General features: G+C 44.9%; 2 protein-coding genes across 3 annotated transcripts in view; both read left to right on the forward strand.

Annotated features, from left to right (window-relative positions):
• Positions 1-818: 818 nt before the first annotated feature.
• LOC144689895 (3-oxo-5-alpha-steroid 4-dehydrogenase 2-like) lies at positions 819-31,484 on the forward strand. 2 transcript variants are annotated; one of them, XM_078557389.1, is made up of 5 exons: positions 819-1,224; positions 11,354-11,517; positions 15,342-15,443; positions 19,918-20,068; positions 29,629-31,484. In XM_078557389.1, exons 1-5 carry the CDS (start codon positions 947-949, stop codon positions 29,693-29,695), a joined length of 762 nt encoding a protein of 253 aa, XP_078413515.1. In that variant the 5' UTR covers positions 819-946; the 3' UTR covers positions 29,696-31,484. The 2 variants fall into 2 exon arrangements, with proteins under 2 accessions (XP_078413515.1, XP_078413516.1); XM_078557390.1 differs by lacking the exon at positions 15,342-15,443.
• Positions 31,485-65,255: 33,771 nt separating this feature from the next.
• The window catches only part of LOC144689896 (3-oxo-5-alpha-steroid 4-dehydrogenase 2-like), a 9,332-nt gene continuing 2,498 nt past the window's right edge, over positions 65,256-72,089 (forward strand). Inside the window, exons 1-2 of the mRNA XM_078557391.1 lie at positions 65,256-65,334; positions 67,117-67,267. Coding sequence (XP_078413517.1) covers positions 65,256-65,334; positions 67,117-67,267 — 230 coding nt within the window. The remainder of the gene's footprint in view (positions 65,335-67,116; positions 67,268-72,089) is intronic.

Here is a 72,089-nt window from a genome sequence, read left to right on the forward strand (position 1 = left end):
CTAGAGAGGGTACAGAAGAGTTTAATTAGACATTTCCTGGATTGGAGAATATTAGCTATGAGGAAAGATTGGAAAGGCTAGGGTTTCTGTAGAACAGAAGAGACTGAGTGGAGACCCAATTGAAGTATATAAAATTATGAGGGGTCTAGATTGAGTGGATAGGAATGTCCTATTTCCCTCGGTTGCAGGGTCTGTAACAAGGGGGCATTGATTGGGGGTAAGAGGTAGGAGGTTTTGAGGGGACTTGAAGCTTTTTTTGGGGGGTGTGGGGATCTGGACCTCACAGGCTGAAAGGGTGGTAGAGATAAAAACACTAATTGAAAATGCACTTGGGTATGCAGTTGAAGTGCAGTAGCCTACAAGACTACAGATCAAGAACTGGAAAGTGAGATTAGGCTGGATGGCTAAAAGTCAGCTGGCATGAACATGATGGGCTGAATGGCCTTCTGTGCTGTAAATAACTATAATTTCAATGATTCTATGAAGAGGCTGCCAATGTGAAATTGCCCAAGACAATTTCTACCATGTATCTCCTAGCTGATCTCTGCAACACTAGTATTCAATACTCACCTTAAAGCAACACTTGGGCAACTAACCTGTCACAATGCACTCTCCTTAAGGGGTTTCTAATCAACATTTTGCACTATTGCTGCCCAGCTCTCCTAACACTGATTATTTACATAAATAACTCCTTCCTCAATTTTAACAGGCTGATTAAAATCTCAGTTTTGAAGTCAGCCATCACAAGCCGGGCTGTACGGGTTTCAATTTCACAGGTTTCAAGGCACATTTGCAAGATATTGAAGGGCAGCCTATGATTGGAATGACACTGTGGGCGGAACTGGAGAACAGTGCTAAATACCTAACTCAGCAACATTCAAGCTTACTTTCTTGAGAGATCTGGCACAGAGATTGTACATTTTTAACAAAACTCTCGAGACCGGATATGTCAGAGTGTAATCTCTATACGGTTTATGTACTAATATTTTTTTTGGTTGTATTTACAATTTCCAGAATTCGAGATTGCTGGAAGCCTCAGCTTCAGTACGGGAAATTTCTAATTCGGGACGAGTCTGTAACATATGTCTCAGCTAAGATTGGATGGTTTCTAATGGAGCTGCCATCGTTTCTTGTACCTGTGCTATTGCTTTATCGATCGGGTAGCCTGGACAGCATGGGGAGCAAACTCCTCTCGTTTATGTTCTGTGCGCACTACTTTCATAGGTAAGTCTAATTGAAACTGCTCTTTGGATTGAAAGTTAGTGTAAAAATATTTTGAGAACTTTTTTTTTATTTGCTTTTGGTAAATAAATTGCAAGTTAAAACAGAATTGAATGTCATACATTCATGTCATAACTACATAGGTTGCAGTATACCCTGTACCAGTAACACCCAACACAAAGTATTCACCTCAGTATGTGGATTAAACTTTAAAATTGCAGGTTTTAAAATAACCTTTTATTGTTTTATTTCAATCAGTTGTTTAGGGTCTTGTTCAAAATCACCCTGACTTTCATGTGACGGGACTTGAACTGAAGTCCCGTCTACTCCATCAGATGGTTGTAAAATAACCCATTCAGCAATTTGAAGAAGAACTGGAGAGTTCTGCCCGGTGTCCTGATCCATATTTTATTCCGTGTTTGTAAAACAGATAATGGGCCAAATGATTCCTGGAGCAATAAAAGTAAAATACTGCAGATGCTGGAGATCTGAAATACAAACGGGAAATGCTGGTAAAACTCAGCAGGTCTGGCAGCTTCTGTGGAGACAGAAACAGAGTTAATGTTTCGAGTCCGCATGACGCTTCTTCAGAGCTCGAAATGTTAACTCTGTTTCTCTCTCCACGGATGCTGCCGGACCCGCAGAGCATTTCCAGCATTTCCTGCTTGCATTTCGGAAGCTCCTGGAAGATTGAAGATATATGCCATTTTGCAGGCCAATCTTCCCATTGCAATCATATGTCAAAAACTTCTGGGAAAATAATTTGAAAATGCTGCAGAGAGCACAGATAAATGTGTAGTAGTGCATTTTGGTAGGAAGAATGGGGAAGTCACTTATCTCTTGGAAGGTGCAGTCCAGGTGGGGCAGGAACAAAGGGATCGCGGAGTACAAATACATCAATCACTAAAACTTATGTCACAGGTCAGCAAGACTATAAAAAAGCAAACCAAACACTAGGCTTCATTTCTGGAGGGATAGAATTGAAAAGTAGGTTATGCTAAACCTGTATTATACCCTGGCTATACCACACTTCCAGTACTGAGGCACTGGAGAAGGTGCAGGGGAGATTTACAAGGATGATCTCAGAAATCTGAGGGCATACATATTCGGAAAAGATTGACAGGCTGGGTCTCTTTTGGAAAAAAGGGGAGGCCAGACGAGCAGATGAGGGAGGAGGGGATAGAGGGTTACGCTGACAGATTTAGATGAGGTAAGACAGGAAGAGGCTCGAATGGAGCATAAAAGCTGGCATGCACAGGTTGGGCTGAATGGCCTGTTTCTTTATGTATATCCTATGTAATCCTACATAGTGGTTAATCCGGGGCATCAGAAATGGAAGAGCCCTGAAGAAGAGTCATACAGGCTCGAAACGTTAACTCTGGGCAGAATTTTGCCCTTGTCGGGCTGGCTCGTTGGGGGTGGGCGGGGTCGGCCAGGAAGCCGACTGCCACCCACAATTGGGGCTGGACCGCGATTTCACACTGGCAGGCCAATTAAGGCCTGCCTAGCGTCAAACGCGAGCGGAGGCGCACCCTGTTTGGGGGGGGGGGGGGGGGGGGAGGGGGTGAGAGGAGGAAGCCGAGCGTGAACTTCACGCATGTGCGTGGGTATGTGCTGGACAAGCTCCCTGAGGCACAGAGCTGCCTCAGGAGAATGAACAGTTTTCAAATATAAAAAATAAACATGTTAAAAATATTATAAAACATGCCCCCTCATGTGACTCTCACATGAGCAGGGACATGTTATTAATTAAATTTTAAAATTTTGATTTTATTTTTATTTGCTGCTGGAAACCTCATCCCGCCCGTGGATGAGGTTTCCTAAAAAATGCAAAGGCCGCTTGGCCTTTTTGCCTGCCCGCCAACCATAAGGTTGGACGGGGCAGCGAAAAATCTCTCTCAATTAACTTTTTAATGGCCTTTTAATTGTTGGTGGGCGCACTGCCGACTCTGGCGCATGCCCGCTGACCGAAATATTGTGCAAGTGAGCGCTGATGTTGGGACGCTCGCCCAACGTCACCGTGTGTTATTTTACGCTCGGTTGGGTCGGGCACGTGCCTGCCCGCCAAGCTAAAAATCCTCCCCTCTGGTTCTCTCTCCACAGATGCTGCCAGACCTGCTGAGTTTTTCCAGCATTTTCTGTTTTTATTTCAGAAACAGAGCAGGCAATGGTTTACCCAATCTGTATTAATTGATTAGATAAGCAGAGCAAAATTGGCATGAGCTGGAGGAATTTTTAACCTAACCTGTTTATTGGGAAACTGACTGGACCAGTTACAACCCACTCGATTTTAACTTCTATACAAGCCAATGGAGAATAACACCAGGTAGGGTGTCAAACCAAAATTCCATGTGATCCTGTGTGATTTCTGCCCAATGGGATTAAAACTTGCAGAAAATTGTTTTAATTTATGGTCACGCACAGCTGATGCTTTCTGTTTCAGGCGGGTTCTAAGGTAGAGATTTTTTTAACCATGGGCAGAGTTTTCCGTTTTCCAGTCGGGCGGGCCAGACTGACTCGGTGGCGGGCGGGCAGGCGATTGCCGCTGAAGAAATGGGCTGTGCCGCCATTTTCCGCGGGCGGGCCAATGAAGGCCCGCCAGGCGGGTAAGCGACTCCCTTGGAGAACGGGAAAATAGTCGCGGGGCCGGGTGCCCTCAGACTGCCGGTTCCAATGGGGAACCGACAGCCTGTATAAAGAGTGGCCAGGCAGCCTGCTTGAGGCAGTGCACCATGGCCACTTGTGGAGAGAGGGAGGGAGGTGCGAGTGGAGGGGGCAGGCTGCAGGAGAGGCCAGTGGGGAGCCACTGTGCCCCCCCGATTTTCCGATGCATGCCTTGCTGTCCTCCTGCAAGAGGTGGGCATCCGTTGGCAACTTCTGTATCTGGAGGATGGGAGGAGGAGGGCCCCCCATGTCACCAGCCAGGCGTGGGAGGAGGTGGGTGATGCTGTAAGTGCCCGTGATGATGTGCGGCGCACTGGCACACAGTGCAGGAAACAATTCAATGATTTGCTGCGCTCTGGAAAGGTGAGTACCATGTCTGTCTCGGCTATTTGACCCAGAAGGCAGCCTTAGCCTTTGACCCCCCCGACCCCCCCCCAACCATGTCTTGCTGTCGTTACTGCAGAGGGCATCTGTCGCACGCTGGGTGGGCAAATGGGTACTGACCATGCTTACACCAGCCTTAGTGGTTGAGGAGAAGAAGGGTTCTCCCCGCAGCATATGTTGGTCTTTGTGGCATTTGAATAGTCTGGGGGCAACCTGCAGGGGAGGCAGCTAGACACATACTCAGAACTCCAACACATGTCATATTGATGGTAATGAGAGGTGTAAGGGCATCTTCTGCGGACCCTTGTACTTTGGACAACTCTTGTCCCTGTGCCCCGTGTGCCTGCGCCTGGCTTCCCAAAGGTGGCTCCCCTGAAGGATGATTGTCCAGTCCTGGCCTCCTCCTTATTCTATCCCTCCCTTCCTCCTCAGGGGAGCTGCCTCCAGTGGAGAGGTCAGAACCCATCCCCAGGCTAAATGGAAGCCTCCAGAAAGCTGCAGGCCCGAGAAAGATTACTGTCTGCAGACTGGTTTCAAAGTACACAAGAAGCTCTTGGAAATCGATGAGAACTACTAACAATCACACAGGCAACTTTTAAACACTTTCATCAATTAAAACTTCATCAAAAACATGAACAACCCCTCTGAGTCCACACATCCCGACATTGCAAAAGTTTTCTTAAATAATCTCCTACCCGCCTGCCTGTTTGGCCTGTGCGCCGACCTGAAGTTCGCATGGGCCCTTCAAAATCATACACAGTTGGCAAGTTAAGGGGCTTAATGGGCCCTTCAATTAATGGCGGGCGAACTGAGCACGCCCGCCCACCGAAATATTGCGATGGCGCGCACTGACGTCGGCACGCTCGCGCGACGTCAGCACGCGTCATTTTACGCGCTGACGTGCGGGCTACGCCATCCGCACAACAGCCAGAAAATTCTGGCCAATAATTTTAGGGGATGATGTTAGTAATTTAAGCTGCCTTAAAAACCTCAGAGGAAACAAACTCTGACTTTCATCAATTGTGTACAGTGCACGTTCGTGTCATATACCATGCACATAATACACAGTGAAAACTCACAATAATGGTCAGGCCAGAACTTGCTGAAATAGTGTGTGTTCTGAGGTACATTGTTTATCAGGTCTTCACACTCTCTATTTAACTTGCACTTTATGCACGCAAAAAGATGCTGGAAAGATCAATCCAGCTATGGCCTAGTGAGGTCAAAACTAAACCAGGGACCTTGCTCATGGCGGACTCAAATAGATTATCCTGAAGATCTACCACACGGCACCGCAGCATGAAGAGTTGGCACTAAAAACCACAACTTAGGTTAAAGCTTGGGTCAGGGTGGGGTATGTGAGCTGAAACTTCTGAGCTCACCTTAAATCAACTTTAGAATGTTTTAAAAGGTGCCCTGGTACATGAGTCACAAAAGGTTAGTGTGCAGGTACAGCAAGTGATTAGGAAGGCAAATGGAATGTTGTTGTTTATTGCAAGGGGAATGGAATATAAAAATAGTGCAGTTGTACAGGGCATTGGTGAGACCACATCTAGAGTGCTGTTACAGTTTTGGTCTCCTTATTTAAGTAAGGACATAATTGCATTAGAAGCAGTTCAGAGAAGGTTCACTCGACTGATTCCTGGGATGAAGGGATTATTTTATGAGGAAAGATTGGACAGGCTGGACCTTAATCTATTGGAGTTTAGAATGATGAGAGGTGATCTTATTGAAACATATAAGATTCTGAAGGGACTTGACAGGGTGGATGCTGAAAGGACGTTTGCCCGTGTGGGAGGGACTAGCACTAGGGGACACAATCTAAAAATAAGGGGCTTCCTATTTAAGACAGAGATGAAGAAATTTTTTTTCTCTTAGAGGGTCTTTAGTCTGTGGAATTCTCTTCCCCAGAGAGCTGTGGAGGCTGGGTCATTGAATATTTTTAAGGCAAAGGTAGATAGATTCTTGACTAACAAGAGAGTCAAAGGGTATGGGGGTAGGCAGGAAAGTGAAGTTGAGGGCACAATCAGATCAGCCATGATCTTGTCAAATGGTGGAGCAGGCTCAAAAGTATGATCATTTTATCTTTTTTTTTAACTCGTTCATGGGATGTGGGCATCGTTGGCTAGGCCAACATTTATTACCCATGCCTAATTGCCTTCGAGAAGGTGGTAGTATGCTGCCTTTCTGAACTGCTGCAATCCATGTGGTGTACGAACACCCACAGTGCTGTTAGGGAGGGAGTTCCAGGATTTTGATTCAGAGACAGTGAAAGAACAGTGGTATGGTTCCAAGTCAAGATGATGGTGTGTGGCTTGGAGGGGAACTTGCAGGTGGTGGTGTTCCCATGCATCTGCTGCTCTTGTCCATCTAGCTGGTAGAGATTGTGGGTTTAGAGGTGCTGTCGAAGGAGCCTTGGTGAGTTGCTGCAGTGCATCAGTGGATGGGGTTACAACCAAGCGGGCTACTTTGTTCTAGATGGTGTCAAGCTTCTTTAGTGTTGCTGGAGCTGCGCTCATCCAGGCAAGTGGGGAGTATTCCATCACACTCCTAACTTGTGCCTTGTAGATGGTGGACAGGCTTTGGAGAGGCAGGAGGTGACTCACTACAGAATTCCTGTGGAGCCTGATGTGCTTTGGTTGATGTTACAGCAGGGAGGTGAGAAATTGGAGGGGACCAAGGATAGATCCTTGGACAACGTTGTGCAAGTGGGAAGAGAAGCCTTTGTGAGTGATCGTCTGCCTGTAACTGGATAAATAAGAATGGAATGAGGTGAGAACAGTCCCATCCAGCAGCGCGACAGTGAAGAGACATTGGAGGAAGTTGGTGTGATCAACTGTTTCAAAGAATGCAAACAAGTTCAGAAGAATGAGGAAAGATAGTTTAGCATTGTTATAGTTATAAAAAGAATGGCATTTGTGACTTTGGTACAAGCCATTTAGGTACTGTGACAGGGCAGAAACCTGATTGGACAGATTCAATCATGGAGTTATGGGAAAAATGTGTACAGATTTGGGAGGCAACAACATGTTCAAGGACTTTAGAGAGGAAAGGGAGATGGAGATTGAGCACTAATTTGCAAGGCCCGAGAGGTCAAGGGTTAATTTTTTAAGGTGAGAGGTGATGACAGCAAACGTGAAGGGGAGGGAGTTGGTGCCTCAGGGGAGAGAACAATTAACAATATCGGCTAACATGGGAACTAGGAAAGGAAGTTGGGTGGTTAGCAGTTTAGTGTAAATAGGGTCAAGGGAGCTGGAGGTGGGTTTCATGGAGCTTGAAGAGAAACTAAAGAAGGATGTCAGTTCAGGGCTGGGGCAGGAAACAACCAAAGTCAAAAGTTTGGCCTGGTGGGCTAGGGTTAGGGAGGGAAGCAGCTGAACTGACATCGAAGTCCATGAGCTCCTATCACTTGTTATCAGAGATGAGGGTGGAGGAGGCCAGGGAGAGGGGTTTAAGAAGGTGGTTTCTGTAAAGAGAAGTCCGGGGTTATCTTTGCATTCCAGAATGATCCTGGAATAGTGTGCAGTTTTTTGCAGATTGAAGCAGGATCCAATAATGCTTTATGTGGTCTAGTGATATCTGGCAATGAATGACTAAACCAGTTGTTTGCCATGTACAATCAAGTCTGCATTCCTTATATTTAAAGGAGCATGAAAGAGGTCCATATGAGGGGGAATGATCATGGTGAGAGAGAGTAATGGTTTTAAATAGGGATTAGGTGTCAAAGGTGGATGCGAGAGTGTGATTGAGCAGATCAGTAGCTGCAGGAATGTTGTGGTGAATGGAGGACCAAAGGCTAGATAGTTGGGATTTTGAAAGTGCAGTGGTTTGTGATTTGGAGAAGAGATTTTTGCAGTGGCAGGCATAGAAGGAAGGAGGTTGGGTTGGGGGTATGTGAGTAGAGTGGGATACAAGGAAGTGATCAGAGATGGCCTTATTTGTGATCAGCACAATGAGAGCAGAAAAGTCACGTATGATGGCAAGGTCAGAAATATGGAAGCTTATATGGAGAACGAGATCAAAGGAGGATCAGACGGCAGTGAACTCATGGGAGAGAGGGTATGATGAGTTGAGATGGATGTTGAAAAGTTGAGGATGAGATGTTACTTGGTGCAGAGGTCGAGGGAGGTAAGAAGTGTAGATATCTCAATGAGAAAATTGGCATGGTACTTGTGTGTGTGATAGTGAATACCGATTTAAGCGAGAGGCCAGAGGGGTGGAACAAGGTGAGAAGGAAAAGGTGCCAGAAGAATAAGTGGACAGACTAAGGTGTGATTTGGTGATAAGCGTCACACTACTGTCAGGGTGGTTTGGGCAAGGCAAGTGACTTAAGGTATAGTCAGGCATGGAGGCTTCAGTTAGTAATCATGATGTTGATGCTATCATCCACAGTAAGCTCATGGATGGCAAGTCCTTGTTCACAAGTGAACAGATATTCCAGGAGGAAATGTAGAGAGAGATCCGGTGGCAGACTCCACAGTGTCAGCAGTGGGACAGGTGAGTGGGATAGGAAGGAGGCAGGAAAGAATAGCACCCAGCGGGCACATTGGGTGGGAAGGTTAACAGGAGAGTAGAATAGGGCCGTTGGGGTTGCTGCTTGTAAGGAAGCAGTGTGCCTTCATGGCCCCTTCAGAGCGAGACGAGAGAGGCACAGAGGGAAACTGTAAGCTTCGAAGAAAGAGTCTAGCCTGAGGTGAAAGTGAGAGAGTAGGAAGATCTAGGCATGCTGAAGGTTTGGGGTAGGAATTTGGGAGGACAGAGTACCCGGGAGGGGAGAAAAGGAAGGAGGCACGATGGCAGGAAAGAAATGTCTAGAAGGGGTAAAGAGAAAAGAAGAAAGAAGGGTTGGAAAGAATGAAATTAGAAGTGATGGGCTTGGGTCTGGGGTGTCAGCCAAAATGTAGAAAAAGAAAAGTTGCTGGCACAAGGGCTAGGTTTTGGGCAAGAGATGGAGAAGGAAGCATTTTATGCAGTGAGTAGTTATGACCTGGAACTTGCTGCCTACAAGGGTGGTGAAAAAGGAAATTATTAATGATTTCAAAAGGAAATTGGTTGAGTACTTGGGAAAAATAACTTGCAGGGCTACAGGGATTAAACAGGGTATTAGGAATTGCTGGATTGCCCTACAGAGAGTCGGCATGGACTCAATGGACCGAATGGCCTCCTTCTGCGCATAATGACTCTATGACTCTCTGCGTTGTTACTTTGAGGACCCAATCAGATCTTGTGATGGTTGACCAGGACAGCGATGTCCACTCAAATCTGTGGCCCTTAGGTATAAGGGAGACAGAGGTGGGAATAGTGCCGAGGGAAAAACATGGGTGGAAGACAATGCGTGACTCGGCAGGGGAGAATGCAGTACAGGTAAAATCAAGGGAGATGTTGAGCAGTTTGACAGTAACAGCAATATTATGGTGTGAATTCAAAAATTTGAAGCCTGATTTTACAAATGAAAAGCCATGACAATGGAATTTCAAAACTGCTTCCTGTCCACCTAAAGTGCAGAGTGATCAGCAATTTTCCTTCAAAGTTGGCACTTGTTGGAATTGTTACAATCCTCCAGAGAGACCAATAACTTTTAAAATTAGATAAATTTCTCAAATGACCAACAAAAATAACCAAGATTTCACATTTTAAGACTTTTGCTGTAACAAACAAACCAAAAGTAACATAAATCAAACATTACTTAGCAGGCAACTAATACACCAAACTAAAAAATGGTACTTTCTTATTACTAACTAACTCAATCAAGATACAACTTACAACACACTTCACTGTGCACCTTACTTCTGGCATTGCAAGAACAAGTCCAATGTTTCTCCTCGCTCTCCAGCAGGCTCATTTCTGCTTGCTGCACTAGGTTGAAATAACCGCTGTCCTTCGAAAGTTGTTCCACTCAGCCTGAATTTTCCAGATCTGACTTCAACCAGCGAGGCCACCTCAGCAACTGCTTATTCCTTAAATCTTCAAAATTCCCAACTATTTAGTTCCCTTCCTTTCGATCAGAAAATTAACTCTTACAAGGGTCCTGTTTCTCCACAGGAGTAGCTGCTTTGTTCCTCCACACAGCAGTAGTTGCTTTCTCTCTCTCCCTGTGTCTCACAAAGCAGCTGTCCCTTTACTGTGAGTTTGCATGTATAGTTGTAAAAACCATCACTTGAAATAAATAGGCCCCTGTTGGAGTTTCAACCCCACGGCAATGAGACCACATAGGTATGTCTCTGATCTGTGGTGCTTCTGGAATTCTCTGTCTCACCTTAGGTTAAAGGAGACATTTTAAAACATAACCATTATGCAAGGTCCAGCATTCATAACAGTATGGTCAAGAACAAAAAAACTTACCACACAGAGAATCAAGGGTGTGAATTCACATCCCACCACTCTGTAGCAGTGTAGCAAAGAGAATTGGAGGAGAAAGAAGAAGATTGGCCAGGTATTTATGTTAAGATATAAAAACAGAAAATGCTGAAAATACTCAGCAGGTCAGTCAGCATGTGTGAAACACGTCCCAGACCTTCCCCCTGTCGGCAAAAAATGGGATACGTTGGAAATGGGGGTGGGGCTTCCGTATCCGAGTCCTGCCCACCATTTTTAAAGATCCGCAGAGTCTACCTGACTCATCAAAAACTTGGCCCCGGGCAAAAGAAGAAACACATCTTTTTGTTTCCTTTGTTTCCTTTCTTGCTTCATGATCATTCCCTTTGGCCCTGGAAGACGAACTCTTTTGTCATTCAATCTCTCCTGTCTTTCACCCTATCACAGACCCTCCTTTGGTCATTTTCCATCCCAACCCTTGCTCAAATCCTATCACATCTCTAACTTTTCCCAGTTCTGATGGAATGGTATTGACCCAAAACATTTAACTCTGTTTCTCTCTCCACAGATACTGTCTGACCTGCTGAGTATTTGCAGCATTTTCTGTTCTTATTTCAGATTTCCATCATCCACAGCATTCTGTTTTTCAGTTTACATTGAGAGTTTTTTTTTTGCACTCAGCAGAGTTTATGCCTTTTATGTGTTTTCTTTATTGTAAGCTTCTTGTGAAGATATTTTAATAATATTTTTATTAATTCTACTTCATAAGGACATTTATCTATGCAGTTAGAAACAATGGAAGTCCTAAAGCTCTCCGAGTCGTTCTCGCTGGTTGTTTATTCTGCGCTCTTAATGGCTACCTCCAGGGACACAGCATGATCTACTGCACTCACTATGATGACAACTGGACCACTGACTTCAGATTTATCTCAGGTAAACCTAACCCTTTAAATGTTCCACATTCAGAGTATTTTTTTTAATTCATTCATGGGATGTGGGCTTCACTGGCTGGGCCAGCATTTATTGCCCATCCCTTGTTGCCCTTGAGAAGGTGGTGGTGAGCTGCCTTCTTGAACTGCTGAAGTCCATGTGGAGTAGATACACCCACAGTGCCATTAGGAAAGGAGTTCCAGGATTTTGACCCAGCGACAGTGAAGGTACAGCGATATATTTCCAAGTCAGGATGGTGAGTGGCTTGGAGGGGAACTTCCAGGTGGTGTTCCCATCTATCTGCTGCCCTTGTCATTCTGGTGGTAGTGGTCGTGTATTTGGAAGGTACTCTCTAAGGAGCCTTGGTGAGTTTCTGCAGTGCATCTTGTAGACGGTACATATAGCTGCTACTGTGCATCGGTGATGGAGGGAATGAATGTTTGTGGATGTGGTGCCAATCAGGCAGACTCTTTGTCCTGGATGGCGTCAAGCTTCTTGAGTGTTGTGGGAGCTGCACTCATCCAGTCAAGTGGAGAGGATTCCATCACACGCCTGACTTGTGCCTTGTAGATTATGGACAGGCTTTGGGAAGTCCGGAGGTGAATTACTCATCACAGGATTCCTAGCCTCTGACCTGCTCTTGTTGCCACCGTATTTATATGGCTAGACCAGTTCAGTTTCTGGTCAATGGTAATCCCAAGGATGTTGATAGTGGAGGATTCAGGGATGGGAATGCCATTGAATGTCAAGAGGCGATGGTTAGATTCTCTCTTGTTGGAGATGGCCATTGACTGGCACTTGTGTGACATGAATGTCACTTGCCACTTGTCAGCCCAAGCCTGGATATTGCCCAGGTCTTGCTGCATTTGGACATGGACTGCTTCAGTATCTGAAGAGTCATAAATGGTGCTGAACATTGTGCAATCATCAGCGAACATCCCCACTTCTGATCTTATGATGGAAGGAAGGTCATTGATGAAGTAGCTGAAGATGGTTGGGCCAAGGACATTACCCTGAGGAATTCCTGCAGTGATGTTCTCGAACTGAGATGACTGACCTCCAACAACCACAACCAACTTCCTTTGTGCTAGGTATGACTCCAACCAGTGGAGGATTATTCCCCTGATTCCCATTAACTCCAGTTTTGCTAGGGCTCCTTGATGCCACACTTGGTCAAATACGGCTTTGATCTCGCCTCACCTCAGCAGTTCAGCTCTTTTGTCCATGTTTGAACCAAGGCTGTCATGAGGTTAGGAGCTGAGTGGCTCTGGCGGAACCCAAACTGGGCATCAGTGAGCAGGTTATTGCGAAGCAAGTGCTGTTTGATAACACTGTTCATTACCCCTTCCATCATTTTACTGATGATTGAGAGCAGACTGATGGAGTGGTAATTGGCCGGGTTGGATTTGCCCTGCTTTTTATGTACAGGACATACCTAGGCAATTTTCAACATAGCTGGGTAAATGCCAGTGTTGTAGCTGTACTGGAACAGCTTGGCTAGGGACACGGCAAGTTCTGGAACATAAGTCTTCAGCATTATTGCCAGAATATTGTTAGGGTCCATAGCCTTTGCAGTATCCAGTGCCATCAGCCATTTCTTGATATCATGTGGAGTGAATTGAATTGGCTGAAGACTGGCATCTGTGATACTGGGGACCTCCAGAGGAGGCCGAGATGGATCATCCACTCGGCGCTTCTGGCTGAAGATTGTAGCAAATGCTTCAGCCTTATCTTTTGCACTGATGTGCTGGGCTCCACCTTCACTGAGGATGGGGATATTTGTGGAGCCTGCTCCTCCAGTGAGTTGTTTAATTGTTCACCACCATTCACGGCTGGATGTGTCAGGACTGCAGAGCTTAGATCTGATCCGTTGGTTGTGGAATTCCTTCGCTCTGTCTGTCACTTGCTGCTTATGCTGTTTGGCATGCAAGTATTCCTGTGTTATAGCTTCACCTGGTTGACACCTCATTAGGACATAGAGATCTCATTAGGACATGGGAATACAGGACAGGGATACTCGTTATATGTCTTATGGCTAACAATAGCTCTTTTGAACTCAAATTTCAGCCTTCAAACTAAATACAGCTTTGTCCTGCATAATGATCCCACCTTGATCTCCCTACCACCCCAACTGTGCCCACAATCTGAACTCTTCATGGTCTCGAATTTTACCATGGGTGCCACTTTTTGGTGAGTGTAGATTGGAGGGTGAGAATGTTCAAAATATTGGCAGAAGAATAATTGGACCACACTATTGGCCAATGTTGTCATGATATCATGGGTCACAGACATTGGACCAGATTTTGGAAGTTTTCTCACCTGAAATGGGCACCATTATCCTTACAGAAAGAGTGAATTTGCCAGGAATGGTGGTGGCAGGAGGCAGCAGGGGGTGGGGGGGTGGGGGGGGGCGGGGGGGGCGGAATGTGGAGATTAAGATTGATAAGGATGGGGAGGGGAAATTCAATACTTCAAAACAGATAGTAGTGGATTGGGAAGTTTACAGGTATTGAGTTTTGTGGCAGGGGCATTTAATCAGGCGGGTGGGAACCCACCACCTTCCCCCCTCTGCCCCAATTAAGCCTGTTTAAGTCCTGCCCTGCCCACTTAAGGGCTTCATCCTGCCATTGCTGGTATTCACCCAACTGTGGGCAGAGGACTCGCCATGCGGGAAACCAAAAAAGTAAACCTTTTCAATGTTACTTGTAGGCTTCCAGGGGGTTCCTTTGCTCAAAGGTACATAATATCTGATCATGGAACCTGGCACTGGCAGGGTGGGGTGGGAGGGAGAGGGGACAGCTGAGAGCCATCCCCTCTGCCCTTGCTGCTGACCTCCTTCCTCTCCCTCCCACTGATGACTTCACCCTGCGACCCCCAACCCGCTATCATTACACTCCTCTGGCCTGGGTTCATCGGCAATCCTTGGCCTCAGGTGGCTGTTGTACTGGCAGCAGCCACTGCTACCCCAGTGGTGCTGCCAAACAATGAAGAGCTGCCAGCCTCTGATTGACCTGCTATGCTCGGCGGGCAGGACCTCTTGCTCTCAGGATCCTAAAGTGCCTGATTGACACTTAACTTGGTGGGACTTCCTGAAAAGAGGCAACACGGAGCACTTGCTGGCTCTCTAGCTGGCGGGTGAAATTCCCATCACCTCCATTAAATATCTCCCAGTGCCTCTATGACCTAGGAGCAGATGGAGGTGGTGGGAAGGGTGTGCTTGTAGTAAGTGGGACCTTTTTCAGAATTACTCCTATAGTTTATCTCCTCCAATATGAATGAAGAAATCTTGGGGAAAAGTACAAACCCAGTTAAAGACTATTATCCAGTTGCAATTTCAGTGTAATTACTAGTTTTCACACATCGTAGGTTTGTTTGGGAGTTGGCAGTTTTTGAGTTATGACAGACTTTTAAAGCCGGTGTTCAGCTTTTCTAGGTCATTGTGCATGTGGATATTTGCTTTACAAATACGTTGTATGTCACCTTTACTACACTAAACACCTTTTTGACTAAAACAAAAACAGAATTACCTGGAAAAACTCAGCAGGTCTGGCAGCATCGGTGGAGAAGAAAACAGGCCTGTTTGACTAAACCAGGTCTGTTATGCTTTAATCAAGGCGCTTCCAAGGTCATAGGGTCACATGAATGAATTGATAGAATTCACCTTGTGTGATGTTTCTGCATGATAGAACAGGAAATTAACTTCATTTGATCTTACATGTTGATAAATGATTTATTCTTAATTATTTTATTCTGAGTAAAAATGCATTTGTTCCTGTTTCATTTTTGGACTATGATAAATAAACCATTTTTGTCTTTTTATATTTTAGGTGTTGCGCTATATTTAGTGGGTATATCAATTAACATTCACAGTGACTACATATTACTGGCCCTAAGGAAACCTGGTGACATGGGATATTATATTCCTCAAGGTAACATCTTACAAATTTTTGGAATAACAATTTTGAGTATTGCTAAAAAATACATTTTGTTGAAGCTTTCTGTCTTGCACTCATCAGGACAATTTGCAAAAATGCCAATGTCATGGGACATTTATATTGTATGAGAAGAGAGTGCTGATTGGTTGGCAAGTGGGCTCTGATTGGTAGACGCATTGCCAAAACCGAAGTATTCAAAGAAAATACCAATCACAGTACTCAATATACTCAGTATAAAGTTGTTGTTTCCCATGACATTGGTAGTCTTGCGAATTGTCCCGATGAGTGCAAGATGGAAAGCTTTGACAAAATGTCTTTTTTCAGCAATACTCAAGTTCTGTACTACCAAACGACTATTTGAATAAAAATCTATGGGAACCAATATCAAATAATACAATTCCTTTAAAATGATATTGTTTGATATAAAATATTTGTGTATTGTGAACTGTGAAAATGGTTCTGCCAAAAAGGTGTTGGAATTGAGACGACTGTGCCACGGACAATATCCCAGGACACTCTCGCCAACCCCTCACCAAACTGCAGGTTTCCTTTATCGAATAAAAAGTTTGCTGTGCAATAATGGTTATTGTTTCTGTTTTGGTCAAAGCAGTTTAACATTTTTCAACATTGTCATAAACTTTAACTTGACAGTGTTAAACATTACCTTGATGTTTACCAGAAGTTCAGATCCACTGAACACATTTACTGGTATTACCCTCCCTTCCAACTCTCCATGACTCTTCAGGAATTAAAGATTAATCCCCAAGGAAAGAATGCAAGCAACCTGGGGGCCTGGTGAGGGGAATCATTGTGGCATCAAAAGAATTGTATTCCTTTTATTTTCTTTGAAAACTTTAGTTCATAAGTTTTAAAAATATCAGACCTTGGGGGGGAAGAAAAAGACTGACAATCAATAATCATCCAATCGGGTAGTGAGTCTGTTTGCTTTCCAATTGGTGTGGGTAGGCAGTGAGCCGCGAGGAATGGACGGGTCAGCTAACCATAGGCTCATTTGTGGGGGGGTGAGGCAATGGAGGCAGGCTGTTGTTTGAGCTCATACTCCTTCCTCTTCTGGTTTACACCACTTTTTGACACACTTGACGATGGAGTATACAGAACAGATATAATTTTTGCCTGGTATTGGAGGTCGTCCCATCTAGTCACAGAAAGTGGCTTTTCGGCTTTTAGTTTTCTCTTTCAAGTCCTCATGAGGTCATTTTTCTTCATTTATTCCTGGGGTGTGAGCACTGCCAGAAAGGCCAGCATTTGTCACCTACCTCTAATTGCCCTGGAGAAATTGGTGGAGAGCCACCTTCTTGAAACACTGCAGTCCATGTGTTGTAGGAACACCCACAGTGTTGTTAGGAAGGGAGTTCCAGGTTTGTGACCCAGCAGCGAAGGAATGGTGATATAGATCCAAGTCAGGTTCGTGTGTGATTCGAAAGGGTACTTGCAGGTGGTGGTGTTACCATTTTGTATGCCTTTATCCTTCAAGGTGGTAGATGCCACAGGTTTAAAGTTGCTGTTGAAGGAGTTTTGGTGAGTTGAAAATCATTCTCCGTCATACACCATGGGCCGCATTTTCTCTCTCAATGGAGGTGCGAATTGCTTTGTGAAAGCTGAACTTAGTTTATTTTGCAGAAGACAAAATGTTCCTCTGCCTTTCTGACCACACACCATTTTCATATGATATTTTCCCATCTCAAGAATGCCTTGCATGCAAAATACATATGCACCTCTTATGAGGTCAGGGTCCCCATTTTGAGCACCACAGGAAAATTATATTTCCTCCCACACACTGTTTTTATGTGGTAAGTAGGTTTTGTAAGTCCCAACAAAACACTCCTCCTTGGAGAATTTGTGACCACTGGAGGAAGCCTGCAGAAGGGTTGACAATATTCTGAAAGGTAAATGTAAAATGTTTTCACAACTTCAAATGTCATTATTAGACACTGCATTGTAATGTAGATGTGTTTTCAAAGCAGTGATTCATCTTAGGGCTCTGTCCTGCAGAACTGAGTTGACCATTACATTGACTACCATTGTGCAAGTGTTGACATGCATTATAGTACATTTCCCGTGGAAAAAGTGACATCGTGCACTCAAAACTGTAGAAAAATCTGCTTGGAAACTCTTCTGTCATGTTTTGGACTGAGATTTAAATGCCCAGCAATCTTTACCTTTGAAAAAATGACCCTGCTGTTGAATGCAGCAAAAGTCAAGCACTTGCTGCATTCTATTAATTGACAGATAATCTGCATTAAAATAGAAATGATCGCCATCTGTAGCCTACAAAAATGTCATCCTGTGTTTCAGTTTCAATGGACTTCATTGCTGACATTTCCCAGGGACTGGTTAAATAGCTTGGAATGTTATGAATGCTTGGCTGAGCTTCAAAATGCCAAGAACCACTTATCTCAGCTGGGGGAGCTGTGTTTACATTTCTATTGACAGTTTTAAAAGGTTATTAAGAGATTATCTGCCTTTGATGTTGTAAGACAATAAGTGTTTGTTTTTACAACAGATTTACCACTTGCAAGGATTAACATTTTTGAATGGGTTTTATGGAGGAGATTTTTTTTCAGTTGGAAGTGTCTTTGAATATGACTGCTCTATTAGATTGTTAGGCTTTTTAAATGTTCATTTCGAAGATATCCTGAGGACTGCCCATACTTAATACTGGGTGAGTGGCTATGGAGGATACATGTGGGTGATGGAGGGGGAATGGGGGTAAGAAGGGTCATAGGGTGCTATGGGTATATGAGGGGCCTGGGGTATAAGGGGACATGGAGAGGGAATAGTGGACATGAGGGGACATGGGATAGCAAGGGTGATCTGAGGGGGAATGGAGTCCGAATGGGGAATGAGAGGAGTGAGGAGTGAGTTTTAGAGGGCCTTTAAACATTATTGAGAGCGGGGCTGCTGTCTCTGAGAACTGAGGTAGGCCTTCCAACCAGCCCGCCTCTGCATTCACACTCTTAATGCACTCCATCGTGGCTCACAAAAGGCACTGTGAACTTGAATCTTGTGTAAGAAAACAGAAATCCCAGGTAAAGTTACACATTGGCCAGGTGTGAATTTTGGAAGGTGCAAAAGTGCATATAGTCCTGAACCCACACTAAAACCCAGGCCCATATTTTGCCTACATTAAAGATCCATGTCGTAGATAGGACTTCATAATGTATCTAATCCTGAATCTTTTGAAGACGTCTACTCATGCAAACAATTGTAGCTGACCTGACAACAGGCTTGAAGCCTGCATTTTCCATCATTCTCTGTCACCATCCTGAGGAGACTCTCGGTCATTTTCTTATGGTTTGGCATGTATCATACAATTTAGAAGCTAGGTTTTATTTGAAATTTGCAATGGTGAAGAACATAATAGCAATGGGATAGTTTGGTTCTCAAAAGGAAAGGTGCAGCCCACTTAAATTTGAACTTCATTGGTGCTAGATTCTGGAACTACAAAGCAGTTCCTGATGTATTATAAAAGTGTATCTTTTTGTAATTTGCTACATTGGCCTTACAAGTGGGATTTTCCATTGTGATGTAATCTCGCTGTATCTGCTGCTGGATTTGGATGAGTACCCATTCATTTGTCCCAAAAGTCACTCTGGCCAATTTCCCAGGGTTAGCCTAATTATAATAATTTGAAATGGATCCTGTCGGGATTCCTGCCTACAATTGCAGAGATCAAACTGTAGAAGGAGGAAAATCTATGGCTACAGGATTAAAAATTCTTCTGCCTGTCTTTAGGGTGACAGAAAAAAAAGGTGTTACGTTTTGAAATGTAGCTTTTAAACTCTCCCTGCCCACTGTCGCAATGCTGGACACCAGTGTCAATCCCATGTTATTATGCTGCATTGCCCATCATTGCCACTACTTTAAATATGCTGCCCATATTTGTTGGATATAGTCAATGATCACTTGATGGGTAGTGATAAAGTCTGGTAAATGTTTCCAACCCTTATACATCTATCATTCACCTGAAATTGTGCTAGTTGAGACCCTATGGTTTTCTGGGTGCAGTTGAATTGTTATTATAGCCAATTTATTATTTTCTGGCTCCTCAAAACTATGGAACCCTTTACCTCCTCTCATGTCCACCTCCTTCCACAATCTACAATATTCATCCACCAAGCTTGGTGTCACCTACCTACAAATTCTTCTCTGACTCTTTTCAGTCTTGTTGATGCCCTGAAGTGTCCACCTCTGGTCCAAGATTGATAATGACATACATTGCACTACTGTAATTTTCAGCTGCTAGATGCACCAATCATAACGATCACCTTACATCTAACCAACTTGGTTGTATTCAATAATCCTAACCTATAATACAGTTTAAGTGCTTTGGGGGAGGTTTGCTATGTTAAAGGTGCTATATTTAAACAAGGTGTTGATGAAAACATGCCAACAAACAGCACACAGATTTTTGGATGATCGGTAATCATCTCTCCTGTCTTTGCAGGTGGGTTGTTTGAATATGTCACGGCAGCCAATTACTTCGGTGAAATAGTGGAGTGGTTTGGTTATGCCATTGCAACTTCTACTTTGCCAGCCTTTACTTTTGCCACTTACAGTGCCTATTATTTGGGAATTCAGGCTTGGAATCATCACAGGTAATTTGTGAGCTTGCATCCTATGTGTTTGCAATCAGTCTAGTGGTGCAATGGGGGCAATTTTAACCCAAACCACCCACCAAAAAAACTAATGGGATCAGCTGCAATACTGGTTTAGCATGCTGCCTGATTTTATTCTCCATTGAACTCAAGAGAGAACAATTTTGGGTAGAGTGTAAAACCAGGCATCCTACTGGATCCAGCAGGTTTCCCATTCTGTGTGAGGTTAAAATGACCTCACAATATGTTTAAGCTGTAGGTGGGCAGCAAAGTCTAACGTTTGAATCCCAGCCTTGAAAGATAGCCATGGATCAGCAAGTTGAAGTGGGATGGAAATTTAAAGACCACAGAAATTTCTCAAATAATGAAGAAAAATAAAATTCTGGATGTCCTTCCAGTTTTAGAGGTTTAGGATTTCCTTAAGCAGAATTGCAAATGATTGCCTCCTGAACTAATGCTTTCTGGCAGGGTGTGTTGACATGAAATTGGTGTGTTGATCCTAAATTAGGCCCTTGATGGTTTCAGGATGGAAAGGACTCAGTTGAGACCTGTCACAAATCGCAACACAGTCCATCTATCAATGATTCTTCACATCTATGTTGAAATTTTTATCCAGTTATATTGTCCTATTCATGCCGAAGAAAGGAGCTGTGGGAGATTAATGCACTACTACAAGGAGTGGTTGAGGTGAGCAGTGTAGATGCATTTAAGGGGATGCTAGATGAATACATGATGGAGAAAGGAATAGAAGGATATGCTGGGAGGGTTAGATGAAAAGGGATTGAAGGAGGCTTGTGTGGAGCATAAACACTAGCATAGGTCAATTCAGCTGGTTAACCTCTATTGCTGCTGTGCATTCTGCATCAATCTACTGAGCAGCACTTTTGTTTTCGAAACAAATGCTGAAACAACTGGCTGAATTTTACACTGGACAGGGTGGAAGTGGGGGAGCGGCAGTGCCATTCCCTGTCATAAAAGTCAGGGGCATATCCAAACCCATAGATAAAAGCAAAAAACTGCGGATGCTGGAAATCTAAAACAAAAATAAAAATACCTGGAAAAACTCAGCAGGTCTGGCAGCATCTGCGGAGAGGAGCACAGTTAACGTTTCGAGTCTGTATGACTCTTCAACAGAACTAAGTAAAAATAGAAGAGAGGTGAAATATAAGCTGGTTTAAGGAGGGGGTGGGACAAGTAGAGCTGGATAGAGGGTCAGTGATAGGTGGAGATAGCCAAAAGATGTCATAGACAAAAGGACAAAGAGGTGTTGAAGGTGGTGATATTAACTAAGGAATGTGCTAATTAAGGGTAGAAAGCAGGACAAGCAAGGTACAGAAAGCCCTAGTGGGGGTGGGGTGGGGTGAAGGAATCGAAAAAAGCTAAAAGGTAGAGATAAAACAATGGATGGATATACATTTAAAAATAATGGAAATAGGTGGGAAAAGAAAAATCTATATAAATTATTGGAAAAAAAGGGGGGGATCGGAAAGGGGGTAGGGACGGAGGAGAGAGTTCATGATCTAAAATTGTTGAACTCAATGTTCAGTCCGGAAGGCTGTAAAGTGCCTAGTCGGAAGATGAGGTGGTATTCCTCTAGTTTGCGTTGAGCTTCACTGGAACAATGCAACAGGCCAAGGATGGACATGTGGGCATGAGAGCAGGGTGGAGTGTTGAAATGGCAAGCGACAGGGAGGTCTGGGTAATGCTTGCGGACAAACCGAAGGTGTTCTGCAAAGCGGTCACCCAGTCTGCGTTTGGTCTCTCCAATGTAGAGGAAACCGCATTGGGAGCAACGAATGCAGTAGACTAAATTGAGGGAAGTGCAAGTGAAATGCTGCTTCACTTGAAAGGAATGTTTGGGCCCTTGGACGGTGAGGAGAGGGGAAGTAAAGGGGCAGGTGTTGCATCTTCTGCGGTTGCATGGGAAAGTGCTGTGGGAGGGGGTTGAGGTGTAGGGGGTGATGGAGGAGTGGACCAGGGTGTCCAGGAGGGAACGATCCCTGCGGAATGCCGCCGGGGGGTGAAGGGAAGATGTGTTTGGTGGTGGCATCATGCTGGAGTTGGTGGAAATGGCGGAGGATGATCCTTTGAATGCAGAGGCTGGTGGGGTGATAAGTGAGGACAAGGGGGACCCTATCATATTTCTGGGAGGGAGAGGAAGGTGTGAGGGCGGGTGCACGGGAGATGGGTCGGACACAGTTGAGGGCCCTGTCAACCACCGTGGATGGAAAATCTCGGTTAAGGAAGAAGGAAAACATGTCAGAGGAACTGTTTTAGAAAGTGGCATCATCAGAACAGATGCGACGGAGGCAAAGGAACTGAGAGAATGGGATGGAGTCCTTACAGGAAGCGGGGTGTGAGGAGCTGTAGTCGAGGTAGCTGTGGGAGTCGGTAGGCTTGTAATGGATATTGGTGGACATTCTATCACCAGAAATCGAGACAGAGAGGTCAAGGAAGGGAAGGGAAGTGTCAGAGATGGACCATGTGAAAATGATGGAGGGGTTGAAATTGGAAGCAAAATTAATAAATTTTTCCAGGTCCAGACGAGAGCATGAAGCAGCACCGAAGCAATCATCGATGTACCGGAGAAAGAGTTGTGGGAGGGGGCCGGAGTAGAACTGGAACAAGGAATGTTCCACATACCCCATAAAGAGACAGGCATAACTGGGGCCCATGTGGGTACGCATAGCCACACCTTTTGTTTGGAGGAAGTAAGAGGAGTTTAAGGAGAATTTGTTCAGTGTGAGAACAAGTTCAGCCAGACGGAGGAGAGTAGTAGTGGACGGGGATTGTTTGGGTCTCTGTTCGAGGAAGAAGCGAAGAGCCATCAGACCATCCCGGTGGGGGATGGAGGTGTAGAGGGATTGGACGTCCATGGTGAAGAGGAGGCGGTTGGGACCAGGGAACTGGAAATTGTTGATATGATGTAGGGTGTCAGAGGAATCACGGATGTAGGTGGGAAGGGACTGGACAAGGGGAGAGAGAATGGAGTCAAGATAGCAAGAAATGAGTTCCGTGGGCCAGGAACAGGCTGCCACGATCGGTTTGCCAGGACAGTTCTGTTTGTGGATTTTGGGTAGGAGGTAGAAGCGGCCCGTCCGAGGTTGGGAGACTATCAGGTTGGAAGCTGTGGAAGGAAGATCCCTAGAGGAGATGAGGTCAGTAACAGTCCTGGAAACAATGGCTTGATGTTCAGGGGTGGGGTCATGGTCCAGGGGGAGGTAGGAGGAAGTGTCTGCGAGTTGACGCTCAGCCTCTGCGAGGGAGAGGTCAGTGTGCCAGACAACAACAGCACCACCCTTGTCAGCGGGTTTGATGACAATGTCAGGGTTGGCCCTTAGAGAACGGAGTGCAGCAAGTTCAGAGAGAGACAGGTTAGAGTGGGTGAGAGGAGCAGAGAAATTGAGATGACTAATGTCACGCCGACAATTCTCAATGAAAAGATCAAGAGAAGGTAAGAATCCAGAGGGAGGGGTCCAGGTGGAGGGAGAATTTTAGAGGTGGGTAAAAGGATCCGTTGAACGGGGAGAGGATTCCTGCCCAAAGAAGTGAGCACGGAGACGACGGCGGCAGAAGAAGAGTTCAGCATCGTGCCTAGCCTGAAATTCATTGTAATGAGGGCGTAAGGGTATGAAACTAAGTCCTTTGCTGAGCACTGAACGTTCAGCGTCGGAGAGGGGAAGGTCAGGGGGTATGGTGAATACACGGCCGGGGCTGGGGTTGGAAGACGGGATGGCGACAGAAGGACAGGCAGGGGTGGAGGGTCCTGGATGGGTGTTGGTGTCGATGAGTTGTTGGAGCTTGTGTTCCTTTGCACCTGAAAGAAAGAGACAAAGTTTCTTGTTGAGGTGTTGGATGAGACGAAGAATAAAATGAAACTGGGGGCACGCGCAGCTTAGAAAAAGGGTGCGGTGGTGCTGCTGGAGGGAGAGGTCCAGTGTGTTTATATGGCGGCGCATGGCTCTGATTGTGGATCTCAGAATGCGACAAGAACAGCAGTCCGAGGAGCGTTGTATGTCCCGGAGATACCTGTAATCCTGGTTGGGTTCGAAACATGAGGGATGGAACTTCAGTTGAAATCCACGTGGGGTAAGTCGGAGATGGAGACAGTCACTGAGGAAGGAAATATGGCTGTGAAAGCGGGTTTTAGTAAACACCTTGTCAAACACAAGGAGAGAAATGGTGAACAAATGAAGGTGAACAAAGCAAAAGAGAGATATGCAAATCCTGTCGGAGAGAAGAGCAATACTTCTTCAAGGTGGGCATTCCTTGAAGAGAAGTGGCAGTCAATTAAACACTAAGATAAAAGCAAAAAACTGCGGATGCTGGAAGTCCAAAACAAAAATAAAAATACTTGGAAAAACTCAGCAGGTCTGGCAGCATCTGCAGAGTGGAACACAATTAACGTTTCGAGTCCGTATGACTCTTCAACAGAACTAAGTAAAAATAGAAGAGAGGTGAAATATAAGCTGGTTTAAGGGTGGTGGGGGGGGGGGGGGGGGGGTTGGGACAAGTAGAGCTGGATAGAGGGCAAGTGATAGGTGGAGATAGCCAAAAGATGTCACAGACAAAAGGACAAAGAAGTGTCGAAGGTGGTGATATTATCTAAGGAATGTGCTAATTAAGGGTAGAAAGCAGGACAAGCAAGGTACAGATAGCCCTAGTGGGTTTGGCTGGTTTGCCCTGTAGCCATTTAACAGCTGTTGGGCTGCTAGTTGGCTTGAAGCGAGTCTTGCGCCCCAATTGGGCAATCAAATGGCCGGCGGCCCACTGGTCCCAGCAGTGCCACTGGGAGCGGTGGCCATTGCTGGGATTGAAGTGAGCCCTGGAGGGTAAAAAGCAGCAATGGAGCTAGACTTGAAGGATATCCCGGGGTCTCCAGCGTCAGGCTAGCAAGCCCTGGCAAGGGGGGAGAGCAGGGATGAAGGGCCGCGCTTGACAGGGCAGGGGTAGTGCGGAACCGCAAGAGTAGGAATTACCTAGTGTGGACCTCCGATTGGCACAAGGGAACCGAAAAGGAGGCACCGCCCCCTTGCCCAGCTACCAGTATGCCAGATGGCTAGATACCTGGCACCTGCCTCCCCTGTCACAGGTAAAATCACAACAGTGGCAGGAGGAAACCCTTAAGTGAGCATTAATTGACCATTTAAGGGCCACAGTTTGCTCACAGGTGAGGCAGGCTTCCCAACACCTCCCCTCTCCACTGGTAAAATAACAGTAGGCAGGGAAAACCAGCTAGGCACCAGGATAAAAGAGCGCGAGGAGAGCGGCGGGGATGCAGGATAAAACTGAAAAAGTGACATCATAGGAAAGCTGTGACCTGATTGGTTAGTAGGGAATCTGCACCAAATTTGAAAAAAAAAAACACTGCAAAGCTAATTAATAAATTAATTAACTAAGTCGAGATGGCTGGGCAGGTGATGTGCTGTAGCTGTATGATGTGGGAGCTGGCAGATCCCATTGCGAGCCGCAGTGACCACATCTGCAGCAAGTGTTGATTGCTGCAGGAACTCCGGCTCAGAATTGATGAGCTGGAGTCGGAGCTCCGGACGCTGTGGCACATCCGGGAGGGGGAGAGTTACCTGGACGATTTGTTTCAGGAGGCGGTCACACCCGGTAGATTAAGTACCTCAAATTCGGTCAGTGGTCAGGGTCAGCAGGGTGTGACTGCAAGTGAGGCAGGTAGAGGGATCCTGTGTTCAGGAAAAGAGGAGCCTCAGCTCTTGACCTTGTCCAACAGGTACGAGGTACTTGCTCCCTGTGTGGATGAGGAAAAGGGCTGTAGGGAGGATGAGCCAGCTGACCACGGCACCGTGGCACAGGAGGCCATTCAAGACGGGGGAGCAAAAAGACAAGTGGTAGTTGTAGGGGATTCTATAATTAGAGGAATTGATAGCATCCTTTGTAAGCAGGATCGAGAGTCCCGCATGGTATGTTGCCTGCCTGGTGCCAGGGTGAGGGACATCTCTGACCGGCTTGAAAGGATTTTGGAGAGGGAGGGGGAGGATCCAGTTGTTGTAGTCCACGTCGGGACAAATAACATAGGTAAGACTAGGAAAGAGGACCTGTTTGGGGATTATCATTTGTATGCTTTCTCTTTAGCTTTTATGCTGTCCCTGACTTCCCTTGTCAGCCATGGTTGCCTCATCCTCCCTTTAGTATGCTTCTTCTTCCTAGGGATGAATTTTTGCTGTGTCTCCCAAATTACTCCCAGAAACTCCTGCCATTGCTGTTCCACTGTCTTTCCTGCTAGGCTCATCTCCCAGTCAATTCTGGCCAGCTCCTCCCTCATGCCTCTGTAGTTGCCTTTATTCAACTGTAATACTGTTACATCTGATTCCAGCTTTTTCCTCTCAAATTGCAGGGTAAATTCTATCATATTATGGTCACTTCCTCCTAAGGGTTCCTTCACCTTAAGCTCTCTTATCAAATCTGCCTCATTACACATCACTAAATCTAGAATTGACTGTTCCCTAGTGGGCTCCGCCACAAGCAGCTCCAAAAAGCCGTCTCGTACACATTCCACAAATTCCTTTTCTTGGGATCCACTACCAAACTGATTTTCCCAGTCTACCTGCATATTGAAATCCTGCATGATCACTGTAACCTTGCCTTTCTCACACGCCTTTTCTATCTCCTGGTGTATCTTGTGCCCCACATCAGGACTACTGTTTGGAGGCCTGAACATAACTCCCATTATGGTTTTTTAACCTTTGTGGTTCCTCAACTCTACCCACACAGATTCTACATCATCTGACCCGACATCATTTCTTGCTATCGATTTAATTTCATTTCTTACTAACAAAGCAACCCCACCCCCTCTGCCAACCTGCCTATCTTTTTGAAAGGATGTATATCCTTGGATATTTAGCTCCCAGTCCTGATCCCCTTGCAGCCATGTCTCCGTGATGCCCACCACATCATACCTGCCAATTTCAATCTGCGCCACAAGCTCATTTACCTTATTTCGTATACTGCGTGCATTCAGATACAACATCTTCAGTCCTGTATTTCCCGTCCCCTTTCTCATTGTCGTCCCTTTATCTGATGCGCTTGAAGTTAGATTCCTAGCCCTTTCCAAACACTCTGTCCTATTTTGTGTTCTGGGGACTTTAATAGCCTCTCCTGGGCTCTCCTTTCTTTTCAGTTTTTTCATAATTTTCCATGAAGTTGAATCCACCCCCCCCACATGCTAACCTGCTGCTTTGTTTCCCATTAGTCATACTTCTTGGAGTTTTACCCTCCCCCCCCCCCCCCCCCCCCCCCCACTTTCTAGTTTAAAGTCCTGTTGACCACCCTATTTACCCGTTTCGCTAGAACATTGGTCTCAGATTGGTTCAGGTGGAGACCGTCCCAACGGTACAGATCCCTCCTGTTCCAATACTGATGCCAGTGCCCCATGAAATGGAACCCCTCTTTCCCGCACCACTCCTTTAGCCACGTGTGTACTTCCCTTATTCTTGTGTCCCTATGCCGATTTGTATGTGGCTCGGGTAGTAATCCGGAGATTATAACCCTTGAGGACCTGTTCTTTAATTTAGTTCCTAGTTCCTGATAATCCCCAAACAGGTCCTCTTTCCTAATCTTACCTATGTTATTTGTCCTGATGTGGACAAATGCAATGTTGGCATTTATTTCGAGAGGACTAGAATATAAAAGCAGGGATGTGCTGCTGAGGCATTATAAGGCTCTGGTCAGACCACATTTAGAATATTGTGAGCAATTTTGGGCCCCGTATCTCAGGAAGGATGTGCTGGCCCTGGAGAGGGTCCAGAGGAGGTTCATGAGAACGATACCAGGAATGAAAGGCTTAACATATGAGGAACGTTTGAGGACTCTGGGTCTATACTCGATGGAGTTTAGAAGGATGAGGGGGGGATCTGATTGAAACTTACAGAATACTGAAAGGCCTGGATAGAGTGGACATGGGCAAGATGTTTCCATTAGTAGGAGAGACTAGGACCCAAGGGCACAGCCTCAGAGTAAAGGGAAGACCATTTAGAACAGAGATGAGGAGAAACTTCTTTAGTCAGAGAGTGGTGAATCTATGGAATTCATTGCCACAGAAGGCTGTGGAGGCCAGGTCATTGAGTGTATTTAAGACCGAGATAGATGGGTTCTTGATTGGTAAAGGGATCAAAGGTTACGGGGAGAAGGAGGGAGAATGGGGTTGAGAAACTGATCAGCCTTGATTGAATGGCGGAGCAGACTCGATGGGCTGAATGGCCTAATTTCCGCTCCTATGTCTTATGGTCTAAAGCAGTTTGGAATTTGGACTGGAGTCATTGCCAGGTTAGAGTAGCCAGTACTACAGAGTAATACATCTTAGTAATACATTAGAGAAATACATCTTCCTTTCACCTCCCCCCTGTCGGCATTCCGTAGGGACCGTTCCCTCCGTGACACCCAGGTCCACTCCTCCATCACCCCCAACACCTCCACCCCTCCCACGGCACCTTCCCATGCAATCGCAGAAGGTGCAACACCTGCCCCTTTACTTCCCCTCTCCTCACCGTCCAAAGGCCCAAACACTCCTTTCAAGTGAAGCAGCGCTCACTTGTACTTCCCTCAATTTGGTCTACTGCATTCACTGCTCCCAATGCGGTCTCCTTCAGATTGGAGAGACCAAACGCAGACTGGGTGACCGCTTTGCGGAACACCTTTGGTCTGTCCGCAAGCATAACTCAGACCGTCCTGTCGCTTGCCATTTCAAAAACCCACCCTGCTCTCATGCCCGTCCTTGGCCTACTGCAATGTTCCAGTGAAGCCCAACGCAAACTGGAGGAACAGCACCTCATCTTCCAGTTAGGCACTTTACAGCCTTCTGGACTTAACATTGACTTCGACAACTTCAGACCATGATCTCTCTCCTCCATCCCCACCCCACTTTTTCATTCCCCTTTTTTCCATATTCATTTTTATTTTTTTAAGTTTTATTAATTTTTTCCCCCACTTATTTTCATTATTATTATTTTTAAAATTTATTTCCATTTTCATTCATTGCAGCTTTTAGCCTATTTTCGGTCTTTCTTCCCACCACCGTCCCCTCCCCGACCCCATCCCTACGAGGGCCATCTGTCACTTCCCAGAGTGCTTACCCTGGTCCAGCCATTATCACATTTTGCTTTCTTAATGTCACCATTAGCACCTCATTTAGCCAGTACCACCACCATTAACAATTCTTTGACCTTTTGTTTATGACATCTTTTGCCATCTCTCCTTTGCCTCCACCTATCGATGGCCTTCCATCCAGCTTCACCGGTCCACCTCCCTTAATCAGTATATATTTCACCACATCTCTACCTCCCTTTAGATCTGAAGAAGAATCAGACGGACTCGAAACGTTATCTCTGTCTCTCTCTCCACAGATGCTGTCAGATCTGCTGAGGTTTTCCAGCATTTTTTGTTTTCGTTAGAGTAGCCAGTGTTGAGTTCCATCCTGCAGCACTTGCATCGCTTCAATGGCATTCCGAGATTTCTTCCCTGGAAATTTTAACCTGTTGATTCCCACTCTGTTCTGCTCTGCATTGTACTGATTGCTTTTATTTTCATGCATTTAGATATTACCTGGAAAAGTTTGAAGACTACCCAAAATCAAGGAAAGTTCTGATTCCTCTCATATTTTGACATACAGACATCTGGAAATAACTATATTAAACTCAGGATACAAGCTTCAGATCAATCCTGACATTTTGAAAATCAAAATTAAAGTTACAAGGGATATTTGACTTGATTTTATGCTTATTCTTTATACGGTTTATATGGTTACATATTATAATTGATGACAACTGGTGATAAAAAGTAGACACTTTTTCAATACCCATATACAGTCAAGTGCCAGGTTCTTTCAGTTTTGAGAAACCATCAGATCAATAAAGTACTTCTCACCGACAGTTTGGTCCTGAATTTCCTCAGGAGCTCACAGTGGGAGATTGAAGGAACTGCTGGGTCAACAGTATAATTGGCTTTAATTTAAACTTAAGCTTTTAACTGACATTTCAGCAATCAGCTCACATTGGTGGTGCCTACTTAGGTCTAGCTGTGATTCGGTGATAACACTGTCACCCCTGAGTCAGAAGATCCTGGGTTCAAGGAACTTGAGGACAAATTCTAGGTTAACTCTTCAGTGCAGTACTGAGATCTTTCATATGCTATAAAAGATTCCAGGGCACATTTTTGAAGACCAGAAGGGTTATCCCTAGTGTTCTGGCCAATATTTATCCCTCAAACACACCTAAAAAGGAAGGTTATCTCGGTGCTTTTTGTGCAAGCTTGCTGTTTGGAAATTGGCTCCTGTGCTTCCTAAATTACAACAGTGACTACACTATATAAAATATTTCATTCGCTCTCAAATGATTTAGGATATCCTGAGATCGTGAAACATGCTAAGGAAATTCAAGTCACTGTTTGGATTTTTACTTGCCAGTAGATTAAGTGGTGTACCAGGCAGCACTGATATGGCAGGTTCCATTGAAGTCTAAGAGGCTTTGGTGTACAGAGTTGCTGTCTCTGGACTCTGCCCCTTTGCCTCCTAAGGGCTGGATGGAGGTTTTTGCTTCTTACAATACAACAGGAAACCCTTTGAAATGGTAGAAACTTGGTGCAATTGGGTCTTTACCATTCTCCTCGGGGTTCCGTCAGTTACACACTGAAATCTGGTGATAGACTTACAGAATCCCCACAAATCATAGGCTCACGGTATACAAATTATGTAAATTATTTTTCCATAGAAAGAATTAGCAGGAAAGAGTTGCTTTTGATTTTAATATTTTTAAGCAAATAGTATTCTCAAAGGCATCTAGGTAAAAGATGATTATTGAGCTAAATGGTGTTGTTTATTCATAGATGAGACAAATGGTTATTTCTTAGCTTGTCTACAGAAAGAAATGAAGAGATTGATTGAATGAATTAATTAACTTATGTGGCATTTTTCCTGACCCAAAGAACTTAACAGTCCATGAAGTACTTTTGGGGCAGAATCAGCCATGGGTCAGAATACATTACACCGCACTCTTAACTAAATTAGAGGCTTTACAGGAACCAGTCCAAAATTACCCTCAACTTCCAATGGGTTCACTTCTCCCCATTTCATTGAGTCATAGGTTGAAAGCCGTTTCCCTCAGTTTTCTGAGGATCCCTGAACCAACTTTCAGCAGCAAAGCTCACTCCAGCAATTCCTTCTCTAGACCTCACCAGTGCAAATCTCTTAGTGTCTTTAAATTTCCATGGGTTCCTTCTTAAGTCTAGTAAAATTATAACCTGATTGGGGAAGTATTCATTGTTTTTGCAATACCATGTGAAGACATGTTGTACTGTTTGAATAAATTAAATCTGATCATAACTGTACATTCTTTAGTATCCTTGCTCTACGTGTTCATTCACTCTAAAATAAAACAGTTCATTGATTCATATCAAACCTCGTCTTTGTTTGATCACCTTCAGTGTTTGACAAAGCACCCATGTGAATGACGTGAATACTCAATTCAGATCACAAGGTGTGCTATTATTACACCTCTGCATTATGTCCAAAATGATACAGAACAGTCAACTCACATAAAAATAAAGTCTGAACAAGTTAAATAATTTAATTTTAACAGACAGTCCCTCTATTCTTGAAGTTTATTCCTAAAACTGTGAAGTATTTTAAAAAAAACTTTTAATGCCCTTTTGTTTAATTTTCTAATTAAATTAACTTAATTTCAATTCCTATACAATATCTAGGTATTTTTGAACCTATTTTACCTTACTTATTTTTAATCAGTGATCACTTTATTCCCAACAGTGCCAAAAATCTAGCACATTCTATGCTGTTCAATATAAAGCTTTTGTCTTTATGAAACTATGATTGATATTACTTGACGTGCACTTGTCTTTCATTGCCATTCCAAGCATTCCTGAGAGACTATTACTGGTGGCACAGAGAACTAAAGCAGGTTCACTGTCTATCTGTAAGCTCCATTGAAGTGACCACATGCTCCATAGTTGATGGCAGAGTGTTGCTGTCATGTGCCTACAAGGTGATGGTGGACTCCTCCACGCTCTACAACATGTTGAGAAAGTTCCTTGGCAGACGATTCAAATGCATCGAGCAATTGGTGGTGCACAGGAAGCATTTTTCTTCAGAAGACATGGCCACGGAAATGGACAGGGAATGAAAACAGGATCGCTTTCTCCGCTGGGGAATTGCCCCACACCCATCGATTATGATGTAGGCAGCACATTAACTTTGAGCTGCCTGCTAATTTAAATTATTGCAGCATCATCCAGTGCTAGGCAGTGGAGTGGCTGCATGCCCGAGCAAAAGGTGCAAAATTGTGTGAGGCTAGCACAAGTTAAAGCTAGACAACACTACTTAAAGCCTTTTAAAAGTGAGATGCATTGTGGCTGGAGCAGGTGCTGGAAGTTGTTCTAAAAGCGATTTTGATGTTGTGGCACTCATTAATGGCAGAGGCAGGGCTCCAAGGTTTTCTAATGTTGCCTTGCAGGGGGAGATATGATGGCTGGGATTTTCTCAGGCCGATAGAGGTCCTGGCCACCAGTCAGAGAATTCCAGTTATCAACAGTCACAGATTGCAACTCTTTTGAGTACAAACACAGTTCTTGGTTTCTAGGAGTGGGACATGAACCCACAACCTTCTGATTCAAAGGCGAGGGTGCTATGGACTGAGCCACAGCTGACACCTCCCCACCAGTCAGAGAATTGGCAGAGGACCCCGTCAGTTCCGTGGGGAAAGCCCGACGAAATCAGGTGCCCTTCAGATACTTAAGTGGCCACCGGAGGGCCTTCCCCGCCCACCAAGAACTTCCAGCCAATCAGAGGCCGGAACTCCTCATCATGTCAGCCCCAGCGAGAGCAGTGGCTGCAGGTGGTACTGCACCCACCAGAAGCCCCGGATCATTGTGGAACCCCTGGTCAAAGGTGAGTGAGGGCAGGATGACGGTCCCAGCATGGAGGTCATGGGAGAAGGGATGACGCGGGGGTGGTCAGAGGCCAGAGGCAAAAGTAGGGGATGGCTTTCAGTGGCCACCCCGTGCTCAATGCTGGGTTCCTCGATCAGGCGCAGAGGGACAATGAGGGACCTCCCCCTCTGGGATGCTACTGGCTAACCCAACAGTGTTTGTTGAGTGGCCTTCTGAGGGCACAGGAAAGCTCTGTGGCTCCCATTTAATCCCTGAGCCACCACTAAATTGTAGTGGGCTCAGGGATAATGGGTGCAAATTGGATCATTAATGAGCCTAAATGACATCCCCCCCACCGGTGTCAGACACCCTGCAACAGCCCCTTCCCCCTTTCAACTCAATCAGGGAGGTTTTGCCATTACTGGGAGAATGATGCGGGGCCTCTCCCATGATTAAGTGGGCCCAGTCACCATGTTTCCCAACATGAGAGGCTGCATTAAATACAACCCATAATCTATCCCTAGGGGTCTAGGACGCCCTAAGACAAACTTTGTGGAAGCAGTGGCAATCAATGCCAGGAGTTCAACCTCGAGGACCTGGGTGCAGTGCCATTAAAAGTTCAATGATGTCACAGGAAACATGAAGGTAAGTGAATACTCCTTAAAATACCATACCCTACCAGTAATTAGCCAGAGTACACAAGGGACCATAAGCATCACTCGCTGTTAGAGAGAGACAAGTGGTTATATAGCTTGAGGGATACCACTCTGCATCAAGCATGGGACAAGGCAAGGGGGCAGTCCTCCATGAACTACCACAGCCAGCACAGGGATTGAACCCTCATCATTAGCATTGCTCTACACCACATACTAGTTATCTAGCTAGCTGAGCTAACCAGCCCACACCATATACCACTAACTCCTCCACAGTCTTCACACACTGCTCAATGCATCACACTCTCAGCACTCACCTCCCAACAATTTCCATCAATCTTGACTCATACCTAATATTCACCTCACTGCACACATTTAGCATGCTGTAGGACCACACCCACATCTCACTGATGGCATATACTGCCAGCTATTCAACCATGGCTGCCACATCACCCATCATCATGGCATATGTTTGGAATTTCTCCTTTTACATCCTTATTGCCCACCACCCCTTCATCTCTGTCATTGGCTCCCTGTCCCCATAGTGATATTCAATTTAAAATCCTCCCCTTCATCTTCAAGACCCTCCTTGGCCTTGTTCTATCATATCTTTGCCTCTTCACTTCTGTCTCCTCCATTAAGATCATCCTTAAATCCTATCTCTTTTCCCAAACTTTTGATCATAACCTTATATCTCTTTATGTGGCTCAGTATCAAATATTTGCGAAGTGCCTTGGAACCACATTAAAGGCGCCATATAAATGCAAATTGTTACTATTGGTTATATCAATGCAACTTGTGATGGGCTGCTTTCCTGCACTAAAGATGCTGTATTACATAGAAATTATAACACAGAAACAGGCTATTCAGCTCAACTGGACTATGTTTATGCTTATAATCCTACACAAGCCTCTCCCCACTCTGCAAATAGGAAATGTTAGGAAAATAAAACTACAGGAAGAAGATAACTTCAGCCATAACATTGCAAAATCAAAGTGCAATAAAACTAGTGAGAAATGGGAAGCAAAGTAACGAAAAAACAGAATTTAAAAGAAATGAGTTATTTGCCATTTTCTTTATCAAAAGCATTGATTTTTGTTGGCAACGCAGATTTTTAGCCTGGGAATGTCAGTCCCCTCCTCTACTCATCATCCATCTCTATCCGCCTTGGTGTTGATGATTACATTCTAAATTTAGCAACTTCCTTTACACTGAAGAGGGAAGGCATCCTGAAGGGGGAGGATTAGTAAGCTTGCGGATGATACAAAGATTGGCCGGGTGGTTAACAGTGAGGTTGAGTGTCTTGGGCTACAGGAAGATATGGACAGGATGGTCAAATAGGCAGATAAGTGGCAGATGAAATTTAACCCTGGAAAGTGTGAGATGATACACTTTGGAAGGAGTAATTTGACAAGGAAGTATTCAATGAACGGCATGACACTAGGAAGTTCTGAGGAACAAAGGGACCTTGGTGTGTGTGGGGCATGTTAGTCGGGTGGTGAAAAAGGCATATGAGACACTTGCCTTTATCAATCGAGGCATAGATTACAAAAGTAGGAAGGTCATGTTGGAGTTGTATAGAACCTTGGTGAGGCCACAGCTGGAGTCCTGTGTGCAATTCTGGTCGCCACATTATAGGAAGGATGTGATTGCACTGGAGGGGTTGCAGAGGAGATTCACCAGGATGTTGCCTGGGATGAAACATTTAAGTTATGAAGAGAGGTTGGATAGACTTGGGTTGTTTTCATTGGAGCAGAGGAGACTGAGGGGTGACCTGATGGAGGTGTACAAGATTATGAGGGGCATGGACAGGGTAATAGGGAGCAGCTGTTCCCCTTAGTTGAAGGGTCAGTCACGAGGGGACACAAGTTCAAGGTGAGGGACAGAAGGTTTAGGGGGGATGTGAGGAAAAACCTTTTTACCCAGAAGGTGGTGACGGTCTGGAATGTGCTGCCTGGGAGGGTGGTGGAGGCGGGTTGCCTCACATCCTTTAAAAAGTACCTGGATGAGCATTTGGCACGCAATAACATTCAAGGCTTTGGGCCACGTGCTGGTAAATGGGGTTAGGAAGGTAGCTCAGGTGTTTCTCAAGTGTCGGTGCAGACTCGATGGGCTGAACTGCCTTTTCTGCACTGTGTGATTCTGTGATTCTGTGACTGCATCCCACCTGTGTACTCAACATTCATTCCTCACTGAATGCTCAAGGCATGATTTTTGCCATTCCCAAATGAAATAGGCATAGAGCAAACATGAGATTTCATATTTTACATCCAACTTTTGAATTAATTGAATTCAAATTAATTTTGAATTCAATTAGCATGGGGCCTACACGCTGATTGGTATTCATTTTCATGTTGACTACTGTCAAATAGAACATGGCAGCCAAGGTCACATATTTCAACACCAGCTCAGTGCATTTTGAATATTTATTGCTGTTAGATGAAGAAAAACAAATTGAAGCATTCACTGGGGACAGAAAGTTGAAGGAAGTCTATGTATTTCAAATTTTAAAATGGCGTAAAATCACATTTAGACCAGGATCTAATGCTGTTGACAGAATTAAGCCAAAATGTCTCAACTAACGGAAATTGCAATGTAGAATTAAGACAACCAAGTGCACACAGCAATGAAGTAACAGTGTAAATTCCTACAGGTTTATTCCCAGGAGGCCTGCTACCAGCTTGACAGTAACATACAACTGAATAATTTTCACCAGCAAGCTGGTTGGGGACACTAAGCAGACATCTGAAGCTCGTTGATCTCATGAGGCCCAAGGCCCAAAATCTGATGGACCTTGAACTGACCCATTCGAACACAAGGATTGTTTCTTCCACTCAGTTAGGAACCAATTTCGAGGGCATGGTTCCTTTCCTTGGTTCTATCGTATTCTAAACTAACTGAAACCAAGTCAGCTGGCTGTAATCCTTTTCCTCACACAACCAATAAAATATTTATAACTCACCACATTGACCAACTCCAATGATTAATGAACCATATGTTAATTTTTTTTGAATCTTGCATTAAATATGAGCATTTTGGCACCCATTTACTGTCAACACTGGTGAGGCCCATCTATATCTTTGGGACAATTAATATTGGACAGAATTACAGAATTGTTACAGCACAGAAGGAGGCCATTCAGCCCATCGTGTCTGCACCAGCTCTCCGAATGAGCAATTCACCCAGTGCCATTCCGCCACCTTCTCCCAATAACCCTGCACATTCTCTCTTTTTATAATTCCCTTTCGAATGCCCCGATTGAACCTGCCTCCAGAACACTCTCAGGGAGTATATTCCAGACCCCAAACACTTGCTGCATGAAAACAATTTTCCTCATATCGTCAGTTACTTTGTGCCCTCCGTTGCACTTTTACCTTTGGATTCGACCTAGTGCTGCTGAAGTTCTGAACTTAGACAAGTCACTGTTTTGAAGCAGACTACATTCTTCACACTATTTGGTGGGAAACAGGATGATGCAATGCTGAGATAGATTTGACTGACAGTGGAATTTCATTACCTGCACCATTCAACCTCCTGATTATGTATGAACATTTCTGTTAGGATAATACCATCACCTCATTTCCCAGCTTCTTTTGCTATAGGTTTCTCTCCTTGCCATGGTTAATAACATTACACATTAACCCATTGATGGGAAATCTTGAGGGCTTCTCTGCTTTTCTATATCTGAACTCCTAATATACTCTTCGAGCTCTGTGGCAGGAACACAAGTTTGGAAAACTAGCCTTATATTACCTATGTTATTTGCTTTAGACTTGCCTTCACGCGCGTGCCTCAGATCTTGCTTTACAATGTATGTAAGGTACAGGGACAGATCCTAACTCCCAGTATGCCTGCCCATAGCGGTTTTAATTGGTACACTTCATTAGTGTGCTGCTGGGCACTCGAGAAAACTATCCAGCTCATCGCTACCTGCCAGTAGCTGTGGGGAATTCCTGGAGTGACCTGAGAGGGACAATGCAGGGAGGAGCCTATAGGGGAGGTTTGAATTTCCCTTGTACAATTACAATGAACTCTCTGATCCAGCTACAACACTGGCATCTATGCGGCAATCTGGAAAATTGCCCAGGTATGTCCTGTCCACAAAAAGCAGGACAAATCCAACCCAGCCAGTTACTGTCTCATCGGTCTACTCTGGATCATCAGCAAAGTGATGGAAGGGGCCATCAGCAATGCTATCAAGCAGCGCTTGCTTAGCAATAACCTTCTTGCTGCGCAAGTTTGGGTTCTGCCAGGGTCGCAAAGTTCCTGACCTCATTACAGCCTTGGTTTAAGCATGCGCAAAAGAGCTAAACTCCAGAGATGATGGGAGAGTTACTGCCCTTGACATCAAGCAGCATTTGACCAAGTGTGGCATCAAGAAGCCCTTGCAAAACTGGAGTGAAAGGGAATCAGGGGGAAAACTTTCCACTGGTTGGAGTCATACCTAACACAAAAGAAGATGGTTGTGGTTGTTGGAGGTCAATCATCTCTGTCCCAGGGCAGTACTGCAAGAGTTCGTCAGGGTAGTGCCTTGGCCCAACCGTCTTCAGCTGCTTCATAAATGACCTTCCTTCCATCTTAAGGTCAGAAGTAGGGATGTTCGCTGATGATTACACAATGTTCAGCACCATTCGCGACTCTTCAGATACTGAAGCAGTCTGGGAACATATGCAGGAAGACCTAGACAACATTCAGGCTTGGACTGATAAGTGGCAAGTAACATTTGCGCCACACAAGTGCCAGGCAACGACCGTCTCCAAAAAGAGAGAATCTAACTATTTCCCCTTGACATTCAATGGTGTTACCATCGCTGAATCCCCCACCATCAACATCCTCCGCCTCTGTAGGGACACTGTGACCTCCATATGTCAGATGATTGGTCCAGAGATTCGCCTAAAACTGTGTAGGTGGCCGCCCCATGCCAAAAGCCCATAAGGTGACAGTGGCCCTGAACCTACTCGCCTCTGGTTCCTTCCAAGGGTCAGCAGGAGATCTATGTGGTGTTTCCCATTCTGCTGCCCACAGCTGTATCAAGCTGGTCACTAACGCTCTGTTCAGACAGGTGATGAACGTCATTCATTTCCGGACCGACGAAGTCAGCCGGGTTGATTGATCCAGAGGCTTCGCTGCAATTGCGGGATTCCCCCGCATCCAGATTGTCATAGATTGCAAGCATATAGCCATAAAGGCACCAGCGAGTGAGCCGGGTGCCTTCATCAATAGAAAGGGGTTCCACTCCATCAACATACAGATAGTGACCACAAGGCACATATTTTGCACCAGGTGCCCTGGCAGCTCCCATGATGCGTACATCCTGCGGCACTCACAGGTGCCAAGGCTCTTCGTCGGTTGAGCTCTGTTGGATGGTTGGCTCCTGGGTGACAAAAGGCTATCCCCTGAAATGGTGGCTCATGACACCACTCAGTCACCCAAGGCCATAAGCGGAGGAGAGGTACAATAGAAGTCATCCCTATACAAGGGCAGTAATTGAGAGGACCATTGGCCTGCTCAAGATGAGGTTCAGCTGCCCGGACCGATCAAGAGGAGCACTGCAATATCCTCCAGAGTGAATCTCGCTTATTGTCGTTGCGTGCTGTGTGCTGCACAATCTGGCTCTGGCAAGGGGGTACCCATTGGAGGATGGAGACAGCAAGGCAGCTCCACAGGCTGCAGAAGACAACTCAAGTGACGGGTCCGACGAGGAGCGGGAGGAGGCCCAGAGTGAGGATGTGGCTGCAGAAGTGAGGAAACTTCCGGGAGGCAGGGAGGCCAGGGAGGCCTTGATTCTCCGTTCTTTCAGCTAGGCATCCAAGGCATGGATTTAAAGTGAGGACAAGGATAACGCCACCTTACTGATCTTCCCTGATGAGGCCATCCTGTCACCCACAGGTCAAGCAAGCTCTGAAATAAAATTTGCAGCCCTTCCCCTGTGTCACATGCAACTCCCAGTCCCATCACCTCTGAAATTCATTAGTCACATTAAGGCCATCACACATAATGAGACATTTATATGGTGGTTTCAAAAAAACAGATTATGCAGAACACACGTTTCAAAGAAAGTTACTTCACCTATGACAACACCTCTTTTGTTCAAAATGACTTAAACTTCCATTCGCGAGTGCTGCGTCTTGGTGCCCCCACCTCGATGGCTGTGGCATTAGAGGCAGCCTGCTAACGCTGATGTCCTGCTAACCCTGATGACCTTGGCTGACGTCCTCTGGCTGCTGGAGACTGTGCGGGTGCCGCCTGAGAGGTAGTATCCAGTGCCATGGCTAGGCACTCCTCAGTCATTGCAGCCTCATCAGATGGCACAGGCACTGGCAGAGGAATGGGGGAGCTGCCGCCTTCATCTGGACAGCCCTGAGAGGAGCCCACAGATGCAACATGAAGCCCGTCCGCCAGCGTGAGGTTGGTTTGAACCACCCTGCTTACCATTAATGGACGGGCACCTAGCAGAGAAACTAAGTGCCTCATCCATCTCTCATACTGGCTGTGACCTGCTGAGGTCACTGCCAGTGTGTGGGCTTGCAGATCCAAGTGCAGCCCCAGAAACCCCTGATTATGTTCCTGGAGCTGCCTCTCCTGGAGAGTTGCCACTCTGTCAATGGAGGAGGCTGGGTGCTGGGAGCTCCGGGTCAACACAGTGCTCACGTGCTGCATGGACTCCCCCAAGACAAAGATTATTGCATGCAGGCCCCCAGGGATCTCTACCAGATCTTCATGTGCATCTCGCTGGACATCCAGCATCTTCTGCTTGATGGATGACTCCAGGAACTCATCATCCGCCTCAGACTCAGCATGGTCCTGGTTTCCAGCAATCCTCCAACTGCTGGCACCCTGGGAACTTTCTGCCTCCGCCAGCTCCTCATATGAGTGTGATGTGCCCTTACCACTGTGCACTACCAACTGAGCAGACACGCTATTGCCCACTAACGTGCCTGTATCTGCACTGGTACTTGGTGCAGAGTGAGGTTGTGATGCGGATCCATCGGTCGGTGGCTCCTCCTCCGATGTAAAGTTGGGGGTCCTCAGGGTCTGCAGCACATCGTGAGGATGGCACATCTGAGGGAGGAAAAGAAAAAGTCAGTTGCGAACATCATTACGAAGTGACTGTGCATGCACGATGGTTGCTTGTCACAAAGGACAACTGCCTCAATGAGGCATTGTGATTGGACAAGCATTGGGTACTCTGAATTTGAACTTCTCATTCGAAATGCCACGACCCTACCTTTCTTGCATGCTCCCCCAGTCTCTCATCTGTCCACTGGGCTCTTACTGTCCTCCGAGACCCTTGCCTCTCCCCGACTTTTGGATCTTATTCCTTGCTCGCATTCCGTGTCCAGGATGTCCATCTCAAACTTGGAGAGGATCAGGATATTAGGCACCCCACCATCCATTTGAGCATGCTCCAGCACATTATGGCTTCTCTTCTCTGTACAGACAAAAATGAATTCATTAGTCAATCCTCAACCTGCAACCATACCAGCCTCGCCCTCCCCAACCCCCAGGAGAACCAGCTTGAAATGCACACCTCACCCTTCTATACACCCAAGGCAAGCAGACACATCTCCCAGCCTTGGCCGGCACAGGGACATGCGCCATTTTGCATTCTTCATCTTACACCCCTGAGTGCCATGATGAATGGCGACCTTCCTAGGTGACCACCTCTTGCCATTCTGCAGCATCAGAATATCATGCCGGGCACTCAATGCCTCTACGAGAGTGCGCAGGCACTCATCAGAGAATTGAGGCCGAATGCCCACCGTCATTGCCCTCCCGCCTGGCATGCCCAGCGGGTTTTGAGGCCATAACTACTGCCAGATATTAGACTCTCTCCTAGGCAGCTCCCTGAGGATCTTCACCAACTCCTGGCAATCTTCAGGGAGCTGCCTGTGCAGTTTTTAAACCCACTTCTGGGTCCCCATTGGACCCAGCACTGCCTTGCTCCTGCCACGCTTCTGCCAGAAGCACTACGCCAATGCCCTTAATTGGCCAGCCAGTGTGAAATTGTGTGCCAGTTGTAATTGTGACTGGAATCGGATATTGCGTCCGCCTCTGGGCCTGCCGGTCATGCACACACAATGTGCGCAAAATTCAAGTCCTAAACTCTAGTAGCCACAGCATTTATGTAACTGGTTCAGTTGAGTTTCTGGTTAATGGTATCCCAAGATCTTGATGGTAGGGAATTTGGCAATACTAATGCTGTTGAATGTCAAGGAGGCCATAAAATGGAGGCAAGATCATTGATGAAGAAGTTGATAGGATCCTGCTTCCTTCTTGAGAAACATCTGCAGCAATGCCCTGGGGCTGATATAATTGGCCTTCAACAACCACAACCAGCTTCCTTTGCATCAGGAAGATTACAGCCACTGGAGAACTTTCTCCTTGATCCCCATGGACTTCAATGTTACTAGGGTTAAATGCTGCCTTGATGTCAAGGGCAGTCATTCTCAACTCACCTCTGCAATTCAGTTCTTATGTTCATGTTTGGAGCAAGTCTGGAATGAGGTGTGGAGACAAATCAGCCTGGCAGAACCAAATTTGAGCTGAGCAGCTTATTGGTGTCTAAGAGGCATTTGATAACAATGTTGATGACCTTCTAATCTCTGTAGCTCATTTCCACATTCAAAAAGCTAGCAGTTTGTTTTTTTTGGCTATCCGGTAGATGGAATGTACTTCTGTTGACTCTTGACCTTAGAAAGCTTGAATGCTGGTCTCAAAATATATTTTTGGCTTGAATGTCTTAACAAACAGCAGCAGTGCCAAGAAGAGGATCAATGTCTCTTTCTGTTGAACCTTTAAACACCAAGTGCTGCTCCAAGCCACAAAAAATGTTGTCAAAAGCTAGGGCCTTTATTGATCATTAATCTTCCTAATTATCATTGAGTAGAAAATCATACTATCATATTTTACAGGTTAAAGGAGAATAAAGTGAGTGCCTGATATAAGAACTCCAGCCAGTTCCACCAATCAATTTTTTTAATGTGTTCGTGGGATGTGGTCATTGCTAGACCAGCGTTTATTGCTCATTTCTAATTGCCCTTGAGAAGGTGGTGGTGAGCCACCTTGAACCGCTGCAGTCCATGTGATGTAGGTATATCCACAGCGGTATTGGGGAGGGCATTTCAGGACTTTGATCCGCCGACAGTGAAGAAGCAGTGATATATCTTCAAGTCAGGAAGATGAATGACTTGGAGAGGAACTTGCAGGCTTTTGGTCCCATGCATCTAACGTCCTTGCCCTTCTGGTCGGTAGAGGACGCAGGTTTGCAAGGTGCTGTCGAGGAAGCCTTGGTGAGTTGCTATAGTGCATCTTGCAGATGTACATGGTGCAGCCATGGTGCGCAGGTGGTGGATGAGTGAATGTTTAAGGTAGCAAATGGGGTGCCAACCAAACAGGCTTCTTTTCTTGGATTGTGTTGAGCTTCTTGAGTGTTGTTGGAGCTGCACCCATCCAGGAAAGTTATGTCATGGCTTATCTGCATTCTAACTTCATTTATTGGTTCCATAGCCAAGAAATTTGGAGGTGTGGTATTGAAATTTGCATATGATATATCAAATTGAGGGAGTATAGCTAATAATATGGAGAACTGCACTAGAATACAGCAAGATGAAAACAAGCTTGCAGGGTTGGCGGATAAATGACAAATGAAATTCAATATAGGGAAGTGTGCAGTGGTTAGGTTTGGTAGGCAGTATAAAGAGGCCACTTTTTTTTGGAAAGTATGATACTAACTGGGTATCTGGGAGAACAGAAGTAAATTGTTAAGAAGTAGCAAAACAAACTGATAAAACCATGAAGAGTACAAGCAAAATATTGGGGTTTATTTCTAGAGAAATAGAATCCAAAACCAATAAGGTAACATGAAACTTATGTGCAGTTTTGATGAGACTATATTAGGTGTAGTTCTGGGGTGGACATTCATTAGCACCTCATTGATGCAAACCCAACACGTGGCCCAAACCAGGAGGCTTACCTGAAATCAGGTCTCAGGCCTCATTTAAATCAACGGTTCTCAAACTTTTTTGTCAGTGGACCTCCTAGACCAGGTAAAAGGTCCCATGGGCCACCTGCTGTCCACTCGCTTTCGCTTGTTAATACAAAACAGTAATTAATTAAATATCTTAAATAAATTCATGCCAGAAACAAAAGTATGGGCATTTTCATATTACAGTATAAACATTAATACAAAAGAACACCTTTATTTGAAACATTCTAAGATGTTATAAAATCATCACAATAATCTGAGAAACTGATGCTTACCTTAAAGCTATATTAATCAAATAAAACCAACAGTAATATAAATCTTGCTTATAAAACTACACCGCCCCCCCCCCACCCCACCTTAAACCAGCTTATATTTCACCCCTTTTCTATTTTTACTTAGTTCTGTTGAAGAGTCATACGGACTCTCCGCAGATGTTGCCAGACCTGCTGAGTTTTTCCAGGTATTTTTATTTTTGTTTTGGATTTCCAGCATCCACAGTTTTTTGCTTTTATCTGTTAATTTACCAGTCAGGTAGCCTGGATAACCTGGGCAGCAAACTGCTGCTGTTCCTGTTCTGTGGACACTACTTTCACAGATAAGTTCACTTTGCTAAGTGTACTTGTTGGGCAAGTGCCGGCGTTTCAACTGCACAGAAAGAGGCCTTTCGGCCCACCGTACTCATGTGAGCTCTTTAGCAGAGTTGTCGATACCTTTTTCTCCATAGCCCTGTAACTTTTTATTTCCCTCGGAATAGTTATCTAATCCTCTTTTGGAAGTTACTACTATAAAAGTTTATGCTGCCCTTTCAGATTGCACAGCAACTGGCTGTGCTTTTTTTAAAAGTTTCCTCTTGTTCTTTTGTCAGTCTTAGTCTCTTGACTCCTGAATCCTCTACTTATCCAGCTGTCTGCCATTGGGTAAATACCCAAAAACTATCAAAATCCTTCAGGATCTTGAGCATTTCAATCAAGTCTTCTGCTATCCTGCTCTACTCTAAGGAGATCTCCAGCTTCTTCAGTCTTTCTGATGGAGAGCGGACCTGTGTGAGAAGGGCAGAGGTGGTGGGAGATAAAAACCCGGCAGCAGAGAGGCCCTTCAACCTGTTTCTACCTGTCAGAGCCGAAGTGTGACGTCAAAGGAAAACAGGTAAGTGATTGGTGGGTATCTCTTCCATGTCTCTTTTGGTTGGCCAAGTGGTTTAAATCAAGAGACATTATTACAGCTGAAGAGTACAGTTAAGAAATTCACTTCTAAAATATTTAACATCCAAATTAATTAATTAAATAGAATAGAGATGGCTGGACAGGTGATGTGTTGCAGCTGTAGTATGTGAGAGCTGCTGGGTGCGGTTGCGATCCACTGTGACCACATCTGCGGCAAGTGTTGGCTGCTCAGGGAACATCGGCTCAAAGTTGATCAGCTGGAGTCCGAGCTGCAGACACTGCAGCACATCAGGGAGGGGGAGAGTTACCTGGACACTGTGTTCCAGGAGACAGTCATACTCCTTAGGTTAATCACATCAAATTTGGACTGTGGTCAGGAAGGTGTGACTGCAAGTGAGGCAGGTATGGGAATCCAGAATTTAGCTTTGGACGAACCTCAGCCAGTGCCCCTTTCCAATTGGTACAAGGTTCTTGTTCCCGGTGTGGACAAGGGCACGGACTGCAGGGAGGATGAGTGAACTAACCACAGCATCATGGTAATGAGAGCCATTCATGTGGGGGGAGTAAAGAGGAATGTAGTAGTAATAGGGGATAGCATAGGGGAATAGATACTGTTCTCTGCAACAAAGACAGAGAATCCCGAAGGCTGTGTTGCCTACCTGGTGCCAAGGTTAAGGACATCTCTTCTGGGCTGGAGAGGAACTTGGAGTGGGAGGGGAAGGGTCTAGTTGTTGTGGTCCACATAGATATCAATGACATAGGTAGGATTAGGAAAGAGGTTCTGCTGAGGGGCTACGAGCAGCTCGGGGCTAAATTAAAAAGCAGAACCACAAAGGTAATAATCTCCGGATTACTACCTGAGCCACGTGCAAATTGGTGAAGGGTAAATAAGATTAGAGATGTAAATGCGTGGCTCAAGGATTGGTATGGGAGAAATGAGTTCCCATTCATGGGGCACTGGCACCAGTACTGGAGAAGGAGAGAGCTGTTCTGTTGGGACGGGCTTCATTTAAACCATGCTGGCACCAATGTCCTGGCGAGTTGTATAACCATGGTTGTAGATAGGACTTTAAACTAATTAGTGGGGGGGAGGATTCAATTGAAGGGAAGTTTAAAAAATCAAAAAGAAATGAGAGAGCAGAGATGCAGGGTAGTGAAGAGGTGAACAAAAATCAAAGTGTGACAGGAAGGGGAAGAAAATATAAGCAGAAGAATGCTGCAGAAATTAGAAGCAGAATGGTAAAAAGTCAAATCTTAAGGCTCTTTATCTGAATGCACGCAGCATTTGTAACAAGATAGATGAGTTGATGGCATAAATAAAAATAAATGAATATGACTTGATAGCTATAACAGAGACATGGTTGCAGGGTGACCAAAACTGGGGGCTCAATATTCAAGGATATTCAACATTCTGGAAAAATAGGCAAAAAGGAGAAGGAGGTGAGGTAGCTTTGTTAATAAAGGAAGATATTAGTGCAGTGGTGGGTAGTGATATAGGTGCAACAGATCAGGATGTAGAATCAGTTTGGGAAATAAGGAATAGCAAGGGGAAGAAGTGCCGGGTGGGAGTCGCCTATAGGCCTCAGAAGATTTGTCTCACTGTAGGACAAATTTTAAATTAGGAAATAATGGAGGCTTGTAAGAAGGGGGCTACAATTGTCATGGGTGATTTTAATCTGCATATTGATTGGACAAATCAGATTGGCAGGGGTAACATGGAAGATGAATTTGTAGAGTGCATCAGGGATTGTTGCTTAGAGCAATACGTTGCAGAACCTACCTGGGAACAGGCCACTTTAGATCTAGTAATGTGTAATGAGGTGGGATTAATAAGAGATATTGTAGTTAAGGATCCTCTAGGGGGTAGCAGTCACAGCGTGGTAGAATTTCAAACTCAGTTTGAGGGCGAGCAACTCGGGTCTCAAACCATTGTCCTCAACTTAAATAAGGGCAATTACAGAGATATGAAGAAAGAGTTGTCTAAAGTGGGCTGGGAAAATAGACTAAAGGGAAGGTCAGTGGACGAGCAGTGGCAGACATTAAAGCAGATATTTGATAGCCATAAGACCATAAGACGTAGGAGCAGAAGTAGGCCTTTCGGCCCATCAAGTTTACTCTGCCATTTAATGAGATCATGGCTGATCTGAGTCCACATTCCTGCCTTTTCCCCATGACCTTTGATTCCCTTGCTAATTAAGAATCTAACTCAGTTTTGAATATATTAATGACCCGGCCTCTACAGCCCTCTGTAGTAAAGAATTCCACAGATGCACTACCCTCTGAGAGAAGAAATTCCTCCTCATCTCTGTTTTAAATGGGCAACCATTTACTTTGAGATTATGTCCTCTTGTCTTAGACTCTCCCACAAGGGAAAACAACCTCTCAGCATCTACTCTGTCCAGCCCCCTAAGAATCTTATATGTATCAATAAGGTCACCTCTCATTCTTCTATACTCAAATGAGTACAGGCCCCAACATATTCAACCTCTCCTCATAACAAAATCCCTCCATACCTGGGATCAACCTCGTGAACCTTCTCTGGACTGCCTCCAATGCCAGTACATCTTTCCTTAGATAAGGGGTCCAAAATCGTTCACAGTATTCTATGTGTGGTCTGACTAGTGCCTTGTATAGTTTTAGCAAGATTTCCCTATATTTATACTTCATTTTTTTAAAAATAAAGGACAACATTCCATTTTCCTTCCCTATTACCTGTTGAACTTGTATGCTAGCTTTTTGAGATTCATGCATGAGGACCCCCAAATCCCTCTGTGCTGCAGCTTTCTGCAGTCTTTCTCCATTTAAATAATATTCAGCTCTTCTATAAATAAATAAAATTTCCAACCTTTACAAACATGTCCCAACTCATGTGACACTGTCACATGAAGGGACATGTTTAAATACATTTTTACATCATTTGTTAAATTCTTTTATTATCTATTCAATCTCCCTGAGGCAGCTCTGTGCCTCAGGGAGATTGCTGCATGCAGGCCCCGACTCTCCCTCCTCTCTCGCCTTAATTAGCCCGCCCGCGTAAAATGACGGCACGCAGTCAATCATGGGCGGCGATTGGCTCCGCGGCTGCCTCCACCCGCTCCCGCCCAGCCTGCCCGCCATAGGAAAAATGCAGGCCTATGTATTTCTAAATGCGTCGCTATTACATCCTTTATAATAGATTCCAACATTTTCCCAATGACAGACGTTAAGCTAACTGGCCTTTAGTTACCTGTTTTTTGTCTCCCTCCCTTTTTGAATAAGTGTGTTACATTGGCCGTTCTGCAATCCTCTGGGACTTTTCTAGAATCTAAGAATTCTTGGAAGATTAGTACCAGTGCATCCACTACCTCTGTAGCTACTTCCTTTAATACCCTAGGATGTAACCCATCACGTCCAGGGGACCTATCGGCCTTTAGCCCCACTAGTTTCCCTAGTATTCTTTCTCTAGTGATAGTTATTGTATTTATTTCTTCCCCTGCTTTTGCCCCTTGATTATTTAGTATTTTTGGAATGCTATTTGTATCTTCCATCGTGAAGACTGATGCAAAGTATTTATTCAACTACTCCACCATTCCCTGGTTCCCCATTATTATTTCCCCAGCTTCATTCTCTAAGGGGCCTATGTTCACTTTGGTCTTTCTCTTCCTTTTTGTATTGTTAAAGAAGCTCTTACTGTCTGTTTTTATATTACTTGCTAGTTTACCCTCAAAGTTTATTTTCTCCCTCTTTATTATTTTTTGGTCATCTTCTGTTGGTTTTTAAAACTTTCCCAATCCTCAGACTTATAACTAATCTTTGCAACTTTGTATGTATTTTCTTTCAATTTGATACCATCCTTAACTTCCTTGGTTAACCATGGTTGGTTTATCCCCATCCTAGAATCCTTCTTCCTCACTGGGATATATCTTTGTTGTGAGTCATGAACGATTTTCTTAAATGTCTGCCATTGTTTATCAACCACCTTTTCTGCTAAATTCCTTTCCAAGTCCACTCCAGCGAACTCTGCCCTCATTTCTTATTTAAGTTTAGCAAAGTTGATTCCGACCCAAGTTTCTCACTCTAAAACTAAATGCTAAATTCTACCATGTTATGGTCGCTGTTTTCTAGGGGATCTTTTACTCTGAGATGATTTATTAAACCAGCCTCAATACACATTACCAGATCCAAAATAGCCCGATCCTTGGATGGATCCACAACATATTGTTCTAGGAAACTGTTCCGAATACGCTGTATGGGCAGAATTTTGCCATTGGCGAGCAGGGGGCGGGGCCCGCTCGCCGATGTGTAAAAGGACGCGGGATGACCTCGGGCGGAACCCCTGACGTCATCCCGGTCCATTTAAATTTTCAGGAAGATGGGCCTGCAGCAAAATCAGCTGCAGGCCCGCCGACCTGTCAATGGCCAATCGAGGTCATTGACAGGATCATTAAAACAATTAAAGGACCTGCCCGTCCAACCTGAAGGTTGGCGGGCAGGCCAGGAGCCCCGGCGGCAAATAGAAAAAACATGAAACCTCATCCACCGGCGGGATGAGGTTTTATGCAGGGTTTTAAATATTTTAATAAAGTTATAATGTAAATTATGAACATGTCCCATCTCATGTGACATTGTCACATGAGGGGGACATGTTAGGGAATTTTTTTTTTCTATTTTTAACATTTTTCAAAGTGGAAGCGATCTCCCTGAGGCAGCACTTTGCCTCAGGGAGATGTGCGCTCTTCTCTGTGCATGCGCGAAAGAGCGCACTCTCACTTTTGGGGATTCCTCCCTTCGCACAGCGCTTCCCGCCGCATGTCACGCTGGGCGGGCCTTAATTTGTCCGCCCACGTAAAATGGTGGCAGGGCCCACTTCTCCGGCGGGGATCGGCTCCTCGCCCACCGGAGATTGGGTCGGGCCCGCCAGGCAGAAAATTCTGCACTATGAGTTCTTGCTTTCGGCTACCTCTGCCAATTTGATTTTCCCAATCTATATGAAGATTAAAGTCACCCATGATTAATGTACTGCCTTTTTACATGCCCTCATTATATCCTGATTTATTCTCTGTCCTACAGCATAGCTACTGTGTAGGGGGCCTATAGACTACTCCCACTAGTGTCTTCTTCCCCTTGTTATTCCTTACCTCCACTAATGTGGATTCTACATCCTCCGATCCAAGATCATTTCTTGTTATCCATTCCATCTCATACTAACAAAACTACCCCACCACCCTTTCCTTCCTGCCTGTCCTTTTGAAAGGTCACACACCCCTGAATATTTAGTTCCCAGCTTTGACCTCCTTGTAGCCATGTCTCTGTAATGGCTATAAGATCATACCCGTTAACCTCTATTTGATCCGTTAATTCATTTATTATTAATTTATTAATTCATCATTTAAGTAAAGAGCCATTAATTTTGCCTTTTTATCATTCTTCCCCCTTTGACTCTATTTGCTGCTGGTTTTTTGTTTGGACGCTCTGTCCCTTCTTGTCACACTCTGGGTATTATTGCCTAAATGGCTACCCTGCAATGCTGCCAAATTCTTTTGCTTTGTAAGCCTACATATCCCCTCTCCAGAACCTTCCTCCCCTCTATTTAGTTTAAAGCCCTCTCTACTGCCCTAGTTATTCAATCCGCCAGGACACTGGTCCCAGCATGGTCCCTTTTACCCAGTATTGATGCCAGTGCCCCATGAACTGAAACCCATTCCTCCCACACCAATCTTTGAGCCACACAGTTAACTCCTTGACTTTATTTACCCTATGCCAGTTTGCCCATGGCTCAGGTAGTAATCCCCAGATTATTACCTTGGAGGTTCTGCTTTTTAATTTAGCTCCTAATTGTTCAAATTCTTTCAGCAGAACCTCCTCTCTAGACCTATCAACGTCTTTGGTACCAACATGGACAACAACAACTGGATCCTTCCCCTCCCACTCCAAGTTCCTCTCCAGCCTTGAGGAGATGTCCTTAATCCTGGTGCCAGGAAGGCAACACAGCCTTCGGGACTCACGCTCATAGCTACCGAGAACAGTATCTATCCCCCTAATTTTCCTGTGCCCTACCACTACTACGTTCCTATTTCCTCCCCCCACTTGAATGGCTCCTTGTACCACGATGTCGTGATCAGTTTGCTCATCCTCTCTGCAGTCCCTGTTCTCGTCCACACAGCTTGCAAGAACCTCATCACTGTTGGACAATTGGAGGGGCTGAGGCTCCTCAAATGCTACCCCTGGATCCCCCATACCTGCCTCACCTGCAGTCACACCCTCCTGTCCCTGACCACAGACCAAATTTGAATCGCCTAATCTGAAGGGTGTGACTACCTCCTGGAGCAAAGTGTGCAGGTAACTCTCCTCCTCCCTGATGTCAGCAGCTCGGACTCCAGCTCCTCAACTCAGATCCAAAGTTCCTTGAGCTGCAAACACTTAGTACAGATGTGTTCACTCTGCATCACCTTGGCGTCCAGCAGATCCCACATGCTGCAGCAGCAACACATCACCTGTCCTGCCATCACTCACTTATTTTACTTAATTTATTGTTTAATTACTCTAGTACCCCCGGTTTATTATAATTAATTTTTTACACCAACATCGTTCTTATATTTAACAAGCTATTTTTAAGAAAGAGAAAATAAAGACTAGAGACCTAAACACAAACTATAGACCTTAATTTTACTTTAAAGTCCAATGCACTAATTAGCTGCTTGCCCCGCCCATTTTAAATGAAATCTCCCTGCTCTTTGTTTAAAATGAATTCTCCACACTCTCCCCATGCAGTTTTTAAATGAAGTCTCCACACTCACTACCCTCGATTTTTTAAATGAATTCTCCACACTCACCATGCTCGGTTTTTAAATCAATTCTCTGCACTCACCCCGTGTGGTTTTTAAATGAATTCTCCACTCACTATGCTCGGTTTTAAAACGAATTCTCCACACTCAGCCCGCTCGGTTTTTAAAATGATTTCTCCTTACTCACCCCGCTCAGATTCTTAAATGAAGTCTCCACACTCAGTTTTTTAATGAATTCTCCACGCTCTTCCTTCCTACTTGGTTTTTAAATGAAGTCTCCACACTCCCTGCTTGATTTTTAAATGAAGTCTCCATACTCACCACGCTCGGTTTTTCACACTCGGTATCACTAATGTGTCCAGGAAGTATGTAACTTTCCTTTGGTGATGCTTGTGTCTTGAGCCAATTATTAAGCAGCCTTTGCAAGACGCTCAGCAAAAATTTATCCAGGTCAAAAAAAGGACTCGATGAGAAGGATGAACCACCCATGGTTAACAAAGGCAGTCAAGGAGAGTATCCAGTCAAAAACTAAGGCATATAATGCGGTAAAAACTAGTGGTAGGCCAGAGAATTGGGAATTTTTAGGAACCAGCAGTGGATGACTAAAAAGCTAATAAAGAGGGAGAAAATTGATTATGAAAGTAACTAGGCAAGAAATATAAAAACAAACAGCAAGAGCTTCTACGGGTATATAAAAAGAAAGAGAATGGCTAAAGTGAGTGTGAGACCTTTGGAGGATGCGACTGGAGAATTGATAACAGCGAACAAGGAAATGGCAGATAATTTAAACCAATATTTTGCATTGGTCTTCACGGTAGAGGACACTGTAAACATCCCAAAGATATCAGATAAGCAAGGAGCTAAGCAAGGAGGATATAAGGAATCTGTGAGGGGATATAGAAAGGTTGAGTGATTGGGCAAAAACTTGGCAGATGGAGTTTAATGTAAGAAAATGTGAGGTCATAAGAACATAAGAACTAGGAGCAGGAGTAGGAGTAGGCAATTCAGCCCCTCGCGCCTGCCCTGCCATTCATTATGATCATGGCTGATCTCATTTCGGCCTCAACTCCAATTTCCCGCCCTCTCTCCATAACCTTTCAACCCGTTACTAATTAAAAATCTGTCCATCTCCTCCTTAAATTTATTCAGTGTCCCGGCATCCACTGCACTCTGAGGTAGTGAATTCCACAGATTCACGACCCTTTGAGAAAAGTAATTCCTCCTCATCTCTTATTTAAATCTACCACCCCTTAGCCTAAAACTATGGCCTCTCATTCTAGAATGCCCCAGAAGGGGAAACATCCACTCAACGTCTACTTTGTCTATCCCCTTTAGCATCTTATATACCTCAATTAGATCTCCCCTCATCCTTCTAAACTCTAGGGAGTATAGGCCTAAACTGCTCAATCTCTCCTCATAAGACAAGCCCCGCATCTCTGGAATCAATCTAGTGAACCTCCTCTGAACCGCCTCCAGTGCAATTACATCCTTCCTCAAGTAAGGGGACCAAAACTGTGCACAGTAATCCAGATGCAGTCTCACCAATGCCTTGTACAGTTGCAATAACATTTCCCTATTTTTATACTCTATTCCTTTAGCAATAAATGACAAAATTCCATTTGCCTTCCTTATTACCTGCTGTACCTGCATACTAACTTTCAGCGATTCATGCACGAGGACACCCAGATCCCTCTGTACTGAAGCATTCTGAAGTTTCTCTCCATTTAAATAATGTCACCTTTTTATTCTTCCGACCTAAATGGATAACCTCACACTTATCCATGTTAAATTCCATCTGCCAAATTTTGGCCCATTCACCTAACCCGTCTGTATCCATTTGTAGATTTCTTATTTCTTCATTGCAACTTACTTTCCCACCTATTTTGGTGTCATCTGCAAATTTAGCTATAGTACCTTCTATCCCTGAATCCAAGTCATGCACTTTGGTAGGAAGAATCAAAAGGCACACTATTATTTAAATGTAGAAGGACGCCAAAGAAGTGCAACACAGTGGGATCTGGGTGTTCTTGTGCATGAAACACAAAAAGTTAGCATGCAGGTGCAGCAAGTAATTAAGAAGGCAAATGGAATTTTGGCCTGTATTGCTAGGGGGTTAGAATTTAAAAATAGGGAAATCTTGTTACAACTGTACAGGGTGTTGGTGAGGGTGCACCTGGAGTACTATGTACAGTTTTGGTCCCTGTATTTAGGAAAGGATATATTGGCTTTGGAGGCAGTTCAAAAGAGATTCACTAGGCTGATTCCTGGGATGAAGAGGTTGACTTAACAAGAACGGCTAAACAGGTTAGGCCTTTATTCATTAGAGTTTAGAAGAATGAGGGGTGATCTTATTAAAACGTACAAGATTCAGATGGGGCTTGACAGGGAAGATGTTGAGATGTTTCCACTAGCGGGGGAATTTTGAACTAGGGGACATAGCTACAGAATAAGGCGACACTCATTTAAAACTGAGATGCGAAGGAATATCTTCTCTCAGAGGGTAGTGAATGTCTGGACTTCTCTACCCCAGAGAGTTGTAGTGGCTAGGTCACTGAAAGTATTTAAAGAGGAGCTGGATAGATTTTTGAAATATCAGGGAATTGAGGGCTATGAGGAGCTGGCACGAAAGAGGAGTTGAAGCCTGGGGCAGATCAGCCATCAACTTATTGAATGGCGGGGCAGGCTTGAGGGGCCAAATGGCCGACTCCTGCTCCTATTTCTTATGTTCTTATGTTTCCACATAATTGAAGTCCCTCACTTGTAGTACCATTCTAGTAAATCTCTTCTGCACCCTTTCCAAGGCTTTGTCATCCTTCACGTGTCCAGAAGTGTCAAAGGAACTTGATGTTTAGGATTGCTGTTCACAACCTATAGCTGGATTCCATTAAGTGGCTCCAATCTATTGTGGGCAGAAAGTTTTTGTCTGGCATAGTGTTCTCGGAATCAGCAATAATTCTGGGCCAAATCTGGATCATCAGAGACCGGAGATGAGCATGGGGATCCTGCGGATGTCCTGACGTGGGATATGTCCGGGAAGTTTCAACTTCCGATGGGCAATTCCCCTGCTCCCCAGGACCCTCCGCAGAAGTTTCCAACTCTGTATTAGAGTCGGAGACTTGGGACAGATCCGATATGCTTACCTGAATTGTTAGACAGAAAAAACCTAGTCTAGCTCCCGGGTAACTCCAGAACTGACACCACAATCACTCTCACTGAACCCCCACCCCACCAGCCCACCCTGCCCACTTACCTCGTTCACCCTCCCTACCCATTCACCCACTCATTCGCTAACATTCAAACTGGACTTTTAAACTTACCATACAGCAACTAGTGCTGCAAAAAGAGGGCATGTCCTGTCTACTGGTCCATTCCCCTCCCTCCCGCCTCCCCCTCCCCATCAATTCTGCTCTGTTGCAGCAGTCCTGTCTGAGGGACATTACTTCATGCGCGTCTGGTAAAGCCGGGCTCAGAAGACCCAGCAAGAAATGTGGAACAGCGATGAGTCAGGAAAAAGTTCGAGTGGAGTGGCAATCTGACAATGATTGCTGTTCCCCCGAAGATCCAGGCCTTTGTCTCTTGTTGTGAGATGTCCACTGTATTCTGTGACATGCCTTAGGATGTCAGAAGTGGTGTAACATAGGAACAGGAATAGTTTATTCAGCCATTTAACAGAATGGCATTTAACAGAATGTCAGCCTGTTCTGACATTCAGTTAAAGAAAGGACAGACTTGCATTTATATAGTGCACTTCATGACCCGAGGTGGCTGTCCCAAAATGCGTTACAGCAATGAAGTACTTTTGATTTTAGTTGCTGTTGTAATGTAAGAAACGCAGCAGTCAATTTGCCAACAGCCAGCTCACACAGATAGCAATGTGATCATGACCAGAATTCAAGAGATGTTTATTGTGTTAAATATTAGCTGAGGGCCCTAAGAAGAACTCCCATGCTCTTCTTTTACATCCATCTGAGAGAAAGCAGCCTTCGTCCCATATCCCTCAATATTGTTGCCTAACAAAAACTAACAATCTCAGTTTGCTTTTCAATTGAAAATTTCAAGTCTCAATAGCGATTTGGGGGAGAGAGCTCCAGATTTACACTACCCTCTGAGTGAAAAAGTGTTGATCTTGTCACAGGGCAGTTGATCTTTGAGGTAAATAGCCAGTGTCAAGTAGATTGTAAATAGTATGGGAGCTATCACACAGCCTTGTGTTAAAATCCCCATGGAGGAACCGTAAAATAACCAAATTTACCAAATGACCCCCAAAGAACAAATTACCAACAAGATTTCACTTTTTGCAACGTTTACTTTAACATGAATCCGAATCAACGTAGATTAGACATGAATTAATAGGCAAAGGATACTTCAAATACAAAGTTAAATCTCACTTGCATAATCACAAGGAAATCCTGCACTCTGGATCCCACTACCACATGGGATGCCCTGCCCCAAAGATCTGTGGGTCAAGAATTGGCCTGTTCAGTCACATGAAGACATCACCATGACAGAAACTTGTGACTGTAGTAGACATCACCCTCACATCAAGGGACAGCTGACAACGATGACGAAAACATGTTTCATGACATCGCGGTCACAAAACCATAATAATTTTCATAGACCTGAATTTTTCCCACGTCGGGCGGGTTCGACGGGTGCTATTGGGGAGCCGCCTGCTGCCCACGATTGGCTCTGCACCGCGATTTCAAGCGGGCGGACCAATTAAGGCCCGCCCTGCGTGGATCACAAGCAGTAGTGCTGAACGCTACTTGTGCGGGCTGGTGGAGGAGGGAGAGTCGGGTCCAGCGCACAGTTTGCGCATGCGCCTGAAAGAGCACCTCAATCTCCCTGAGGCACAGAGCTGCCTCAGGGAGATTGAAGCACTTTTTAAAAAAAATAATGTCATTAAAAATTTAATGAAACATGTCCCCTCATGTGACTGTGTCACATGAGGTGGGGCACGTTTTTAATGGCAAAAGAAAGTTTTTATTTAATTTGTATTAGATTTAGGAAACCTCATCCTGCTCGTGGTTGAGGTTTCCTAAAAAATGTAAAGGCCACTTGGCCTTTTCGCCTGCCCACCAACCGTTAGGTTGGACGGGCAGCGTAAACTTCAACTTAATTACCTTGTTAATGGCCTTAATAGGCCTTTCAATTATTGGCGGGCATGCAGCCGACTCCAGGCGCGCCCGCCAAACGAAATGTTGAGTGAGTCCACAATGACGTCAGGACGCACGCCTGATGTCATGGCGCGTCATATTATGTTCCGGGGTGTTGGGTGCGCACCCGCACACTGAAGGTAAAATTCTGGCCATAGTATCATTGTGGTTGATTGTAAAGTAGGCTTATGGGTCTGAGTGTAGATGGTTCTGTCTGTGTGATTTAATTAAATTAGAGTCAGGTAGGCTGCAAGCTTTAAATTATCAAAAGAAGTTAGTAAAAGGCATTTTAAATACTAATGAGTAAACATGGATGAGGTCTTAGCATGTAGGGTGTGAAGGAAATTTGCATTTTTAGATAAGTGAAGCTGCTTGGATTTCAGAGGAATGGTAGGATGTTTACAACTAGCAAGATAAATAGGGCAAGGTTATTATGTTTATTTTTCCCAAAAGGTACTGACCATATTGGCAACATGAAAGATTTTTATATTAAGGGAAAAGTACATTTCCAAAGACATATGAAACAATGGAATTTACAGATTAAAGGGAGAAACATATATAAAGAAGGAAGGAAGGTGATGTTTTGGGGCCATAGAAGAACTAAAAGGAGTGTGTAAAACAGCCTTGGGGAAGCCTGCAGCCATGTTTGCAAAAGTCTGCTGTGCTCAGTAACTAAAGTTGGAGAAAAGTCTTTGGAATTCCATTGTCAAATGGGTGCTGTGGTAAATTTGCTGGCTTGCTATTTAAATTTAAAATCTATTTTGGACTGTTGCCTTAAAGGGGTTAGTGGTAGTTGGGAGTCAGTTTAGTTAGGAATTTTGGGATTTGTTAGAATATTAAGTAACCGTAATTTATGCATGTGCTTGAAATCTTTTCTTTTGTTAATAAATGTTTTAATTTAATTTTTAAAATCTCTAAAGGTGTTAGTGGACTCATTACTTCTGAATTCAGTGCGCAAATCTTCTCGCAATAAATACAAATTGCAAAACCGTTGTGATAGTGTGGCCAAGTTTCCCTTGTGGATTTGGTCCGCCTGGCACACATCACCTGCCACACATCACCTGCCACGTCATAACATCACCTAGCTTTAATTTGTAAAGTTATGCTTGTTTGTTCTGGACTCCTGCTTTCCGAGAAACCCGATATCCAATAACTAAACATTGACCATTGTGTTGGTGACAATGATTAAACTTTATTCAAGACAAGCAAGACTTGATACATTGCAGTATTTGACCAGTAGTTTAAGTTTTAACTGCGAGTTACATTACCCCAATGATGCCTTGGATTGAAGCTGCAGTGACAAATGCCTGCACCATCTGGCCCAAACCCCTGTCTCGGGATGAGTGTAGCTTGGCTTCACCTTGGTTCAAACCCCTGGCATGACCTCTGAGTGACCCTATAATTCCCTGAATTCTCTTGGAAGTCTCATGCACCTCCTGTTTGGATTTTCTTCTTATACACGTTCCTATAATGCAAAACTACTGAATTTCTATATCCAATCTTCTTAATGTCTAGATAAAGGACACGTACAATGTCCTGTTTGCTCAGGCTTTGATTTGGTATTGCTCACTTTGATGTTTGGGGTTGTTAGTGCAGCTTTGTAACACAAAGGAACATGTCTTCACACTGAAGAAATTTGGTGTCCTTGAACAACATCCAAAATTAATTGGGTTACCTGCCTATTCTTGGTTCCCATGGCAACACAGCTACCTCTACTTGCTCTTCTATTCTCTCTTCTGCTGATAGCTGACTTTAAATTTAATTTGAGTCAGGTTACTCAAAATTGCCTTTTAATTTTCTCACTTCTCCTTCTACCTCTATTACTTGCAGCTCCTCCTTAAACCTTTCTTACAAAATACTCTTTTTACTCTTTCATGGGATGTGGGCATCGCTGGCTAGGCCAGGATTTTTATTGACCATCCTTAATTGCCCTTGAGAAGGTGGTGGTGAGCCTTTGCCTTCAACCATTGTAGTTTTCATGGTGTAAATACACCCACAGTGCTGTTAGGGAGGGAGTTCCAGGATTTTGACCGAGCAACAGTGAAGGAACAGTGATATAGTTCCAAGGATGGTGTGTGGCTTGGAAGTCAACTTGCAGATGGTGGTGTTCCCATGCATCTGCTGCCCTTATCCTTCTAGGTGGTAGAGGTTGAGTGTTTGGAAGGTGCTGTCAAAGGAGCCTTGGTAAGTTTCTGTAATGCATTGTGTAGATGGTGTGCACTGCCACTCTGCACTGTGGTGGAGGGAATGGATGTTGGAGGTGGTGGATGAGGTGCCAGTCAGGTGGGTTGCTTTGTCTTGGTTGCTGTTGAAATTCTTGAGTGCTGATGGAGCTGCATTCATCCAGACAATTGGAGATTATTTCATCACACTCCTGACTTGTGCCTTGTAGATGGTGGACAGGCTTTGGGGAGTCAGGAAGTGAGTTACTTGCCATAGAATCCCCAGCCTATGACCTACTCTTGCAGCCACAGTATTTATATGGCTGGTTCAGTTCAGTTTCTGGCCAATGGTAACCCCCAGGAAGTTGATAGTCGGGGATTCAGTGATAGTAATGCCATTGAATGTCAAGGGGGAGTGATTGTTAATCATCCTAGACAAATTATTAAAACTTAACTACAAGTTTAGATGAGTGAAGGAACACTCATGAGGCGTTAAGTGCTCTCCTTTGTCATTTGGCTGAGACATTAAACCGAAGGTCCATCTGCTCTCAGATGGATGTAGAAATCCCATAGTACCATATTGATGAGGAGCAAGGAGTAATCTCTAGTGTTCTGACCAATATTTATGCCTTAATCCACATCACTAAAGATAGACTATCTGGTCAGTATCACTTGCTGTTTATGGGAGATTGTTGTCTGCAAATCCAAAAGTAGTCATTGGCTATAAAACACTTTGGGATGCCTTGAGGTTATCAAAGGAGTTACATAAATGAAAGTCTTTCTTTAAAATCTAAAATGTTGATAGATATAAAATAAGGTTGGCAAAGGGTCAAAAACTAACTGTAACTTTCAATCTTTCTATATTGTAGGACATTGATTTATGGATGTTTCACCAGAGGACGAGATGTTGAAATCTCCTTTGTTTTGAAATCTTTTATATTTTGCACCTGGAATGGGTACCTTCAAGGACACAACCTGATTTACTGTACTAAGTTTGAAGATAGCTGGACCACCGACTTGAGATTTTTGTTTGGTAAGTTGCCTTGATAATGAATCATGCATAAAGCATTTTGTACAAGCTGTGTGTAATTTTAATTCCCACCACTCCGAATAAACTTTTTCCATTACACTGTACTCCTACATACTTTACATCTATTGTTTTTTGCTATGATTTCAATTTATTTAAACAAAAGCAAAATACTGTGGATTCTGGAAATTGGAATACTCAGTAGGTCTGGCAGCATCGGTGGAGATAGATAAACAGAGTTATTGAGCAGAATTTTTATTGAGTAGGATTTTCATCACCCAATGGAGGTGCAAATCAGGTCATGAAATGCTGAACTTGGTTTATTTTTTTTTGCTGGAAAAACAATTTTCTTCTGGCTTCCTAAAATTGTGCCATTTTCAAGTGGCCTCATCACAGATCGGGACGGCCTTGGGTGAAAAATGCACACGCACCTCTTCTGAGGTCAGAATCCTCATTGTGAGGACCACAGGAAAACTGTATTTCCTTCTGCCTCTGTTTTCATGTGCTGGTGTAGGTTTTGTAAGTTCTAAAAAAAACACACCTCCTTAGAGAGATTGTGACCACTGATGCAAGCCTACTGAGGGGTCAACAACATTCTAAAAGGTAAGTGTAAAATGTTTTCACACGTTCAAATGCCACTATTAGAAGCTGTATTGTCAGATTACCTTTGCAAGACAGAGCCCTATCATGAATCACTGCTTTAAAACACATCTTTTTTAATTAATTCATGGGATGTGGGCTTCGCTGGCTGGGCCAGCATTTATTGCCCATCCCTAGTTGCCCTTGAGAAAGTGGTGGTGAGCTGCCTTCTTGACTACAGAGGTTCAAGAAGGCAGCCCACCAGCACCTTCTCAAGGGCAACTAGGGATGGGCAACAAATGCTGGCCCAGCCAGCGAAGCCCACATCCCATGAATGAATTTTTTAAAAAGATATGTTTTTTAAAGCAGTGATTCATCATAGGGCTCTGTCCTGCAAAGTTAAGTTGACCATTACATTGACCACCATTGTATTCGTGTTGACATGCATTGAAGTACTTTCTCAAATAGAGAAAGTGCCATAATGCTATCAGAAATGTGTTGGTTAACCATCCTTATCATGTTTGACACTAGGATTTAAATGTACAGACAGCTCTGACTGTGGGGTGAGATGGAGAGAGCATTCCTCAGCTTTTGAAAGGTTTAAAAAAATCCAAGCGCCCCTCCATTAGGCAATTTGCTTTTAAATGGAAGCTGTGGGTCTTTTGACACTGTTGCTCCAGGAAATGACTGACAGCTTTTTGAGGCAGTAATATATTTCGTCTTTGTGGTTTCAGAGTACATGACAGTTTGTTTACACCACTTAAATGATTAACATTTTTATTATGGAGAACAGGCTTTTGATGTATTAATGGCATTGTGTTTGAATGAGAGTTTTATTAGATTGTCGCAGGTTTAATGTTTTCTCATTTGTATTTAAAGTAATTCTCATTGCATTGCTCCTGAGGACTGTACCTGTTTACTGGGTGAAAGGCTATGGAGGATGGAGGCCTGAGGGAGAATGGAGGGGGCATCGGGTGGCATCAGTAATCTGAGGGAGCATTGGGTGGCATGAGTGGAGATGAGGTTTGGGACACCTTTAAACAATGTTGAGAGTGGGCTATTGTCTCTGAGAACTGAGATGGGCCTTCTAATCAGCCCGCCTCTGCATCCACACTCCATCCTGGCTCGCAAAATGGGCTTCGACTCCGACCACTGTGTGAAAAATCAAAATTCCTGGACAAAGTCACACATGGATCAGGTATGCATTTTGGAAGGGGCAAAAGTGCACAAGTCACATTTTCCAGAACCCACACGAAAATCCAGGCCAATATTTCAGTTTGAAATGTGATTTTAAGTGTACTGCTGATGGAAAGTTGTTTTGTGTTTGTATTAAGAGAAGTCTTTTGACAGTTTTGTACTGGAGGAGAAAAGATACATATTGTTGTGAGTTACAGGGACTTTTAATATGAATCACAAGCTTTTTGGATTGGTTGATCCATTACTTTATTGACATTTGGTGTTTCTAAAACTAGAACAAACAACCAACCTGCACAATAGAAATCTTTCAACCCAAATCTGGCTCTCTCGCTGGTTCTTTCTCTTCCTCTTTTACTTTCCCTCTCTCCCAATGAACAAAGAAATGACAGATTGCTTGTCAACGGACATCCAGCATTTCTTCTATTTCCATTCCCACCACATCCTACAGGATTCCAGTCTGCTTTTTGTAAATTCACCTGTTGTCTTTGTTTTCCAGCACCTTTCCCTCAACTCTGTCTACTGAAGGTACTGACCATTCCTGACTAAAATGTCCACACAATGGCAGCTCTCTTGTGCTATCTGTTTAGACTAAAAGCAAATATAAACCACTAACAGACTCATTGCTTTTTCTTGAAATGTGTCAGATATAGTTGCCGCTCGGTTTGACATGCAAAATGCTTGGAGTATTGTCCTTTGAAAAGGGTTGTCGGTTTGGGGGTGGGGCAGTGGTGAACAGGAAGGGGAACAGGTTAAGTGTTTAGGAACTCATGGATCCTACTTCTAGCATCTCTGAGGCTGGTTATAGCTCCTTCTTCTCTTGACATGTCTACATTTGAAGATCTGTCAAGCCGCCGAATTTTCAGCAAATGGGAACCCCATCATCAGTTGCATCATTGTAAGGCAGAAAATGGCCTTAAAAGGCTACAGGAATCCCGAACAAGACTTATCTGGTCTTGTCCTATTCCCTGGCACTGCTTCTGCTGGAGTAATGGCATGAATGTGCTAGAAGGGTGTGGAATAATGGCCCCAATAAAAAACGTTTCCATTTGAATATCCAAGTTCCACACAGAAAATTCTGCCCATTATTATCCTAATTATGAAGGCATGCCTTAATAATAAGATTTCTCACTCCTATTGTATGAACCATGGTATCCAATTATGGCATTTTAAATCACAGGAATACAAGAGTTAATGAGATTAAATGAGATCCTTTTTGAAAGTCAGATAATATACTGGAAAGCTGGACATTGCATATCACACTACAGAAATTCTGTAAAAATAAAGGGTTAATACTTGAATTCTGCAGGTGATAGTGCCTGCTTGGCTGACACTAAATGAGAACCAGGACAGTGGGAAAAGTTTTAGGAATGTCCACAAAGTATCCCTGAAGAGGTGCCTGCTGACTCATGGGAGTCCTGGCTTCCAACTGACCAAAATGGAAAAGGCTCCAGCGGGAAGGCACCGAACACATCGGGATACTTCGGTTCTGGGCAGAGGTGAAGTTGAGACATTGGAGGGAGTGCACAAACCTCCAAACAACCTATCTACCCAACCCTTCAAGCAGCACCTCCTCCATACGTGGCCGAGTCTGCAGATCGCACATTGGACTTATTAGCTATTTCAGAACCCATCGAATCAGGCTGGATGAAGGATGATTTGCTTCCAGGGGGACTGCCTAAGAAGGATAAGAAGGCACTAAATGAATTCTCTCTGGTTATGAAATCATGAACTTCTTGTGTGTCTCTGAATAAACAAACATTAAAATAGTTAATCAGAACCATGGAATCCTGGTCATGAGAATTGAGCCCAGCAGAAAGTGTAGTATCCACTTTGTCAAGACAGTTGACATTTAGCAATTATAGTTTCTTTCACATGCTTGTCCAGTTAAATGACATCTTAGCGATAGAGTCACTACAGCATGTTTGACAGTGTTACGCCTCTTTATTTTAGTCGCTAGTATTTTGATCTGGCAAATAAGGTTATTTTATCCCACCCTTAATTTTAAAGAGAAACTTTCCAAGAAAGCACCTAGGGAGGAATAGCTTTAAAAAGAAACTGCAGTTCTGTAAAAAGTGTCAAAATTAACAGTAAAAGTTGGAAGATATGACTAGACTTGTAAAGCCCCTTCTGGGTAAATGCAACTATGCAGTACAGAGATATAATATGTAGGAAAGATTAATTAAGCTAGAGTGGGAAGATGGCAAAAAAGGAAGGCAGTGGGCAGTGATGGGCCAAATGGATGGCAATCTTCTAGGATAACTTTGGAGAAGCTGAATCTCTTCAGATGAAGTCAGTGCTATTGCTTACCTACTAAAATTAAGAGTTTGTATACTTTATGGGCAGAATTTCACCCATGTCGGGCAGGCTCGGCAGGGGCGGTTGGAAAGCCAACCGCCGCATGATATCGAGGCCTGAAGGCGATTTCGTGCTGGCGGGCCAATTAAGACCCACCCAGTGTGAAGCATGCGTGGAAGTGCTCAGCGCTGCCTGTGTGGGCGGGGGGAGGAGGGCGAGCAGGGCGAGCACAACCTTTGCATATGGGCACAAGTGCGTGCTTCATAATCTCCCTGAGTATGCCTCAGGGAGATGAGGAGTTGTAGAAAAAAAAAGAAAGAAAATAAAAATGTAATGAAAGGTGTCCCCTCATGTGACTCTGTCACATGAGCAGGGACATGTTATTAATTAAATTTTAAAGCTTTTATTTCATTTTTATTTGCTTTTGGAAACCTAATCCCGCCCATGGATGAGGTTTCCAAAAAAATGCAAAGGCTGCTTGGCCTTTTCGCCTGCCCGCCAACCATAAGGTTGGACGGGCATGAAAAATTTAAGTTAATTGATTGTTTAATGGCCTTAACAGGCCTTTTAATTGTTGGCGGGTGGGCTGCCGACTCCAGCACGAACTATCGCACGGCTGCGTGTTGATGTTGGCATGCTCAGCCGAAGTCAACGTATGTCATTTCACGCTCAAGCGGGTCAGGCGCACGCCCGCCTGCCAAGCTAAAAATTTTGCCCTATGCTCTGGTTTTAGAGGGAATGCTGAAATTTCAGTAACTCACTGAAAAGGAACTGTAAACATAACCTTAGCTGCTCCTCTGTTTTGGACACTATAGTTCTACCATACTTTTTATTACCCATACCCTCAGCTGGAGTTTGCTATCATTTAGAAAATGACTATCTGGACTGGACAACAATAATTTTAGACTGTCAATTGATGTAGGGAAAAATGTTCATTGCAATTCTTGATGCTTATTGTTCTAGATGTTCTGTTATACAAATAGTCACCTGTCTACCTTCAACTGCAACATTTGAGAAGTGTTGCACTGAGTTTCAGTTATGATAGGCATGTGTAATCTAATACAATCTTGACTGGGTTAGGAGAGCTAGTCAGCATCTTGTCAATTGCTGTTGTAAATGGTAAATTTTCAATCCAGTCCTTGCATGAATGTGGGGTTAAAAGGGGAAGAGAGCTCAAGGTTCATCTTATCCTGTTGGGTAAATCTTGGTACATCAATACCATTCACTTATTTTAGGCTCTTAACACTATCTATCTTGAGAAATATGGATAAATCGAGGCCTGTAGTGCTGGACAGAAGTTGAAATGGCATTCAATATCCATAGTGATCATTTGTTGCAGAAGTTGAGAGAACCTGGAGAAGCAACTTACAAAATTCCTACAGGTAACTTTTCTTTCCCCTTATCTTTCCTTTAGACCAGTACTTGAGTGTTGTATTTAGCATCCATTAACTACATCTTTTTTCAACTTCTATCTATATACTAAGTTAATGATTTGTCATTTAATAGGCTAATGAAGCCACTATGATATGCAAGTACCAGGGAAAGCATAGTATGTGCTCTTACATTTTAGCTAAAATCCACCATGCCGGAAGTTGCTTGTGATGTATTTGGCCCAGGAATGCCTGGTGCTGATTTTAACATAGGATATGAGAGAGAAGACGAAAAGAGAAACCTGTTTTAGTACTAATCATTAATTTTTTTTTCAAATGCCAAGACTGTTTTCGATTTAGTCAGCCTAACTGATTTTGTAGCTGTGATTCTGTTTGGGTTCACTTTGAAGCAGGACAATCATCAGCGAATGAAGAAGTGATCAATGCCTTATTTGTTGTACCAACCTACTTGGTAGCATCTCCTTCCAGATCAGTATGTTTAAAATACATCTGTACTGCTGAAAAAAGAGACCTTTTTTTTATCAAAGCTTTTTGTCTTGTACTTATGAGGACATTTCGCAAGAATACCAAGTGTAAAAGGAACAACAATTGATACTATATGAGAAGAGAATGCTGATTGGTTGGCAAGTGGACTCTGATTGGTAGAGGCATTGCCATGGAGAGTGAACCAGTTGAAGGTGACTGACAGTTAACTGCCAAGCATTGTTTGAAATTTAAACCAGGCAGCTTGACTCTGATCAAGGCATTGCCCTGAGGAATAAGCCAATGAATGGTTGTAACTTATTTTGTTTAGCTGAAACAGGTGCAATGTGTGTACATGTTCATTCTGTCTGCAAAGAACAGGGCCCTATATATTAATATATATAGCTTCCAGTACATGCTAATGCACCATGCTGTGAGCCTGAATGACAATCTTAAATTGATTGTCAGCATAATTTTTAGCACACTGGGGATTATTCAGCAAATGCTGTGCAAAGATTGGATGTAATCCTCAATCTTTGGACAGCATTTTCTGAATAAACCTCAATATGCTAAGAATTATGCTGACAACCAATTTAAGATTCATTCGGGATCGTAGTGTGGTGCATTTGCATGTACTGGAAGCTACATATATTAGTGTACAGGGCCCTGTTCTTTGCAGGCAGAAAGTACATGTACTCACATTATACCTGTTTCAGCTGAACAAAATAAGTGACAGACATTCGCTGGTCAAGGCATTACCCTGAGGAATGAACCAATCGGAGTCAAGCTGCCTGGTTTAAATTTCAAACAATGTCTGGCAGTTAACTATCAGTCACCATCAATTTATGCATTGGCAGAGGCATTGCCATGGAGAATCAGAGCCCACTTGCCAACCAATTAGCATTCTCTTCTCATTATAATATTAATTGTTCTTCCCTTTACAATTTGGTATCCTTGTGAATTGTCCTGATGAGTGCAAGACAAAAAGCTTCGACAAAAAACCTTTTTCAGCAATACTCAACTTCTCTACTACCAAACAACTTTATATATGTACCTACTTACACTAGGTGTATGTGTATTGAAATGAAAGCTTGCACATTAAGCATTTCCCACCAGAGAAATGAAGGCAAAGTTTTTTTGCTATACAAAATCATGAAGACATCTGACTCTTGGAACTCTAATGACATGAATTAATTTGCACCATTAGCTGTGCATTAAGATTCAGTGACAGTAGAAATTACATAGGAAGTTATACTTCCTGTTTCTGCAGACACAAACTATAACCACTTTGGCGATTCTGTTTTTCTTTAGGAGGATTATTTGAATATGTCTCTGCAGCAAACTACTTCGGTGAGATTGTAGAGTGGTTTGGTTATTCCATAGCTACTTGGACCTTCCCAGCCTTTGCTTTTGCCATTTTTTCAGCCCTTTACTTAGGATCTCGTGCTTTGCAGCATCACAGGTAATATTGAGGAGTAAATCACAACTTTTCTTTCTTGTTTCTTGCAGTGAATTAGATTAAATTTTCTTTAAGTCGAGTTGAAATTACATTTTGGGCCATGTTCTTTTGAACATAGTCTTGATCATAAACTAAAGTTCAATACAATGAAGCAGATTTTTTTGCTGTTCCTGTAGATGGGAGTTATTGGATTTCCTGGGAAAGTTAACATGTGGGAGAATTTTCCCCATGTCAGGCGGGCTGTGCAGGAGCGGGCACAGGTGGGCACGAACCCAATCTCAGCCCACCATCGGGTCCGCGCCGCCATTTTACATGGGCAGGCCAATTAAGGCCCGCCCAGCATAGTTCACAACTCCCATATGTAGCAGGAGTGGGTAGGCAGCAGCGCTGGGTCCAATGACAACCCAGCGGCCTGTATAAATTAAGGCCTGGCAGCCTTAGAAAGGCTGCTGACAATGGCTGGGAGATGGGCTCAGCAGAGGGGCAATGTGCGTGACGGAAGTCCAGAGGGTAGACCATTGGGGCAGGCCAGGCCGGAGGGTAGGCCATTGGGGCAGGCCAGGCCAGTGGGGCAGTATGCCCCTCGTTCTTCCGACGAGTGCCCAGCTGTCCTCCTGGAGGAGGTGGTAGTGCAGCGGGAGGTCCTTCTAAGGTACGGGAGGCAGAGGCCTCCCCACCTGACCAAACGTGCGTGGGAGGAGGTGGCTGAGAGTGTTAGCTCCCATGATGTGGTGATGCGCACATGGCTCCAGTGCCGCAAAAGATTCAACGATCTCCTGTGCTCGGGAAGAGTAAGTACCATGTTGCCGCAAGTCACTTAATGCAGCCGTCACCCTTTCCCCCCAACCCTCCCCCACCCCCAGTCCTCCCCCGGCAACTCTGAGTACCGTGACAGCGTTGAATCCACCATGGCATATATCCTTTTCTGGGTGTGCCAGCAGAGATTGCCCATGCCCAGTTCACCCTGAGAGGGTTGAGCTAGGATGTGTTCTGCATCCACACATATGTGACACTGACACGCAGAGTATAGAATGGGGTTGAAAGTCAAGGGTCTGCACCTTGGCAGAGTGCTGGGACTACGAAGCATGTCAAAGTCAGGGTGCTAACTTGCTGGGAGGGGACCTTCCAGTTGGCGGGGCACCAATCCATCTGCTGGTCGTTGCGCTCCACGTGCTTGTACCTCCTTGCTTAGTAAAGTGACACCTTGTGGTACCACATGTGAAGGAGGCAGCATTTGGGCAATGGGGGGTGGAGGGGGGCGGCAGGGTCAGCCCTGGCTTGTTTGGGTGAGTGTGCGGCAGTTGCGGGGTGATGAAGAACTGGAGTCCTGCAATGTCCCACTCTGGCTGGGTTGGCAGGGATGCAATGGAAATTCAGGTGCAGGCTGGACTAATCAATGCTCCTCTCTCCTTTTCAGGAGAAGATTGCGCACAATGCCTCTGAACGAATGCGGACTGGCGGAAGGCAGTCCCAGTTGGCCATCCTAACGGCTTTCGAGCAGCAGGCCATGGATCTGGAGAGGCGCCACGCCCCTGGTGGCGGTGAGGCTGGGGTGCCATGGGGAGGTATGTTTGGTGAGCAATCAGGCCACCATGTGTGTCACAGAAGCCATGGCACTGCTGAATGCTCAGTGATTGAAGATGGCAACATGGGTTTATCATTGATTATGGAAGGATGAGAGCATAATAAACCGGGGGAGCGGCATGCAAGTTGACATTGTCTGCACTGTAACTAATCAAATGTCCTTTTTCTTCCTTTCAGCATCATCGGAGCAGGGCCAGGAGGAAGAGGCAGAGGGCCCACCTCTCACCCCTGAAGCCCCAGAGCAAATCCACTCACCAGCGTCACACCAACTCAGCCAAGCAGGCACCAGCGCAGATACTAGCAGCTCGGTGGGAATTAAATATTCAGCTAATGTCCCGGGGCACAGCAGTGAGGGCACTTCACACTCGCTTGAGGTGCGGGCAGAGACAGAGAGTGACCAGGGCGCCGGCAGTCAGAGGACTGCTAGGGACTGGGTACATGCTTGGTCGGTGGCTGATGACGTACCTCTGGAGATGTCCGTGAGGCAGCGAATGCTGGAAATGCAGCAGAGTATGTGGGACGATCTGGCGGAGATACACAAGGCTATGCGTGGCATGGTGCCCATGCTGGAGGAGTCCACGTGGAGCATCACCAATGCAATGAGCCTCATGGCTGAGCACCAAGCTTCCTCCATGGAGAGAGTGGTGACTCTCATGGAGAGGCTCCTCTAGGAGAACAATCAGGGCCTCCTGGCGTTGTGCTCAGACCTGCAAGCCCTCACAGTGGCATTGGCCTCAGCTGGTCAGTGCCAGTGTGGGAGATGGTTTGGGCACCAAGTATCCCAACTCGGTGCCCATCCATCTACGGTGAGCAGAGAGCTCCGAAGCGACCTCACATCAGCACAGCAGCTGCCTGTCATCTCTGCGGGCTCCTTTCAGGGTGCTCCGGATGAGGGCAGCAGCTTCTCCGCCCCTCTGCCAGTGACCGTGGCATCTGATCAGGCTGGGGCGACTGGGGAGAAGCCAGCTGTGGAACTGGCCGCTCCCTCCCAGGTGGGGCCATCAAATGCTCTGCGAGCCAGAGGACATCCGCCAAGGTCATCGAGGCCAACAGGAGAGCACAGTGAGCAGGCTGTCTCAGATGCCAGTGCCAGCGAGGGGACAGCTCCTAGACGTAGCACCCAGAAGTGTAAATTTAAGGCACCTTAGGCACACCATGGGTTTCTCACTGGTGCTTTAATGTCGGCCCATAGTACTTTGTGGAAGACTTGGTGTGACGTCCAACACCATTTTTGTTTTGCTTTATGAAGTTACATTTGTTCACTCAATAAATTTTGACATGTTGCCATGCCTCAGGGTGATTCCTTACTCCTGCAAGTGGATGGGAAGCCATGATGTTATGAGTAAGTTGTTTGATATTGAGCTTTATTGACAAGGGCCTTAGTTAATGTTAGTATCCAGGCTGATTTAGCACTCAGGTATCGAATGTGGAGCCTGCAGCCCTGACGTGTACTGAAGGTCCATCTGTGGTGGGCTAGCTGAAGGTTCTTTGGATTAAAGCCTCCTGGGTGTTCCTGCCTCCCTGGAGTATGCCCGGTTGAGCGTCTACCCCCTCAGCGTTCTCCTGTGCATGCTCATCCTCGGACTCACTGCTGGACTCATTGTGTGCATCCAGTGCAACTGCGACTACGTCTTCCTCATCCACTGCATCGCCCCTTTCCAGCGCCAGATTGTGGAGAGCGCAGCATGCAACCACTATCAGTGACACATGATCTAGGGGGTATTGGAGCGGTCCAGGCATCGGAAGCGCATCTTGAGAAGACCGATGGTTCTCTCCACCACAGCCCTTGTGGAGGCGTGGCTCCTATTGTACTGCTGCTCAACCTCTGTTCTTGGATGGTGGAGAGGCATCATGAGCCACCTTTTGAGGAGATAGCCCTTGTCACCCCGCAGCCATCCATCCAGCCGTGCTGGAGCACTGAAGAGCTTTGGCACCTGGGAGTGTCTGAGTATGTAAGAGTCGTGCGAGCTCCCTGAGTACCTTGCACAGAGTTGCAGAATCTGCAACTTGTGATCACACACAATCAGTACGTTCAAGGAGTGTAATCCCTCCCTGTTGGCAAAGGCACTGGCTCACCTGCTGGCGTCTTGATGGCCACATGTGTGCAGTTGATTGCACCCTAGATGCAGGGGAAGCCAGCAATTGCCTCTGGCTCACTCTGTCTGGCTGGCTTCATCCCAGTGGTAGTGGATGAAATTCAATGCACGACTGAATAGAGCTTCTGTCACCTGCTTGACACAAGTGTGGACAGCTGATTAGGAGACTCTGCAGAGATCACCCACCGACCCCTGGAAAGAGCCGGAGACATAGAAGTTGAGGGCAGCTGTGACCTTTAGAGCCACTGGCATGGGGTGCCCACCCACACAGTTTGCGCAGATCTCAGGGCCTATCATCTGACAGATGGAGGTGACTGCCTCCCTTCATAGACGGAGCCTCCTTTGGCACTAGACCTCAGACATATTGAGGTAGCTGCTTCGCCGCCTGTATATCCTGGCAGCAGGATATTGCCACATGAGATGGGACATGTTTTTAAAAATTTTTATTGTCTTTATTAATTTTTTTAAAAAGCGCTTCAATCTCCCTGAAGCAGCTCCGTGCCTCAGAGAGATTGAAGCGATCTTTCGCACACATGCGCGAACTGCGCGCCAGGCCCACTCTCCCTCCTCCCCCCACCCACACAGGTAGCGCTGAGCACTGCCGTTCGCGATCCACACAGGGCAGGCCTTAATTGGCCCACCCACGTGGAATCGTGTGTGGAGCCGATTGCGGGTGGTGATTGGCTTCCCGACCGCTCTCGCCAAGCCCACCCGCCGAGGGAAAAATTCTGGCCAATGAGTTGGAGGTGTGCCGCTTGTCATATTGAGAAAAGCCAACAGATTGGTTTGCAGTTCCTAGAACCTGAAACAGACACTGGGCTATTTGCATATGCTGTCTGTGCTCTGGAAAATCTGACCTATCTCTGGCTCTTAAAGGGACCATCAGTTAGGCTGCAACCAAACCAGGTAAGTTTTTAAAATCTATATGGCTGAACATGCAGAGGGGACTGCTTCCTTGATCCCTTTACCCAGCCTCCCCCTACCCACCCACCAAATTTCTAGGCCTCAGAAAACCTAAGGTGATGTGCCAACTGTCTTGCCATTTTCCATGAGCACCACACCACTGACTCCCCCAGAGCCAGTCCCAGTGTCCCCAGAATCTAAAACCCTGCCTCCTGCACCATCTTTCCAGCCACGCATTCATC

Source organism: Cetorhinus maximus, chromosome 14 (assembly GCF_964194155.1).
Source record: "Cetorhinus maximus chromosome 14, sCetMax3.hap1.1, whole genome shotgun sequence".
Taxonomy (NCBI): Eukaryota; Metazoa; Chordata; class Chondrichthyes; order Lamniformes; family Cetorhinidae; genus Cetorhinus; species Cetorhinus maximus.

What these genes read in the sequence shown, in the direction of transcription:
- LOC144689895 (XM_078557389.1), top strand. Translation starts at nt 947, where the DNA reads ATGTCAGAGTGTAATCTCTATACGGTTTATGTACTAATATTTTTTTTG. An exon ending in GGGATATTATATTCCTCAAG is followed by an intron (nt 15,444 to 19,917) that starts GTAACATCTTAC and finishes CTGTCTTTGCAG; the next exon opens with GTGGGTTGTTTGAATATGTC. An exon ending in CAGGCTTGGAATCATCACAG is followed by an intron (nt 20,069 to 29,628) that starts GTAATTTGTGAG and finishes TCATGCATTTAG; the next exon opens with ATATTACCTGGAAAAGTTTG.